General features: G+C 45.2%; 2 protein-coding genes across 3 annotated transcripts; one reads left to right on the top strand and one right to left on the bottom strand.

Moving 5' to 3' along the window:
- The first annotated feature begins 1,571 nt into the window (after positions 1-1,571).
- MOG (myelin oligodendrocyte glycoprotein) lies at positions 1,572-18,804 on the top strand. 2 transcript variants are annotated; one of them, XM_012477461.2, is made up of 8 exons: positions 1,575-1,823; positions 3,600-3,947; positions 12,387-12,500; positions 14,512-14,532; positions 14,780-14,800; positions 17,532-17,648; positions 17,947-17,967; positions 18,395-18,804. In XM_012477461.2, the coding sequence occupies exons 1-8, from the start codon at positions 1,739-1,741 to the stop codon at positions 18,406-18,408; spliced, it is 741 nt and encodes a 246-aa protein (XP_012332884.1). In that variant the 5' UTR covers positions 1,575-1,738; the 3' UTR covers positions 18,409-18,804. The 2 variants fall into 2 exon arrangements, with proteins under 2 accessions (XP_021523101.1, XP_012332884.1); XM_021667426.2 differs by lacking the exon at positions 18,395-18,804 and having other exon boundaries at positions 1,572-1,823; positions 17,947-18,355.
- Positions 18,805-19,596: 792 nt separating this feature from the next.
- Positions 19,597-26,193, bottom strand: ZFP57 (ZFP57 zinc finger protein). The gene is made up of 5 exons (XM_012477444.2): positions 26,106-26,193; positions 23,388-23,871; positions 22,754-22,880; positions 22,201-22,302; positions 19,597-20,937 (listed from the first exon to the last, which is right to left on the bottom strand). The coding sequence occupies exons 2-5, from the start codon at positions 23,808-23,810 to the stop codon at positions 19,709-19,711; spliced, it is 1,881 nt and encodes a 626-aa protein (XP_012332867.2). The 5' UTR covers positions 23,811-23,871; positions 26,106-26,193; the 3' UTR covers positions 19,597-19,708.
- Between the last annotated feature and the right edge of the window lie 35,886 nt (positions 26,194-62,079).

The raw sequence follows: 62,079 nt of genomic DNA, 5'->3' as shown, positions 1-62,079 counted from the left end.
AGGTGATTAGTTTTTTATCGTTGTTTTCAGAGATGCTGTGATTTCTCCAAAGTGGCTGTGACCGACTGGCTCCTGACCCTCTCTGCTCCCACATGCCTCCATCCTCATTCTGATCTCCCATCCAGCTTTTGACAGCCTGCTTGGTGCTAGGCAATTACACACACCCTAATGCCCCCAAACCTGCCCACAAGCATCTTGTGCATAATTCTGCCTGAATGTGCGTCAGGGAGAAAGAGCATCCCAGGACAGTTTAGGTTTTTGAAGGAGAAAATCCCCACTTGGTAAAAAGCCAGGGATCCACAGCGGCCACTTTTTTCATGGGAGTCACCCCACCAATCTTGACTTTCAACCATACAGCACCAGAGTAGCCAAATACCGCTTGTGCTCAAATGCTAGCTTCCTTGCGGGGTGAAAGAATAAGCAGTTCCCAAACTCAGCTGACCAGAATCTGTCCTTCTAACTTCTTATGCCTATCTCGGACAAAAGCAGAAATGCATGTCTCAGCTGTGTTTCTACCTCCTGCTGTCCAACATAAATTTTTGGGTTGCCCAATATAATTTTTTGTGATGATGGAAATGTTCTGTATTTGTGTTGTCTGATGAGATAACCAGTAGCTGTAGTGTTATTGAGCATCTGAAAGATGACTAGCGTAATCACGGAACCAAATTTTAAATTTTATTTAGTTGTAATTAATTTTAAGTGGCCACTTGCAGGTAGTGATTGCTGCATTGGACAGCATGGCTCTAAATTGAGTCTTTTTTCTTATTTGATGAAGCACACTTGCCTTAAGATTATTTTTGAAGAAGTATATTTTTGGACTCCAGTACCGATGCTGTCTCACCCCTGCAGTTCTCAGCTGAGCCCAGAGGTGAGAGAAAGGTCCTTTTCCATTCCAGATCTCACTCTCCCCCATGACACTGAGGAAACTGGCAAGCGATGCGAAGGCTGGAGAGCGTGTCCTGTATCCTGGCTCTGTCCCTGCTGCCTACGTTGACTGACACAGGTAATTGCTGCCCTTGCTGGTCTCCCTTCCTCCAGCCTTGCCTCTCTGAGCACTCCTGACATTCAACTCACGACTTTCCTAAAAACATTCATCTGGGGACAAGAAACTAACAAATCCCAAGTGATCCATCACATGTACAAACATACCGAAGGGAGCTGGGATTTGCGGTAGGAAAAAGGGAGGTTAAACATTAAGAAGAATGGTCTGGTGATGTCAGTTGTGAGACAATAGAAATAGGAATAAAAAAATCTAAGTTTTATTTCTTTTTTTAAGACTCAATAATAATTCCTCCCTTTTGACTAGTTGGTAGGGCTGGGTGGATTGGAGGAACCTTACGTGTTCCATGAACAAGCCTCTTCCTGAGGTCCTGTAAGTGATCCTTCCCCACTGATTAGCCCCTAGAAAACCCTTCAGAGGCTGGATCTCCAGGAAGGAGTGGGGGAGGAAAGCCCAGTACCAGGCAGCCTCTGCTCCATTGCTCTGAGGGGATGGGGAAGGCAAACCCCGGTCATCCCCTCAGTCTGTAGCCCTTTTGTGTGAGTGCCTGGCAAGGGTGACGTGGGGCTGTTCCTACGGGCACAGCTGCAGCACTGACCAGAGTGGAGGCAGGGCCCAGGCACACTGCCCTCCCAGACCTTCCCTTGGGCTTTTCAGCAGTAAGGGGACATGCACCCCAAGGGCCTCCGCTTGGCCTGACCCTGCAGTGGGGGCTCTCTGTCCCCAGGAACAGTGGAAATGGCAAGCTTATCGAAACCCTCTCTGCCCAGCTGCCTCTGCTCCTTCCTCCTGCTCCTCCTCCATGTGTCTTCCAGCTATGCAGGTAAGACATGTGTTTTCCTGTCCTGGGGAGACCCTGAGAACAGAAAGACTAGTTTCATGGAGCTTAGCTCCTTCAATCATCCTCAAGTTGCTATATTATCTTTCTGAAGCATAGACCTGCTGACATGGCTCCCTTCCTTAGAAACCTTCTGTGGGTTCTTACAGCCTTCACGATAGAGTCCAGATTCTTTTTTTTGAGACAGAGTCTCCCTCTGTTGCCCAAGCTGGAGTGCAGTGGCTTGATCTCAGCTCACTGCAACCTCTGCCTCCTGGGTTCAAGTAATTCTCCTGCCTCAGCCTCCCGAGTAGCTGGGATTACAGACACCTGCCACCACCCCTGATTAATTTTTGTATTTTTAGCAGACATGGGGTTTCACCATGTTGACCAGACTAGTCTCAAACTCCTGACTTCAAGTGATCAGCCCTCCTCAGACTCCCAAAGTGCTGGGATTACAGGCGTGAGCCACCGCGTCTGGCTCAGACTCTTTAATGTGACTAACTCAAGTCCTTCCTTGAACTAGTTCTTACCTGTCTTTCCAGCTTTGTCTTTTCACCTCTCAAATTGAGATAAAATAATCACAACCTCTTGGAGTTCTCATCAGGATTACATGAGATGAGATATGTAACGTGCTTAGCAGTGCCGGTCCACAGTAAATCTCAATAAATGTTTGTGGAATTATAATATCTTATCATGTTTGAGGGTTTGCTCTGCATAATCAGGTACTAGTAAGTTTTCATAAAGGAGAAATAAACAGAAATATTCCTGTCCTCCGGGAGCCACCTGACGGACAGAGGTCCTGTGCATCCACTCTCCAGGTCTAGGGGAGAAAGCAGCCTTATTTCTTAGTAGCTTGGAGTCTGACCTGAGAAACATGTCCACATACAAAAAACATGAAACTTGTTTGGGACAGTGTCCAGGAGCTGCAGTGAGATGGAAGATACAGGGGAAGGAAGAGTGAAATAGAGCCATCCCGTGTGGGAGATCTGAGGAGAATTTGGGAAATGGTATGAACAAGGACTGAATGATTAGAAGTGGTGAGAGAATTAAAAGTGGATGGAGTGACAAAAGCAAAACCTCTAAGGGTAGAATGGGCAGCAATTTGGTCAAGTCATAACCGGGACGCCCATGGGATAATTAAACCTCGTTGAACCACATTCCAAGAGGGACCCTAAAGGCTGGACCAAAGAGTCAGAGTTGGCAAAAAGATGGGCAGATGCCGAGATGAGATGATTGCTAGAATGTTCTGTCCAGGACATTTACAGTATTTCTATAACCAGAGACTTTTTTTTTCCTCAAAAATAAAAATTGGGGCCAGGTGTGGTGGCTCACGCCTATAATCCCAGCCCTTTGGGAGGCCAACGCAGACGGATCACCTAAGATCAGGAGTTCAAGACCAGCCTGGCCAACAGGGTGAAACCTCATCTTTACTAAAAATACAAAAATTACCCGGGTGTGTTGGCAGGCACCTGTAATCCCAGCTACTCGGAAGGCCGAGACAGGAGAACCGCTTAAACTTGGGAGGCAGAGGTTGCAGTGAGCCAAGATCAAGCCACTGCACTCCAGCCTGGGCAACAGAGTAAGACTCTGTCTCAAAAAATAATAATAATAAAGAAAGAAAGAAGAAAAGAAAAGTTTCATTCCTCCCTGACTCTAAAATTCCTTTTAAAAGTCGAGTGTATTCTTTCTTCCCTGTTTTGAACCAGCCCTTCCCAAGACAGGCTTGCTTGTCAAGGTTTGCTGTGACCTTCAGTCTCTTCCTTTTGGTGTCTTGAACAGGGCAGTTCAGAGTGATAGGACCAACACACACCATCTGGGCTCTGGTCGGGAATGACGTGGAATTGCCATGCCGCATATCTCCTGGGAAGAATGCTACAGGCATGGAGGTGGGGTGGTACCGCTCCCCCTTCTCTAGGGTGGTTCATCTCTACAGAAATGGCAAGGATCAAGATGGAGAGCAGGCACCTGAATATCGGGGTCGAACAGAGCTGCTGAAAGACAGTATTGGTGAGGGAAAGGTGACTCTCAAGATCCGGAATGTAAGGTTCCCAGATGAAGGAGGTTTCACCTGCTTCTTCCGAGATCATTCTTACCAAGAGGAGGCAGCAATGGAATTGAAAGTGGAAGGTGAGTAGTGCCATATAATATTAATATTAGGTATTAACTGTCGGGTGGCCAGGAACAGTTATTCTCTCAACTGAGATGATATCCCTCAACCCAACCATCTCACTCCTGGGAATGATTTCCATAGAAAAGTCCTCATCAATAAACAGAAACTCATATGCTTAGGGATGTCTGTTGCATCATTATTCAGTTTTCTTTCTTTTTTTTTTTTTTTTAGACGGAGTTTCGCTCTTGTTACCCAGGCTGGAGCATTATTCAGAATAGCAAGGAAATTGGGATCAAAGTCAATGCTTTTGAGTAGATAAGTGACTGAATACATAATGATATCCATACTGTGAATATTATGCAGGCATTAAAAAGATTCTTTTAGGCCAGGCATGGTGGCTCACGCCTTTAATTCAAGCACTTTGGAGGTCAAGGCTGGCGGATCACCTGAGGTCAGGAGTTCAAGACCAGCCTGACCAACATGGTGAAACCCTGTCTTAAAATAAAAATTAAAAATAAAAATAAATAAAAATAAAAAGATTCTTGGCCGGGCGCGGTGGCTCAAGCCTGTAATCCCAGCACTTTGGGAGGCCTAGGCAGGTGGATCACGAGGTCAAGAGATCAAGACCATCCTGGTCAACATGGTGAAACCCCGTCTTTACTAATACAAAAAATTAGCTGGGCATGGCGGCGCGTGCCTGTAATCCCAGCTACCCAGGAGGCTGAGGCAGGAGAATTGCCTGAGCCCAGGAGGCGGAGGTTGCAGTGAGCTGAGATCGCGCCATTGCACCCCAGCCTGGGTAACGAGAGCGAAACTCCGTCTCAAAAAAAAAAAAAAAAAAAAAAAAGATTCTTTTAGCACTATGCCAGATGGTCTGGAGGCCTTCCACAAGGTATTGTTGAGTGATAAAAGCAAGCTGCAGAATGTAGGATACAAAAGCAAAACTCTAGGGCATGGTGGTTTGCCTAAAAGCTACTTGGGAGGCTGAAGTAGGAGGCTGGCTTGAACCCAGGGGTTTGCAGTTACAGTGAGCTATGATTGCACCACTGCACTCCAGCCGGGGTAACAGAGCAAGACCTTTACTCCCACTCACCACCCCCGTCTCTAAAAAAAAACAAAAACATAAAACAAAACTTTGTATTATTTGTGAGTACAGACACACACACGCGCGCGTGCACGCGTGCATGCGTGGTCTTAGTAAATAAGTAAAGCAAATGTCTACATATAACTATAAAAAGAAGGAGATGTCACCTTTAGGCTGTACCTCCACTACTTTTATTCTGCACAATTTCATTTTCTTTTTCTTTTCTTTTTTTTTTTTTTTTTTTTTTTTTTTTTGAGACGGAGTTTCGCTCGTTACCCAGGCTGGAGTGCAATGGCGCGATCTCGGCTCACCGCAACCTCCGCCTCCTGGGTTCAGGCAATTCTCCTGCCTCAGCCTCCCGAGTAGCTGGGATTACAGGCACGCGCCACCATGCCCAGCTAATTTTTTGTATTTTTAGTAGAGACGGGGTTTCACCATGTTGACCAGGATGGTCTCGATCTCTTGACCTCGTGATCCACCCGCCTCGGCCTCCCAAAGTGCTGGGATTACAGGCTTGAGCCACCGCGCCCGGTCTTCTTTTCTTTTTCCTTTTTTTTTCTTTTTTTTGAGACAGAGTCTTGCTCTTTCACCCAGCCTGGAGTGTAATGGCACGATCTCAGCTCACCGCAACCTTCGCCTCCCCGGTTCAGATGATTATCCTGCCTCAGCCTCCTAAATAGCTGGGATTACAGGCGCCTGGCGCCATGCCTAGCTGATTTTTCTATTTTTAGTAGAGACGGGGTTTCACCATGTTAGCCAGCCGCCCGCCTCACCCTCCCCAGGTGCTCGGATTACAGGCATAAGCAACGTGCCTGGCCTCAGAATTTCATTTTCAACATGTTTTATGTGATGGATGATTTTATTTTTTGCTCTATCAGGATGATTAAGATGTGGACAAGGTGAAGCCGACGGAGGGGGAACTCTGAAAGTTAATTGTTAGGCTGCGTGTGGCGGCTCACGCCTGTAATCCCAGCACTTTGGGAGGCTGAGACGGGCGGATCACGAGGTCAGGAGTTCAAGACCAGCCTGGCCAATATGGTGAAACCCCGTCTCTACTAAAATACAAAAATTAACCGAGGATGGTGGCGCATGCCTTTAATCCCAGCCGCTAGGGAGGCTGAGACAGGAGAATTGCTTGAACCAGGATCCAGGAGGCAGAGGTTATGGTGAGCCGAGATCGCGCCACTGCACTCCAGCCTGGGCTACAGAGCAAAGCTCCATCTCAAAAAAAAAAAAAAAAAAAAAAAAAAAAAAAAACGGAAAAGAAAGAAAGTTAATTGTTATTTAATTAAAGAACTAAACTGCTTTGAGGGCCTTTGAGATCCTTTCCCCTTTCCTCCTCCCCACCTGCAGTGCAAACATCAGACAATTGATCACTTTTGTATCTTGGGGGTGGGAGTGACCATTCCAGTGTGGTACCAGAAGACCGCATTGTATGCACAACAACAAAGCACTATTTCTAGAGACTGACCGCGGGGATATGGAAATAGCTCTGTGGGTCTCAGAATGTGCTTCACACAACTGTTTTTACTGGGGAACTTCTACCTGTCAAAGTCTGATGGTGAGAACCGCTCCAGTCTGCCGATTGTCCTCCTTTCTGCTCAATAACTTCTTAGTTCACTAACTGCCTCTCCCAACAAACACCCTCAGTTTCACCACAGAAAAGAAAGACAAAATGAAAAACATCTAAAGACTTTGCCTCAGGGGGGAAAGTTGCCTTTCCGGTTGGTATCCACATTCCAACCTTCTGTTCCCACCTCTTAGTCTGCATGTCTAAGAAGCTACAAAGAAACTGTTTTACAAGTAAACAAGGACCTGTTGCCTAGGTTTGGGAGCCAGGAAGTTGAGACAAATTTAGGAACGAGATGAAGTAACAGTATTATTGCTATTGCCAGGTATAATTACCTCTGCTCTTTATCTGAAGAGTTTCTAATCTCTCTTTTCGACTTATTTTTTTCTTGTCATTTTTGTGATTTTATTATTATTTGTCTCTAATCTTTTCTTTAAACTCTTCATTATGAAACTTAAAAACATTCAAACCAGCCGGGCGCGGTGGCTCACTCTTGTAATCCCAGCACTCTGGGAGGCTGAGGCGGGTGGATCACGAGGTCAAGAGATTGAGACCATCCTGGTCAACATGGTGAAACCCCGTCTCTACTAAAAATACAAAAAAAAATTTAGCTGAGCATGGTGGCGCGTGCCTGTAATCCCAGCTACTCGGGGCTGAGGCAGGAGAATTGCCTGAACCCAGGAGGCGGAGGTTGTGGCGAGCTGAGATCGCACTATTGCACTCCAGCCTGGGTGCAATAAAAAAAAAAAAAAAAACCCATACAAACCAGGCCAGGCACGGTGGCTCACGCCTGTAATCCTAGCACTTTGGGAGGCCTAGGCGGGTGGATCATGAGGTCAGGAGTTCAAGACCAGCCTGGCCAACATGGTAAAAATCCCATCTCTACTAAAAATACAAAAATTAGCCACCTGTAATCCCAGCTACTCCGGAGACTGATGCAGGAGAATTGCTTGAACCCAGGAGGCAGAAGTTGAAATGATCCGAGATCAGGCCACTGTACTCCAGCCTGGGCAATAGAGAGAGACTCTGTCTCAAAAAAAAAAAAAAAAAAAAAAATGCAAAGTAGAATGTTATAATGATCCTCCAAGTGCCTGCCGCCTTGCTGCAGCACTTGTCAATAGGGTCCACCCACTTCACTGGCTCCCCACTCTACCACCCTCCCCTGCTCAATTACTGAGGTAAATCCTAGGCAGCATGATCACTTTTTTTTTTTCTTTTTCTTTTTATTTATTTATTTATTTATTTTGAGACAGGGTCCGGCTCTGTCACCCAGGCTGGGGCGTAGTGGCATGATCTCTGCTCGCTGTAGCCTCTGCCTCCCGGGCTCAAGCCCTCCTACCACCTCAGCCTACCAAGTAGCTGGGACCACAGGCACATACTACCTCAGGCTGCTAATGCTTTGTATGTTTTGTAGAGACTTGTTTGCCATGTTGCTCAGGGTGGTCTCAAACTCCTAGACTCAAGCAGTTCTCCCACTTCAGCCTCCCAAAGTGCTAGAATTATAGGCATGAGCCACTGCACCCAGCCAAGAACAGTTTAAAATAAATAAATAACCACAATACTATTATCACATCTTAAAAACTCAACGAAAATTTCTTAATATCATCAAATACCTAGTTTTTGTTCAAATTTTCCTGATTGTTTCATAAATACACTCTTACAGTTGGTTTCTTTTATCAAGATTCAAACAAGACCTTTAGGGTTGACGTTTGCCCTTAGGGTTTCCCATGGTCTCAATCTTGCTGACGACATTCCCACGTTGTTATGTAACACGGTCCTCCATGCCTGTATTTTCCTGTAAACCGATAGATGTGGAGGTGCGATGACGCTCGGGTTTGATTTACTTTGGCAAGTATAGTTAATCAGTGATGCTCTATACTTCTTGTTTCTTTACATCCGGAGGCTAATAATGTCTGCTTTTCTCTTTTTCTAATTATTTGTGAAGTTAAAAATGTGTGTGGGGGAGGGAGAAAAACTCTCCCTAAATCACATTGCTACAGGTAACTTCCATTAAGATCTTGAAAGTAAAGTCTGCTGCATTTTCCTCTAGGGAACAGGATGATAGACAGGAGCCTTAGTCTACAGCTTGAAGACTGTAATTATACCTAAGCAACTGCCCTGGACCAGTTTAACGTTACTAGCTGTGACATATCCCTTCATTGGATGGCAATATCCTTACTTAGCTCCCTTAAAACAGAGATCAAGATGAAAAGGGCTTCAGCTGCAGCATGCCACATGGAGTTTAGAGCAGGGCTTTTGAATGCTGTGGAGCAGACCTAGCATGGGAAATAGATGGGAGCCACAGAAGTGAAGGTCCTCCCTCCCTCATTGCCCAGCCTACTCCATACCTACTCCACACCTGCTCCACACCTACTCCACATCTGCACATCTGGTCACTTACCGAATCCTCCTGTGTAAGCTACCTTTTTTTTTCTGTTTTTTTGAGGTGGAGTTTCCCTCTTGTTGCTCAGGCTGGAGTGCAATGGTGCGATCTCAGCTCACTGCAACCTCCACCTTCCGAGTTCAAGCAATTCTCCTGCCTCGGCCTCCTGAGTAGCTGGGATTACAGACGTGTGCCACCACACCCGGCTAATTTTCTATTTTTAGTAGAGGCAGGGTTTCTGCATGTTGGTCAGGTTGGTCTCCAACTGCCGACTTCAGGTAATTCTCCTGCCTCGGCCTCCTAAAGTGCTGGGATTACAGCCATGAGCCACCACACCTGGCCGAGACCCCCTTTTTTTAGGGGTGGGAGACAGAGTTTCATTCTTGTCGCCCAGGCTGGTGTGCAATGGTGCTATCTTGGCTCACTGTAACCTCCACCCCCCCAGGTTCAAGCAATTCTTCTGCTCAGCCTCCCAAGTAGCTGGGATTACAGGTGTACACCACCACACCTAGCTAATTTTTGTATTATTAGTAGTAGAGACAGCATTTCACAATGTTGGCCAGGCTGGTTTCAAACTCCTGACCTCAGGTGACCCACCTGCCTCGGCCTCCCAAAGTGCTGGGATTACAGGCGTGAGCCACATGCCTGACTGTAAACTACCTTCTTAAAAGCTCTAGAAGGGGGCTCGTAACCATTTTTTGTGTGTCATGCACCTTTGGCACACTGATAAAGCTGATAGACCCCATCTCAAAATTATTTTTTATTTTTTATTTTTTTATGGAGATGGGGTTTCCCCATGTTGGTCAGGTTGGTTTCAAACTCTTGACCTCAGGTAATCTGGCCACCTCAGCCTCCCAAAGTCTGGGATTATAGGTGTGAGCCACTGCGCCTTTTTTTTTTTTTTTTGACACAGGGTGTCATTCTGTCACCCAGGATAGGGTGCAGTGGCATGATCATGGCTCATTGCAGCCTCCACCTCCCAGGCTCAAGTGATTCTCCTGACTCAGCCTCTTGAAGAGCTGAGACCACAGGCTTGTGCCACCATGCCCAGATACTTTTAAAATTTTTTTGTAGAGGAAGAGTCTCACTATGTTGCCCAAGCTGGCCTCAAGAACTTCTGGGCTCAAGCAGTCTTCTTGCCTTGGCCTTCCAAGGTGGTGGGATTACAGGCGTGAGCCACCACATCTAGCCAGAAGAATATTTTAAAAACATAAAATAAAACATTTATTGGCTGGGTGTGGTGGCTCACACCTGTAATCCAAGCACTTTGGAGGCCAAGGCGGGCAGATCACCTGAGGTCAGGAGTTCAAGACCGGCCTGACCAACAAGGTGAAACCCCGTCTTTAAAACAAACAAACAAACAAACAAAACAAAACAAAAACACAAAAAAAACCATTTATTCCAAAATACAGGTATCAAAATATCAAATTAACAAGAGCTAGGGTGGCCCTAGTAATTAGTGTAATTTCAAAATAGTAATGAACATAAGTGATAGTTTGAGATTTCTGTGACTGTTCTTTTTTTGTGGTTTGTTTGTTTGTTTTAGCTGGAGTCTGGCTCTGTCGCCTAGGGTAGAGTGTCATGGTGCAATCTTGGCTAACTGCAACCTCCGCCTCCAGGGTTCAAGCAATTCTCTTGCCTCAGCCTCCTGAATAGCTGAGATTACAGGCGCCTGCCATCGCGCCCGGCTAATTTTTGTATTTTTAGCAGAGACAGGGTTTTGCCATGTTGGTCAGGCTGGTCTCAAACTCCTGACCTCAGCTGATCCGCCTGCTTCAGCCTCCCAAAGTGCTGGGATTACAAGCTGAGCCACCTCGCCCAGCCAAAAATCACAAATATTTTCATATCACATTAGAAATGTCACAGAAGGCCGGGCACAGTGGCTCACGCATGTAATCCCAGCACTTTGGGAGGCCGAGGCAGGAGGATCACAAGGTCAGGAGTTCGAGAACAGCCTGGCCAACGTGGTGAAATCCTGTCTCTACTAAAAATACAAAACTTAGCCTGGCGTGGTGGCATGTGCCTGTAATCCCAGCTACTCAGGAGGCTGAGACAGGAGAATCACTTGAATCTGGGAGGCAGAGGTTGCAGTAAACCGAGATCATGCCACTGTACTCCAGCCTGGGTGACAGAGCAAGACTCTGCCTCAAAAAAAAAAAAAAGAGAGAGAGAAAAAAGAAAGAAAGAAAAGAAAATACTTTTTTTTTTTTTTTTTTGAGGCAGAGTTTCGCTCTTGTTACCCAGACTGGGGTGCAATGGCGCGATCTCGGCTCACCGCAACCTCCGCCTCCTGGGTTCAGGCAATTCTCCTGCCTCAGCCTCCTGAGTAGCCGGGATTACAGGCACGTGCAACCATGCCCAGTTAATTTTTTGTATTTTTAGTAGAGACAGGGTTTCACCATGTTGACCAAGATGGTCTCGATCTTTTGACCTCGTGATCCACCTGCCTCGGCCTCCCAAAGTGCTGGGATTACAGGCGTGAGCCACTACGCCCGGCCTAAAAGAAAATACTTGTGACTTTTATTGACGACAAAATCAAAGATTCTGTTCATATTATTGTGGTGTATTGCCTGCAGACATAATTAAAATAAACATTAAATTTCAGTTTAAAGGTTATTGAAAATAAAAATGTATTTTTTATCCCCTATTTAAGCTTTGAATCCCCTGACTTCTATGCTGTTACCACTGTCTTAGTTCAGGCTTGTGTTGTTTTTTACTTTAATTGTTATCACAGTCTCTCTCTCTTTTTTTTTATTTTTTAAGACAAAGTCTCACTCTGTCACCCAGGCTGGAGTGCTGTGGCGTGATCTTGGCTCACTGCAACCTCTGCCTCCTGGGTTCAAGCGATTCTCCTGCCTCAGCCTCCCTAGTAGCTGGGATTACAGGTGTGTGCCACCACGCTAGGCTAATTTTTTGTTTGTTTATTAGAGACGGGGTTTCACCAAGTTGGCCAGGCTGGTCTCGAACTCCTGACCTCAGGTGATCTGCCCACCTCAGCCTCCCAAAGTGCTGGGATTACAGGTGTAAGTCACTGTGTCTGGCCATTATCACAATCTCTTAACAGATCTCCCTATCTTCTCCAGCACTGTAAGTGCTAAACCTGATGTGGTCACTTCTCAGCTTGTAATCCTTCAGTGCACCCCCATGGCCTTGAGGATCAGATCTAAGTCCCTTACCTGCTCCTTAAACCGCCCCCCTCCCCCACAACCTGACCCAATACACAATCCTGACTTTAAACCACTAGCATTTCCTAGAAACAAACTCACTTTTCCTTCAAGGCTAAGCTCAGGGGTCAATTCTGTGTCACCTTCTCTGAATCCTGATGATATTCATTTCTTTATTCTACCTGATTTATTGCCCCAGGCACCGTGCTGGGTGTTTAGGATTCAGCTCTCAGCAATGTCGGTCTTGCCTTTCAGATCCCTTCTACTGGGTCAGCCCTGGAGTGCTGGTTCTCCTCGCAGTGCTGCCCGTGCTCCTCCTGCAGATCACCGTGGGTCTCGTCTTCCTCTGCCTGCAGCACAGACTGAGAGGTACAGGGCAGAGGTTGGGTGGGTCAGGATCATTTAATGAGCTGGCTTCTTGGAGCGACACCACTTAACATGTATTTGTGAGTGACTTCTGGGTTCAGAACTTCTTCTCATTATTGAGTGATAAAGAAAAAAATAATAACTCTATGATGAAAAAGCGTTTTACAGCTCACTGAATGTTTTCATATGAATAAAAGAACCTAGCATTTCCCTATGAGCTAACTATGGCATATAGCAACGCCACTTTACAAAGAATGCGACTGAGGCCAGGAGTAGTTCAGTGACTTACTCAAACTGATATGGCTTATAAGTGGTAGAGCTGAAGCCTCTGTATCATACCTGGCAGCTCCATGCAACTTGGGAGAGTGTGAGCTTCAAAGTTAGGCAAGTCTAGGCTATTGGGAGTGCTAAATAGGCCGGGCGTGGTGGCTCACGCCTGTAACCCCAGCACTTTGGGAGGCCTAGGTGGGTGGATCACAAGGTCAGCAGTTCGAGACCAGCCTGATCAATATGATGAAACCCCATCTCAACTAAAAATATAAAAATTAGCTGCGGGGGGTGGTGGGTGCCTGTAGTCCCAGCTACTTGGGAGGCTGAGACAGGAGAACTGCTTGAAACCAGGAGGCAGAGGTTGCAGTGAGCCGAGATCAAGCCACTAGACTCCAGCCTGGGCAACAGAGCAAGACTCCGTCCCAAAAAAAAAAAAAAAGAAAAAAGAAAAAAAATGAGTGTTAAATAAAGATACTGAAGTGAAAGTCCCTACCACACAGTAGTCGTTGAAAAATTGTTTCCTCCTTCTCCATTCAGCACTGAGGATTCAGGTTCAGCTGTTGATGAGGTTCCTCTTTTGTGCCTAGAGCTTTCAGTCTGAACCTTCTCTCCCTACAAAGTGTCTCCCCAGTGCCAAAGCAGGAAGAGTCTTCACTCCTCCCTGCGCACCACCTCCCATTTGTTACTAAGAGGAGAGGAGAAAGTAGCAAGGAGGGTATGGGGAATGTTTCTAGGGGGTGGGTATTGGTGGGATGAACAACGCAGTCCTTTCTCTCACCTTGAATTCATCCCAGATGCTTGCTTGTCTATTTCTTCCACATGAAAAAGGCCTTCAGCCCACATAGCTGAGCAGAAAGAATCTGAATGTTAGAGTTAGGCAGCCTGGGTTTGAAATCCATCTCGGGTACCACACTACGGCAAAATTCTTAGATTCTCCAAGCCTCAGTTGCCTTGTCTGCCAAATAGAGAACACATCCTCCCTCCTAAACTGTAAAAAGGATTAAAGTCATGTAAAGTGCCTACTACAAATCCAGTCACAAAGTAGCTAGCTATTCACTAAGTGTTCAGCTCCTCCTTCCTCATTCGGATGGGAAGTGGCTTTTTTTTTTTTTTTTTTGAGACGGAGTTTTGCTCTTGTTACCGAGGCTGGAGTGCGATGGCGCGATCTCGGCTCACTGCAACCTCCGCCTCCTGGGTTCAGGCAATTCTCCTGTCTCAGCCTCCTGAGTAGCTGGGACTACAGGGCACGCGCCACCATGCCCAGCTAATTTTTTGTATTTTTAGTAGAGACGGGGTTTCACCATGTTGACCAGGATGGTCTCGATCTCTTGACCTCGTGATCCACCTGCCTCGGCCTCTCAAAGTGCTGGGATTACAGGTGTGAGCCACCGCGCCCGGCCCGGGAAGTGGCTTTAGATCAACAAAGTGGCAACCCAGTGGGCTGGAGCAGTACTGTGAACTGAGAATCCAAGAAAAGATGTGAAGAGCAGCTGGGAGGTAGTAGATTCTTGTGTTGGTTTGGGAAATTGCTCACATTCTTTATTCCCCTATTGAATCTAGGCTGTAGCTAGAGAAAGAGCTGCAACCTTTGGCTTCAAATCCAGTGCTCTTCTCACACTCTTTAAGGTTGCTTTGGCGCTGCAGAGAAATAGCCTGCACGAGGGGCCCAGGCGCTGGGGGTGGGAGGGTCCCCACCAAGAGCCAGAGCAGGCAGGAACTGAAATGTTGCCTTTTTCTATTTTAGGAAAACTTCGAGCAGAGATAGGTGAGTTCCATTCATCCTTTTTCCCAATTCTTGTGTTTTTTCTTTTTTTTTTGGCATAGCGGAAATGGTCACGTTCTCAGACTGTCTCTGCCTCTCAACCCTGTTCTTCCTTCAGTTCCCCTTTCTTTCTCTATGGTGGATGTGTCGTGCCTAGAACAAGTTTTAAGTAATTAAATAACAAAGACTCAGGATAAAGGATCCTTTTTGAATGTCCTACTAAATCCATTTCCATTTGTTTCTCTTTCAGAGAATCTCCACCGGACTTTTGGTAAGTTCTGGCATATCCAGGCCCTCCCAGGTCAACTCGGTATTTCATTCCAGTTCCAGTCACCTGGGGGAACTAGGACACCTGGGTCTTGGTTGGGTCACTTTCTCTCTTTTGTTTCTTTAAATAAGAATCCATTTGCATTTAGGATTGGTAAAATCATAGTAAAAATACTCATGTGCTGTTTTTATGTGCCAGGCATTATCCTAACTGCTTTACAAAAATGTTTCCTTATTCTGCTGACTCCTTATGCACATTATTTCTCATTTCAGGAATTACAAAACAGAGGTAAATAGATCGTTTACACATAAACCGATGTCTGGTTGGGGAGGTGAAACAAACAGAAAAATAAGACACAACTATATCACCTGTACTTTTTTTTTTTTTTGAAATGGAGTTTTGCTCTGTCACCCAGGCTGGAGTGCAGTGGCACCATCTCGGCTCACTGCAACCTCCGCCTCCTGGGTTCAAGCAATTCTTCGCCTCATCCCCCCCGAGTAGCTGGGATTACAGGCACCCGCCTCCACGCCCTGCTAATTTTTGTATTTTTACTAGAGACAGGATTTCAGCATGTTGGCCAGGTTGGTCTCAAACTCTTGACCTTACATAATCCACCCGTCTCGGCCTTCCAAAGTGTTGGGATTACAAGCGTGCGCCACCACGACCGGCGCCCCCACTTTTTTTTTTTTTTGAGACGGAGTTGCTTCTGTTGCTCAGGTTGGAGTGCAATGGCACAATCTTGGCTCACTACAAGCCCCGCCTCCTGGGTTCAATAGATTCTCCTGCCTTAGCCTCCTGAGTAGCTGGGGTTACAGACATGTGCCACCACACTTGACTGATTTTGTTTTATGTGTGTGTGTATATATATATATATATATTTTTTTTTTTTAAATGAATGATAGGTTCTCATATTGCCCAGCTTGGCCTTGAATGCATAGCCTCGCCTCCTCAAGCGCCAGGACAACTGGCCGGAGCCACCGCGGCTCCCGACTGATTTTGTATTTTTAGTAGAGATGGGGTGTCTCCATGTTGGTCAGGCTGGTCTTGAACTCCCGACCTCAGGTGACCAGCCCGCCTTGGCCTACCAAAGTGCTGGGATTACAGGTGTGAGCCACTGCGCCCAGCCATCACCTGACTTATATTACAGGATATTTCCATGAGTACAGAACATGACTAATCAGAGAAGGCTTCATGGAGGAATAGGGAAGCCACCGAGCCCCACTAGGAATTGACCCCTCAAGGACATGGTTTCTGCCCTTTTTATTCACTGCAGATTGTCCAATGCCTAAGGAAAATGCCTACCACAGAAGAGCACCCAAATATTTGTTAAATAAATGTTGCATAAACTATAAGGTGTTATTAGGCAGATGGTACCTTCTCTGAGCAAACTTCCTTCACTGTCCCTCCTCCCGAGCCTGTAGGTGACTCTACTCTTGTCACCTGACACACAGAGTTCTCTCCTATGATTTATGAAATTAGAGCAGTGTGTGGAACACACACACACATCTTTACACACCCAGAGAGGAGGAATAGTATCTTCATTTTGTAGGACTTGACTATGAAAGGACTTAACTCTTTTTTGTACCATGATCTCTCTGGCACTCTGGTGAAGTCTAACGGACCCCTTTCCAGAATCATGTTTTAAAATATACACATAAACTAGAACACATAGGATTGCAAAAAACAATCATTGTATTGAAATATAGTTATTAACAGATAATTGTTAAACATTTGTAACATAGTAACATAATTTTTTTTCTTTTTTTCTTTTTCTTTTTTTTTTTTTTGAGGCAGAGTTTTGCTCTTGTTGCCCAGGCTGGAGTGCAATGGCATGATCTCGGCTCACAGCAAACCTCTGCCTCCCCTCCCAGGTTTAAGCGATTCTTCTGCCTCAGCCTCCCAAGTAGCTGGAACTACAGGAGTATGCCACCACGCCCAGCTAATTTTTGTAATTTTAGTAGAGATGGGGTTTCATCATGTTGGCCAGGCTGGTCTCGAACCCCTGACCTCAGGTGATCCACCCACCTTGACCTCCCAAAGTGCTGGGATTACAGGTGTGAGCCACCGGGCCCAGCCTAATAACCTGTAATTTCAAAATACTGATAAACATAAACAGTATTTCGAGATTTCTGCAACAACTCTGATGGGAATGAAAACATCTATGGCTTCCATTGGTAATTAAGTCACAGGTACTGATGACTTAATCACAACTGTGATTAGTTGTTACTCTTTTTTTTTTTTTGAGATGGAGTCTCACTCTTGTCACCCAGGCTGGAGTGCAATAGCATGATCTCAGCTCACTGCAACCTCTACCTCCCAGGTTCAAGCAATTATCTGCCTCAGCCTCCTGAGTAGCTGGGGTTACAGGCGCCCACCACCATGCCCGGCTAATTTTTTCGTATTTTTAGTAGAGATGGGGTTTCGCCATCTTGGCCTGGCTTGTCTTGAATTCCTGACCTTGTGATCCACCCACCTTGACCTCCCAAAGTGCTGGGATTACAGGCGTGAGCCACCACACCTGGCCAGTTGTTACATTTTTAATGAAAGAAAACGTTAAATCCAGCTAATGAAAATAAGGAAGTGCTTTTCTCATCCAACTTCATGGACTCTCTGAATTCTGTCCCCAGAGACCTTTGGTGTTCTAGGACCCCAGGTTAAGGAACCAAAAAAGAAAGGTGGGTGGGGCATGAGGGGGAACATATGTTAACCCTGTTTGTTCTGGTGAATAATTCAGATCCCCACTTTCTGAGGGTGCCCTGCTGGAAGATAACCCTGTTTGTAATTGTGCCGGTTCTTGGACCCCTGGTCGCCTTGATCATCTGTTACAACTGGCTACATCGAAGACTAGCAGGTGCAGTGGCTGGGCAGCAGGCAAGACCACCAAATAGTGGGGGACCAAGTCAGCTCTGAATGGGAAACAGAGAGTGGAACCAGGGCTCAAGATTAGGGAAGCTGGGATTTCCTTACTCCTCTGTCCCCATGCCCAACTCCAGGTTCTTCTGAAAGACTGTGAAGAGAGCCACTTACTAAATCTGTGGGGTACCCCAGTGGAAAGGGGTGTGGGTCAGTCCAAATGTCCACAGGGAGGATGTGGGGAAGGTGCTAGTCATCTTCCATTGATCACGTTGTTTGTTTCTCTTTGTTTTCAGGGCAATTCCTTGAAGAGCTAAGTAAGTTCTCTCCTCTCTCTTATAATCAGAAAATAAAAGACAGAAGCAACAAGAGGAAAAGGGGGACTGTTGAGGAATCACAGTCTCAGAGGAAAGGAGGAGCTGGAGAGCCTGGAGGGAGGGAGAACTCCTCCTGGGAGGTAGAGGGAAAAGAGGCCAGTGGTTAGACACATTTACAGCTGATGGAGAAGCTGGAGGCACTGCTGCCTGATCTGTTCCTCCTTCACTGCTCCTAAGCAGGAATCCCACCCTAGCTGTTCTCATTGCCCATTCCACAGCAACTGCCCAGTGCCTCACCTCTAAGACCAACCACTGAGGCAGGCATGGAGACAAAATAACCCCAAGGGCTTTTCTTCTCCCTAGTTCAGTGGTTTTATGATACAAACTACTGACAGCGATTTTTCAAGTTATTTTCTCCTTCTTCTAGGAAATCCCTTCTGAATGATGTCGCATCTTGGCAGGGGTGGAGGAGAGCCTGGTTGCCCAGGGATTGGTCCTTGGGGATGTCTCATCCATCAAGTTGCACACTCACTGGCATCTTTGCTATGGGGACATTCCAATTTGCACTTCTAGAACACTCTGAATTCCAAGTAGAATTGATTTCCCTTCTGTCATCTACCTTTTCGCTTCCTTCCTTTTCCCATTTTTATTACCCATCTTTCCATTTCTCTCTCCAGTCTTCCACCTGGAAGCCCTCTCTGGCTAAGGACAGGCAGGTGCTCCTCTCTCCATCAGAGGACATCTGTGCTGGACAGCAACACAGATAGGATGGTCTTTGCCACGAACTAGAGGCCAGGAACCTCCTCACTGAAAATTACAGTATGATAACTTTGCAAATGGTGGTTGTTTCTTCCAAGACTCCAGCCCTGATTGCGCAGAACTGAGATGCACGTGAAGGGAAGGAAGAGGAAGGGTTCAGAACGTTAAAGAGAGTTGAGTGAGCTGCAGAGTGAGGATATGGGTAGCCCCAACCCAAAGCTGGAGATTGGGAGAAACCTACAGAATAACAGCCAGAGGTCCACCATGTCTTGGTAGCCTACCAGGGACTTGGGGAAGCAAGAGGTGAAATCTAGGCAACATGCCTGCTTTAGAATGTTTTACTTATACATCTTCCACAGGTCTCTCAGAATCTTCCCCTCCTCTCATCCTTTTTCTCCCATCTTCATACCTATCAGAGTATCCACTGTTTATTCAACAGCTACTACTGGATGGTCTATCAGACACAAACAAACAAGCTAGGTGCTAATTAATAATAATACAAGTTTTGGCCAGGCACAGTGGCTCACGCCTGTAATCCCAGCACTTTGGAAGGCCAAGGTGGACAAATCACGATGTCAGGAATTTGAGACCATCCTGGCCAACATAGTGAAACCTCATCTCTACTAAAAACACAAAAAATTAGCTGAGTGTAGTGGCAGGCACCTATAATACCAGCTACTTGGGGGATGCTGAGGCAGGAGAATTGCTTGAACCTGGGAGGCAGAAGTTGCAGTGAGCGAAGATCACACCACTGCATTCCAGCCCGAGCAACAGAGTGAGACTCTGTCTCAAAAAAATAAAAATAAAATAAATAATAATACTAACACAAATTTCCATATGCACACTTCTAACCCTTTTTCTTTCATATATTTCCTTCCTTATGCACTCACCTGTCTCCCTCTACTCCAGCCACCTTACCCCAGAGGTCAGTCCTCAGAAAAACCAAATACAAAGAAAGATCTCAGGCAGAAAGGCCATTTATTTATGTTTCAAGATGCTCACTGCCTCCTTTGCATGCCTTCTCCCTTAGGCCTCTTCTGGGGGTATGGATCCTGGGGGGAGACCCATCACCTCCATGCTTCCATTCCTCCCCAGCCACAGTGAGGGCGTCATGAGAGAAGCCAAGCCACTGGCCCAGGATCACCCGGCATTTATGGTGGCTGTCTGGGCACAGTTCCTTGCCTTTAGAGCCCCTCCAGTGACCCATAAGGCCCTCTTTCTCCCTAAAGCAGAGGTCGCAGATAGGGCAACGGTAGCTCTTCTGCTTCCAGTGGGTCTGCTGCTGGTGTCTGACCAGTTTGGAAAATGAGCTGAAAGACTTGCCACAATGGAGGCAGTGGTTGGGTGGCTCTGTGAGGTGGGTCTTCTGGTGGCTGGAGAGATAGGATTTCTTGCTAAAAGTCAAAGGACAATGGGGGCAAGAGAAGACATTGAGTCTTGAGGGCTCCACTGGGTAAGAATTGGATCTGTCATCCTGACAGGGGGTTCCAGTGATTGCTGCCTCAGTTCTGGTCACAGGCGCTTGGTTCTTAAGAACAGATGGCTGGTTCTGGACCATAGGACCCTCAGTTCTAAATGTGGATTCCTGGGACCTGGCCCCTGGTGCATGGTCCACATCCACAAGCCCCTGGATGGACCTCTGGCTTCTGGCGATGGGTGCCTGGAATTCAGCAGGGGTGCCTGGAGTCCTCAAAGTACACTCCTGGTTTCCATCCACTGGCTCCTGGTTTTGGTGTATCCTCTGGTGGCGTTTGAGCTCAGACTGGTCACGGAAGCTCTTCCCACACACGGAACATGAATGGGGCCGGTAACCCAGATGGACGCGGCGGTGACGACTTAGTCCAGAAGCATCACAGTAGGTCTTGTCACAGAGCGTGCAACAGAAGGGCCTCTCCCCAAGATGCATGCGTCTGTGATAGCTGAGGGACTTGGGGTTCCGAAACAACTTCCCACACTGGCTGCAGCTATTAGTCCGCTTGGGATTGTGAACAAACTGGTGGCTATAGAGGTAGGAGCGCCTACTGAAACACTTGCCACAGGTGTGGCAAAAAAAAGGTGGCCCACTCCGTGATGCTTGAAGCACCCGGGTCCTGTCCATAGACCCAGCTGGGGCAGAGATGGTCCCTCTGCATGCAAGGAAGGCCTTGTCCTCACTAGTCCCCTCATCCCTCAGACTGGGATCTTGTTCTCGAAGCTCTTTCTTCATGCCTTCTGTAGTGAATGAAGAAGAATAACACAAAATTCACTTTAAGAACTCCAACACAGACTGGGCGCGGTGGCTTATGCATGTAACCCCAGCACTTTGGGAGGCTGAGGTGGGCAGATCACCTGAGGTCAGGAATTCGAAACCAGCCCGACCAACATGATGAAACCCCATCTCTATTAAAAATACAAAAATTGGCAGGGCGTGGTGGCTCATGCCTGTAATCCAAGCACTTTGGAGGCCAAGGCGGGTGGATCACCTGAGGTTGGAAGTTCAAGACCAACCTGACCAACATGGTGAAACCACGTCTTAAAAAAAAAAAATTTCCTGGGAGTCGTGGCATCTGTCTGTAATCCCAGCTGCTAGGGAGACTGAGGCAGTAGAATCACTTGAACCCAGCAGGCAGAGGTTCCAGTGAGCTGAGATCACACCATTGTACTCCAGCATGGAAAACAAGAGTAAAACTCCGTCTCAAAAAAAAAAAGAACTCCAACACGGCTCCTCCATTCAGCCCAAGAAAGACACTTCTTGCCTCTGCCCTTGCTCTCCCACCCAACATATTCATCCTCGCCCTTGAGCCTCATAGGCTAGAAATCGGAAAAAAAAAAATGGCTTTTCAAATTAAAAGCAAATAAAAATTTAACTGGAAAATCTTTCAACAGTGTCAGAAATGTGAATTTTAACTGACAACAACACTTCTTGAAATCTATCTTATCTCATCTTCAATACTGCTCAAACTCTCATAGACACTCCATAGACACCCACATAATAATACATCATGAACACTGGGCCACTTGAAGGTAAAAAGAGGTCTCATTAACAATCAAGCTGGGATGACAGTATAAACCAGGATGTCCTGGCCAACCAGGAAGTGTGGTCAGCCTGGCTTGATAGCTCTCTAAACTATTTACTCCCAAGGACAAGCCTCCTTTACTCCAACCCAGCATGAAGCCTATCCTCCTTGCTTCTCTTTTCTCTTAGAAAAAACATTTAAGTCAGAGCAGCATTACGGACATAAGCAACCTTCATGTTATCTCTCAATCTCTAGAAACTGAAGATATTTACTAGTACTGAAAGACTTAGATCTTCAACTTGAAGTCAAGGGACTTGAGCCTATGAGCTTAAGCTCTCTTTCAACTCCAAGTCTGACTGGGCTGGAAAGAGGTACCCTAGGAGGGCATATAGAGCATTCCTTCTCTCGATCAGCTCTCCATCCTTTCAGGGTTTAACCTGGGCCCTTTTTACCTTCGTATCTGCTTGGCAATTCTTACCTGAAAGGCCTTCTGTGTTTGGGAGATGGAGAAACACTCTCCACTGTTTCTCTTGTTGCTCAAGCTTGGTGATCAGCTCTGGCTTATGCACAAATATTCTGGCTGATGTGTGGGAATGAGAAAGAGTTGAGTTGGTCCTGGGTGTGGCCCCTTCACATCTGATGGGAACAACAGGCTACCTCTTATAGCCTTTATTTAAGAACCATAACCTGGGACATGTAGATGCAGAAAGGAGACATTCAAAAGACCAGCTGCTAGCAAAGTACCTGGTTCTCAGGAGTGACTTAGTAAATATTGGTTGGTTGGATGAATGAAAAAATTTGCATATTTTGAGAACACTGTCATCATGTTACAAGTGTTATCTTTGCTTTCATGCAAGCTATCATTTCTTCTCTTTACCACTGAGCTTAGTGACTCAGATCTTTCACACCTGGAAAGCATAGAACCAGGGGTCAGTGAAACTAATTGTGAGCTGATCTACCTGTCCAGGGAAAACAGATATTCCAGGGCCTTTAGGAACAGGGGGCTTGCTGAGGGAAGCCCAGCCTCTTACCCACAGATGCTAGGTTCTTAAAGGTTTCCAACATAACATCCTGGTAAAGGACCCTCTGGCTGGCATCTAGGCAGTCCCACTCTTCCTGGGTGAAATTCACTGCCACATCCTCAAAGGTGACTGGCTTCTGGAAGAACAGGAGGGACTCAAGAAGTTCATATCAATATATGCATGCATGTGTGTGTGCGTGCGTGTGCATGCACGTGTGTGTGTACAAGATTAACATACATTCTCAAAATTCAGAGAATTAAAACCTAAGAGAAAGCTAAACCCATGGAAGGAATAGAGAAAATATGAAAAGACAGACACAAGGCCAGTAACGGTATAGTATGCAAAGGAAAGATGAAGAGAAAGGGAGAAAGATGTGGGGGAGAGGAAGGAGGATATGCAGAATATAAATAGGAAAGCAAAGCAAAGGAAAAATGCTGCCACTCTAACAAATTTCAGAAAGTACTCCGTGAAGGATGCCAGAGTGGTGCAGGAGATGGAGAAAGGTCTTGCAGCTCCGTTTTCTGGATGTCGTTCAGCCTGGAACAATCTGAGATTTCATTTAACCTGCAGGCAGGAGCATGTATGAAAGAGCTCCTGGAGTCTAGGACCTGGACCCCACCTCTCTCTAACTTAGTGTCCTCACCTTCTTCACCCATGCCTCCCACCAGCAATCTCTCTTCATGGCTTCCTGCCAGGTGGTGGCTACCTCGGCCACCCATGGGACCATCTTCTGTACAGGTCTGATTGGCTTCAACTGTTCAAACACCTTCTCTTCTGTGGTATCTCTTTCTAGCTTTATCCACTGCTGGCCTGGCACCCAGGGCTGACTGGACTCCTTCCTGGGGTTATCCACCTCCTGGGAACTGGGCAGATGGAGAGGTCCGACAAAGGCCCCAGGGTTTGATGTGGCTTCCTGTGACAAATGCATCTGCTCCAAGAGGCTGTCTTCCTTTTTTGTTCTGCTGTCCAAATTCTTTTCTTCCACAATTGAGAACAATTTTGCTTCCCTCAAAGCCAGGGCCACAGAGTTCAGGGCCCTGGTCACCCTTCGCTCACCAGCTGCCATTGTTTAGTAACTCGAGGCTGGGCTAGGTGTCTGCCCTCTGTTCCACCCTGCTTCTAGAAACCTGAGGTCAGAGAAAAACAAAATATATCAGCAAGAGGTTAGGGTAAGAAACAGCTTTTTTATCTGGTCAGGGAATGCCAGCAGTTATTAAACCCCTGCTGTATGCCACTGAATGCTCTCAGCAATGAGGTAACAATTTCTGGCCCCATCTTAAGGACCTAATGCACAGATGCTAAATAATTTTCCAAGGACATGTGGACACTCTTGATGTACAAAAGTTAATGTCTAAACCTTTGAGTCAGTACCACTAGAAATCATGTACCTGGGGTAACCAGGCCAGGATTTGTCACAGATCACCTTGAGTGAGTGTTTTTATTATTTCTGACTTGGTTTCATTAGAAATGTGAGAATAAAGGAGACGCTCTCTAAGAGCAAAATAATACACACACACACACACACACACACACGATTCTGTGACCTGGATTTTCAATACATGCAGTAGCTCCCCCTTATCGTGGTTTTGCTTTCTGATGTTTCGGTTAACCACTGTCAACCATGGTTCAAAAATATTAAATGAGGCCGGGCGCAGTGGCTCACGCCTTTAATCCCAGCACTTTGGGAGGCCGAGGCCGGTGGATCATGAGGTCAAGAGATCGAGACCATCCTGGTCAACATGGTGAAACCCCATCTCTACTAAAAATACAAAAATTAGCTGGGCATGGTGGTGCGTGCCTGTAATCCCAGCTACTTGGGAGGCTGAGGCAGGAGAATTGCCTGAACCCAGGAGGCGGAGGTTGCAGTGAGCCAATATCGAGCCATTCCACTCCAGCCTGGGTAACAAGAGCAAAACTCTGTCTCACACACACAAAAATAATAATAATAATATTAAATGAAAAATCCAGAAGATGGGCACGATGGCTCATGCCTGTAATCCCAGCACTTTGGGAGGCTGAGATAAGTGGATCACTTGAAGTCAGGAGTTCGAGACCAGCCTGGCCAACATTGTGACCGCAACCTCCGCCTCCTGAGTTCAGGCAATTCTCCTGCCTCAGCCTCCTGAGTAGCTGGGATTACAGGCACGCGCCACCATGCCCAGCTAATTTTTTGTATTTTATAGTAGAGACGGGGTTTCACCATGTTGACCAGGATGGTCTCGATCTCTTGACCTCGTGATCCACCCGCCTCGGCCTCCCAAAGTGCTGGGATTACAGGCTTGAACCACCGCGCCCGGCTCCCAAAACTCTTTATCCACAGCAATTCTGAGAATGACGAGAATCCCCCTCACCCCCCACCACCCGCAACACTTGCAAGCCTTAGTGGGATCCGCCCTCGTCGTCACCAGCCCTGCTACTCCAGCCACGTGAGTTTTCCGCCTGTCAGCCAAGCAAAATGGCCTTCCTGCAGTCGTGCGGCCCTTGGGTCTCTGCTCAGGGCTTCAGGGACCCTTTCCAGCCACCCACCGGATCGCGGCCTCGGTGGGCGCTCCTGGCGCGGCCCTCCGCGCTTACTGTTTGTCATTGCGCGCCCACCTCCGGAACCCCAGCCTTGAAGCTTCCCGCGGCCAGGAACAAAGGCTGTTTTGCTCAGTTGCCTGACAAAGCAGGCAGTCGTTAGCACCCATCGAATAGGCTTACGTGCTCAGAAACGGTCCCATTCGTAGGCCGGGCGCGGTGGCTCACGCCTGTAATCCCAGCACTTTGGGAGGCCGAGGCGGGTGGATCAAGAGGTCAAGAGATCGAGACCATCCTGGTCAACATGGTGAAATCCCATCTCTACTAAAAATATAAAAAATAGCTGGGCATGGTGGTGCACGCCTGTAGTCCCAGCTACTCGGGAGACTGAGGCAGGAGAATTGCTTGAACCCAGGAGGCGGAGGTTGCGGTGAGCCGAGATCGAGCCATTGCACTCCAGCCTGGGTAACAAGAGCGAAACTCTGTCTCAAAAAAAAAAAAAAAAGAAAAGAAAAGAAAAGAAACGGTCCCATTGGTTGGGACCGCCTTCCCCGATGCCCATCTGCCCTAATCTTCCCTCTGGGATGCCGACTTTTTCAACACGTACCAGGAGTCCTTCCTCGGCTCGGAATCCCCTGAGTGCCCACAGTGGACAGGGCACCTGGCTACACCCCAGACTAACCCTGGTTTCCCCGAAGGACCGCAGAGGTTGGAAGCCCCTCCAAGATTAGGGGCGCGGTGCTTCCCTGGCCTGCCGAAGAGTCAGAGGAGCAGGGAGCAGGGACAACATCCAACATCGGCCTCTACCACCGCTAGCGGCAATCCCCGCTACCGCGCTACTCACCTGCCGCGCGCGGCGAACCGCGATTTGGGGGCGCAGGGTTTCCAGGGGACCAGCGGCTGGAGCGCTCCAGCCCAGAACCCGCAGACCCCGGGCCGCGGCCCCGCCCAGGCCCCGCCTGCTTCCACCCCCTCCCAGTTCTCAGGCCTCCGAAAACCTGCCCTTTGACTCAGCTCAGAGGGTGAGCCTGCCAAGGTCAAGAGTTCCCATCCTAAGAACTATAGACAGCCCGCCATGCACCACCACTTGGAGCCTCATACCAACTGGTAAATGCTGGTTCCACCTAGCGCTAGGACTTTTTTCCCAGTCTTAATTGACTATAGCAAAAAAAAAAAAAAAAAAAAAAAAAAAAGACAAGTATTTACGATTAAAACACGCGGCCCTGCCTGGCTGTAATCCAAGCACTTTTGAGGCCAAGGCGGGCGGATCGCCTGAGGTCAGGAGTTCAAAACCAGCCTGACCAACATGGTGAAACCCCATCTTAAAAACACAAAAAACAAAAACAAAACAGACAAACAAACAAACAAAAAACCCACATGCTGCCGAGAGCGTGGCTCACGCCTGTAATCCTAGCACTTTGGGAGGCCGAGCGGGGCGGATCACCTGAGGTCGGAAGTTCGAAATCAGCGTGGCCAATGTGGCGAAACCCCATCTCTATTAAAAATAACAAAAATTAGCCGGTCGTGGTGGCGCGTTCCTGTAATCCTAGCTACTCGGGAGGCTGAGGCAGGAGAATCGCTTGAACCTGGGAGACAGAGGTTGCGGTGAGCCGAGATCACGCCACTGCACTCCAGCCTGGGCGACAGAACAAGACTCCATCTTGGAAAAAAAAAAAAAGAAAGAAAGAAAAGAAAACATGCAGCTACCAAAAACCATCATGTAGGACCCAAAGGAAAAACACACAGAGCCCCAGAATGAGACATGAAGGCACAAAGCATCTTAGAAAAGCCTAGGCCTAGGAGGAGAGCACACAGGAGACTTACATGATATACAGGCGCCAGGTGGAGGTAGGACAGCAGAGAGGACCGCGTGTAGGTAAAGTGCTACTAGTCAGTCCCCCCAACTTACCCGACCCAATTAAAACCTTTTTAGTGAGTTTGTTTTTTAATCAGCTCAACTGAAATCACAATACTTCTTTTCACTTAATTCACACTTAGCGTATTCCTTTTGCATTATTATCTTTTTATTATTTATTATTTTTAATTAATTAATTGTTTTTTGAGATGGAGTCTCGCTCTGTCACCCTGGCTGGAGTGCAGTGGTGCGATCTTGGCTCCATGCAGCCTCCGCCTCCTGAGTTCAAGCAATTCTCCTGCCTCAGCCTCCTGAGTAGCTGGGACTACAGGCATGCACCGCCATGCCAGGTAATTTTTATATTTTTTAGTAGAGACGGGATTTCACCATGTTGGCCAGGATAGTCTTGATCTTCTGATCTCGTGATCCACCTGCCTTGGCCTCCTAAAGTGCTGGGATTTACAGGTGTGAACAACCGCGCCCGGCCATGATCTTTTTAAATATAGATATTGACATGGGTTTTGTAATTTACAAAATGCTTGTGTAAAATAGCTTCCATCAAATCCTCACAACCACCCTGGGAGGCAGGAGTTACTATTCTGTCTTTTGCAGATGAGGAAACAGGCCCAGAGATGGTGAGCCTTGCCAAAGACCATGCCCTGCTGCACCAGGACTCAAAACCAGAGCCCCTGCTTTCAGATCTCCACACTGGTGCTTCGGCTCCTTGGTAAAGTACCAGATGACTGGCAGGTGCAAGTTTGAAACCTCTTAGTGTTCCCAAGGTACCCGGGAGAGTGCTCTGCCCCTTGCAGGCAGACAATCCTTATCTGTGGGCTGAGTTGGCTCAGACAGAGTCTGAGCAAGGTGATTGATGTGTGGGGAGGGTGCAGGGAAGCACACGAGGCAAGAGAATGAAGCAGTTATGTAGATTACCACCATCTTCAGACCCACATGAAAATAAGCTGGAGGCAGGAGTGGCAAATATGCTTTCCATTAAACATGAAGAAACTAAACTAGCTTTTCAATTGTAACAGGATCTGACCCACTTGCATGACCTTGCCTCACTTGCCTCGCTAATCCCAGACCTGATTCCAAATTGCTATGTAGAAAACTGGAAAGCCAGCTCCCTGACCAAATCAGAGTTTACTGATTCGATTTGATCTTCAGATGTTGAGGATCAAGAAAGACATATAGGATAAACAGGGCATTCCTTCAGCCATTCATTCAAGAAGTATTACACTATAGATTTGGGGAGAAAGGCTGGGAACAGACACAGTTTAATTCGTCTCTGCATCTGCCTCAGCAGCCTCAGTGTAATGCTTGGCTCACAGTAGATGCTCAGTAAATATTTACTAAACTAAACTGTGTTATAGGAGCTTATTACTTAGCCAGGAGAGTAGCCCCATATGCACTATGATGCAATGTGGTCTTGAAATACAGAAGAAACCAGGCAAGGGAAATTAACTCAACTCTGATGACAGAGACTGAGGAGCATTCTGACATGTGAGGTAGGGATAGGCAGAAGGAAACTACAGTGAGGTGTAAGAAGATACGAGCAGATGTTGAGGTCTGAGTGTGAAGAGAATGAGCTGAAGGAGGAGGGCTAAAGGGAGATGGGTATTGTGGGACCCTCTATTATGGAGGCCGGGTGTAAACACTCTAGGGGTCTGGTTTGAGAGAACTGAGGGCTGATATGAAAAGAGAAAGGAGGAGTCATCCTGGTTCTGGTCTTCATGGTTTCAAACATCAACACAAACCCTCGAGCTACCTGCCAGATTGGTGCTGAAGACCTTGGTGTGGAAGAGTTTAGCAACAGCCAGGGCACCCCTTGGGCAGCTGTCTCTGAATTGACTTCCTAATTCAACAGCAGCTGCCACCCCAATTTTTCCTTATTAATAGGCAATAAAATGACAGGCCTCCACTCCACTGTAATAATTACTACTAAGATTCAGTGGGCAGAGGGTTCTGCCTTGTTTCAGATGTCAACCTAAAAAAGGACACTAGAACATAATCTCTAAATATGTTCAGTTTACTCAGGAATAAGAAATAAGGATTATAAACTGGAATGCATGGGATGGCAAGCCATGAGTGCAGCCACTGAGGGAAGGGTATAAGAGAGCTTCTATTAGTGAAAAAGGAGAGATTGATACAAGCTGCTCAGAAACAGAGTTCATTTGTTCCAGAGGTTTAAAGCCAGGGTTATTGTCAGTTTATTGGTGGAGATGCCATTACTGGGCCAGTGTTCTTTCAAGAGCATCTTTTTTTTATTTTATTTTATTTTTTAGATGGAGTCTTACTCTGTCACCCAGGCTGGAGTGCAGTGGCACAATCTTGGCTTACTGCAGCCTCCGCCTCCTGGATTCAAGCGATTCTCCTGCCTCAGCCTCCTGAGTAGCTGGGACTATAGGTGCGTGCCACTGTGCTCAGCTAATTTTTTGTATTTCTTTTTTTTTTTTTTTTTTTCTTGTAGAGACTGGGTTTCACTGTGTTAGCCAGAATGGTCTCAATCTCCTGACCTCATGGTCCACCTTCCTCAGACTCCCAAAGTGTTGGAATTACAGGCGTGCACCACCGTGCCCAGCCCAAGAGCATCTTATCTAAATTACTGTACTACTAAAGAATGTCGAGCGGAGCGGTGGCTCAAGCCTGTAATCCCAGCACTTTGGGAGGCTGAGGCGGGTGGATCACAAGGTCAAGAGATCGAGATCATCCTGGTCAACATGGTGAAACCCCATCTCTACTAAAAATACAAAAAATTAACTGGGCATAGTGGTGCGTGCCTGTAATCCCAGCTACTCCAGAGGCTGAGGCAGGAGAATTACTTGAACCCAGGAGGCGGAGGTTGCGGTGAGCCGAGATCGCGCCATTGCACTCCAGCCTGGGTAACAAGAGCGAAACTCCGTCTCAAAAAAAAAAAAAAAAAAAGAATGTCTGCTGTTAAACCTTGTGACAGGACATTTATGAAGGATGAAGAAAATATTTTTACTTTTTTGTGAAGTTTTTAAAAAGTCCTTTGAAACAATTCTTATTTCAAACATGTAAGCATGACCTTCCTCTCCTTCATGCCTTCCTGGCCCTTTATTTATTTATTTTCGAGACAGTCTTGCTTCTACCCAGGCTAGAGTGCAATGATGTGATCTCAGCTCACTGCAGCCTCCACCTCCTGTGTTCAGGCACGTGCTTGCACGTCCGGCTAATTTTTGTATTTTTAGTAGAGGCGGTTTCACCATGTTGGCGAGGTTGGTCTCAAACTCCTAACCTCCAGTGATCCACCTGTCTCAGCCTCCCAAAGTGCTCGGATTACAGGCGTGAGCCACCGCGCCCGACCTGGCCCTACTTTATCTGGGTCTGACAAAAGTGATTTAATCCTGATTTCTGCAATTTTTCCACAAAAAAATTATAGAGATGCTCAGTGAATGTGAAAGGAGAGAAATTAACAATGGCTATGGGCAGAGCCAACCAAATCATTTCACTCTAGCTGGGTCACCTGGGAGTTGAGATGGTGAGGGGTATAAGGGGGTACTACTTGTTAAGAAAGAATGACAACAACTGGCCGGGTGCCGTGGCTCACACATGTAATCCCAGCACTTTGGGAGACTGAGGCGGGCAGATCACCTGAGGTTGGGAGTTTGAGACCAGCCTGACCAACATGGAGAAATCCCCGTCTCTACTAAAAATACAAAATTAGTCAGGTGTGGTGGCGCATGCCTGTAATCCCAGCTACTTGGGAGGCTGAGGCAGGAAGGAGAATCACTTGAACCCGGGAGACGGAGGTTGCAGTGAGCCGAGATTGCCCCATTGAGCTCCAGTGTGAAACTCCGTCTCCAAAAGAAAAAAAAAAAGAAAGAAAGAATGGCAACCACTGTGCTGTCTTTACTGCTCAGTGCTTCCTGCAGTCTGTGGGGCCAACCTTAGATTTGTTTGTGGGCAACAGTAAGAGGTCTCAAATTTTCATTGCAGTGATCCCTGGCTGCCATCAGGAAGATCTGGCCTTCTAGGCACGATTTCTCTGAGACAAAGTACTACAGGAAATTAAGTGCGCATTCGGCCTCTTAGTGATCTGGATTGGTGTTACTGTACTGACGAAGGCGAGCCATCAACGAACTACAAACTGACCTAAAGAAATCTAAATAAAGGCTTGCAGTCAGCCCTGTTCTTCTGAAAAATTTCCCTAGCCTTTATGTTGAAACCTGATGAAAAACAAATTAACTTGGTAACGGATGGAATCCCCATTCAGGGTTACCCCTGTGCAAGTCAAGCTCAAGTCAGCCTGAAGGTGCAAACCCCATGGCCTCAGCCAGCGGCCATGGCTGTGGGTGGGAGATTCAAGGCCAAAACCGATGGCATCAGCCATCAGGATGTTGCTGCCCCATATCAAGTATTGGGTGGGCTGAGAACTTTGAAAGCTTGCCATGCAGCAAGAACTGAAAGTAACTGTGAAACTTTAATGGAGCAGAACTGGTTTCTTCCTCCATGACCCCCAAATTCCTTTAGATCCCTTTATCTCACCTCAGCCACTTTAAGACAAAAAGTGATTAGAGGTGTAGAGAAGTTCTAATGGGATACATTCATTTACAAATGTCGTAGTCCCCCCAAGGTACTGTGATAGGCAGAATTCTAAAGATGCCTTCTCCCTCAAGATTCCCTCTCCTGGTTATTCAGTCAATTGCTAATCTAAGTACAGATGCTTCTCAGTTTAAAATGGGGTTATGTCTCAATAAAACCATTGTAAGTTATATATATACATATATATATATTTTTTGGAGACCGAGTCTCACTCTGTCACCAGGCTGGAGTGCAGTAGCGCAATTGCAGCTGACTGCAATCTTCATCTCCCAGCTCAAGCGATTTTCCTGCCTCAGCCTGCCGAGTAGTTGGGATTGCAGGCATGCACCACCATGCCCAGCTAATTTTATTTTGTATTTTTAGTAGAGATGGGGTTTCACCATGTTGGCCAGGATGGTCTCGATCTCTTGACCTCGTGATCCACCCACCTTGGCCTCGCAAAGTGCTGAGATTACAGGCAAGAGCCACCACGCCTGGCCAGTTAAAAATATTTTTAAGTGGAAAATGTATTTAGTACACCTAACCTACTGAACATCTTAGCTCAGCCTAGCCTACCTTAAATGTGCTCAGAACACATTCGCCTACGTTGGTCAAAATCACCTAACAGAAATCCTATTGTATGATAGTGTTGACTACCTCAGGTAACTTGTTGCATACAGCATACTGTAGAGTACAGTATCAGCTGTTTACCATCGTAATTTTGTGGCTGATGGGGAGTTGCGGCTCACGACTGCTGTCTAGCACCGTGAGAGAGTATCATACTCTCTAACCCAGGAAAATATCAAAATGCAAAATGCAGTTTATACTGAATGTGTATTGCTTTCACATCATCATAAAGTTGAAAAACGTTAAGTTGAGCCATTGTAAATTGGGGACCATTTGGACCACTACGCAGGGATTATGCTGTTGTAATTGAAGTCCCAAGTCAATTGACCATAAAACAGGTTTTCTGGTTGGGCCTGATCTAACCACATGAACTCCTTAACAGGAAGAAAGAGCAAAGATTGAAGAGAAGTTGGGAAGATTCAAAGCAAAAGAATTATTCAGTGTACCACGGCTGGCTTTCAAAATGGAGGCAGCCATGAGCAAAAGAATGCAGGCAACTTCCAGAAGCTGAGAGCAACCCTTGGTTGACAGCTGGCAAGGAAACAGGAACCTAATTCCTACAATCACTGCTTCTCCCTTTATCTTCTTCACGTGTGAGCAAACTATACTATCCCTGTAAGCACAGAAAATTGCCTACAATTTAAGTGTAGTTTTCTGATAGCCTTTAAAAGGGACACAGCTGCAATTATCATCCATGTGAAAAACAGCACCTGTTAGAAATCTGTGAGCCTCTCCCCAAGCAGAACCCACTGATCCTACACAGGTGTCATCGGAGCTGATGCCTTTCTATGCCCCTTTCTCCCTAATGTCCCTATTCTGTTCCTGTTTTCACGTCACCAGCAACCTGTCCATCTCTTTAGGCCAATACCCTGAGAATTTCCTCTCCCCTATCCTAGGGTTGGAGAGTAGGGGTTGGTCCTCAGGAAAAGCCACGTTTCTCCCTGGAAGCAGCAGCAGAAGTGACAGTATGTTTGTGGGGTTCACTCGTAACCTGGCAACCACCTGTTATGGCCTGGAAACCTTGCTCTGTCCTGAGGTCAGAGTCCACGGTCACTAGGCGGAGAGGAAACATGTATGTCAGCTTGGATTTGGGAAACACTTCGGAATCCAAACCTAACATGGGACTGGGGCGCCCCCTTGTGTACATCGTCCTGTCCAGTTACTGAAAGCCAAGGGTAACAATGGGGAGGTCTCAACCGGAGGAAGCCAAAGGGGTCCTGTTTTCTGTTCTCAGCTGGGTGACCACACACAGGCGCCGATGCTCTGCTCTCTTGGATTCTGACTGAGCAGCCTGGGAGAGGACTGGGCTGCGGTCTAAACTGGATACAGGTGGCTGGGTGAGCAGCCCTGGTGTGCACTGGAGTTAGAGGAGAGCTCCAAGAGGAATCCTGCCCTGTCTGTGTAGTTTCCATCTCTATCCTCAAAACTCCTCTCTCCAGCCCCTCGATGACAACACCCTGGAAAAGTGAAAAGTAGATATGTATTTTTTTTTTGAGATGGAGTTTCACTCTTGTTGTCTAGGCTGGAGTGCAATGGCACGATCTTGGCTCATGCAACCTCCGCCTCCTTGGTTCAAGTGATTCTTCTACCTCAGCATCCCGAGTAGCTGGGATTACAGGCGTGCACCACCACGCTTGGCTAATTTTGTATTTTTAGTAGAGATGGAGGTTCTCTGTGTTGGTCTGGCTGGTCTGGAACTCCCGACCTCAGGTGATCTGCTCGCCTCAGTCTCCCAAAGTGTTGGGATTACAGGCATAAGCCACTGAGCCCGGCCTTGTTTAATACTTTTTATTTAGTGGCAGGATATCCAGGAATGAATTAAAGTCATTAAATGAGGACTGGCTTGCTATGCACATGGTTCTTTCTGGACTTTCTGTGCTGTTCCATCGGTTTGTCTATTCATGCACAGTGCCGCACTGTTCTAGTGACAGGGAATTTATAAAATGTTTAAATATTTGGCATGGCTAGACATCCAATCCTCAATTTGTCCCTCCCTTCTTGCCCCGGGATTTTCTAATTTTCTTATTTATTTTCTCATGTGAACTTTATTATTATTTTTTTCTTTCTACATGGGCTCAGAAACATGTGAACTTTATAATCTACTTGTCTAGTTTGAGAAAAAAGAAGTTGTTAGCATTTTGATTAGGATGAATTACTTTTTTTTTTTTTTTTTTTTTTGGAGATGGAGTGTTGCTGTGTCACCCAGGCTAGAGTGCAGTGGCACAATCTCAGCTCACTGTAATCTCTGCCTCCCGAGTTCAAGCGATTCTCCTCTCAGCCTCTTGAGTATCTGGGACTGCAGGCTCATGCTGCCATGCCCGGCTAATTTTTTGTATTCTAATAGAGACGAGGTTTCACCATGTTGCCCAGGCTGGTCTTGAACTCCTGAGCTCAGGCAATCCGCCTGCCTCGGCCTCTCAAAGTGCTAGGATTACAGGCATGAGCCACTGCGCCCAGCCCGATGTATTACATTTTAAAATTTACTCTGCAAGACAACTGTATAGTCTTTCTATTCGAGAATGTTGTTCTGTACCACCAAGCCATAAAAAGGAATGAATTAACAGCATTTGCAGTGACCTGGATGAGATTGGAGTCTGTTATTCTAAGTGAAATAACTCAGGAATGGAAAACCAAATATTGTGTGTTCTCACCGATATGTATGAGCTAAGCTATGAGGACGCAAAGGCATAAGAATGATGCAATGGACTTTGGAGGCTTGGGGGGAAGAGTGGGAGGGGGCAAGGAACAAAAGACTAAAATATGGTGTAATGTGTACTGCTTGGGTGATGGGTGCACCGAAATCTCACAAATCACCACTGAAGAACTTACTCATGTAACCGAATGCCACCTGTCCCCCAATAAGTTATGGAAAATTAAAAAAAGAAGTTCTTCTTTTTTTTTTTTTGAGACAGAATAAAAAAAAAACCTGTCCTCTAGGCTGGAGTGCAGTGGTGTGATCTCCGCTCACTGCAAAATCTGCCTCCCAAGTTCAAGCCATTCTCCTGCCCCCGCCTCCTGAATAGCTGATATTGCAAGCATATGCTAAATACCCGGCTAATTTTTGTATTTTTAGTAGAGATGCGATTTCACCAAGCTGGCCAGGCTGGTCTCGAACTCCTGACCTCAGGTAATCTGCCTGCCTCGGCCTCCCAAAATGCTCGAATTACAGTCTTTTTGTTTTTTTTTTTTAAGATGGGGTTTCACCCTGATGGCCAGGCTGGTCTTGAACTCCTGACCTCAGGTGATCCACCCACCTCGGCCTCCCAAAGTGCTGGATTACAGGCGTGAGCCACTGCGCCCGGCCTTCGAATTACAGTCTTGAGCCACCTTGCCCAGCCTAGTCCTTTCAAATTTTGTCATCACTTTTTGCTTGTCTTTTTGTTTGTTTGTTGTTGTTTTGTTTTGTTTTTGAGATGGAGTCTGGCTCTGTCGCCCAGGCTGGAGAGCAGTGGCACAATCTCGGCTCACTGCAACCTCCGCCTCCTGGGTTCAAGCAATTCTCCTGCCTCAGCCTCCCGATTAGCTGGGACTACAGGCCTGTGCCCCATTAATTTTTGTATTTTTAATAGAGGCGGGGTCTCAAACGCATGACCTCATGATCTACCTGCCTCAGCCTCCCAAAGTGCTAGGATTGCAGGCATGAGCACCGTGCCTGGCCACTTGTTATTTTTCAGTTGAAATAGTGGACTTGCTTATCTTGACCCTAATATAACAGAAATGCATTCAGTGTTTCCACTTGAAGCATCTGACTAGATGCTGAGGGGGGCATGTGTGCGCATGGGGTGTTTGTGTGTGTGTTAATATTAAGAATAATTTTTTTTTGTTAACTCCAGAAAAATTCCTGAATTTTGTCAACTGGTATTTGAGCATCTTTGGAGAAGATGTTTTTACTGTTTGGGTTTACTACTAACAAATCATGTGGCTGGATTTATCTAATAGTGAGTTATACTTGCCATTGTACAACAAGTTTTATGAGATTAAGATGACATGTTTTTACAACATTAAAGTTTTTTATTTTTGCTATGATTTACTAAATGTGTTTGCACTCACGTTCACATTGTTTTCTAGTTATCTCTTTGGACAATCTTTCTTAGATTTTCTATCAATATTATTTTTGCTTAGTAAATGAATTTGCTATGCTTTTGAAATAATTTAGCTACCATTGGGATTGTCAGATTCTCAAAGGTTTGGAAGAGTATTGTGTGAATATTCATGAGGAATCATGCTTTTTCTTTTCTTTTCTTTTTTCTTTCTTTCTTTTTTTTTTGTTGAGACGGAGTTTTTCTCTTGTTGCCCAGGCTGGAGTGAGCCCACTGCAACCTTCGCTTCCTGGGTTCAAGCAATTCTCCTGCCTCAGCGTCCCAAGTAGCTGGGATTACAAGCATACAGTACCATGCCCGGCTAATTCTGTATCTTTAATAGAGATGGGGTTTCTCCATGTTGGTCAGGCTGATCTCAAACTCCCTACCTCAGGTGATCTGTCTGCCTCAGCTTCCCAAAATGCTGGGATTACAGGCATGAGGCACCCCACCTGGTAGAATCATGCTTTTTCACATGGAAGCTTTTTAATAACTTTCTTTGTTTATGGAGATAGACTTTGTTAAACTTTCCTTGTTTACTGGGTTTTGTTTTAGTAAATAATATTTCTGTGAAACATCAGTTTTTGTCTTTTTTTTTTTTAGATGGAGTTTCGTGCTTGTTGCCCAAGCTGGAGTGCAATGGCAAGATCTCAGCTCACCTTTGCCTCCCTGGTTCAAGTGATTCTCCTGCTTTAGCCTCTGGAGTAGCTGGCATTACAACCATGAGCCACCATGCCTGGCTAATTTTGTATTTTTAGTAGCAACGGGTTTTCTACATGTTGGTCAGGCTGGTCTGGAACTCCCGACCTCAGGTGATCTACCTGCCTTGCCCTGCCAAAGTGCTGGGATTACAGGCGTGAGCCACCACGCTCAGCTGAAAGCATCAGTTTTTTATGTTGTCAAATTTCTTCTTCTTTCTTTTCTTTCTTTCTTTCTTTTTTTTTTTTTTTTTGGTATTTTTAGTAGAGACGGGGTTTCACCATGTTAGCCAGATGGTCTCCACCTCTTGACATCATGATCTGCCTGCCTCAGCCTCCCAAAGTGCTGGGATTACAGGCATGAGCCACCGCTCCTGGCCAATGTTGTCAAATTTCTTTGCATACATGTGTATAATCTTGTCTCGTGACTGATGAAACATTCTCAGTTCCTTTTGTTTTTATAGGTTCAGTGGGTACAAGTGTCATTTTGTTACATGGATGTATTGCCTAGTGGTGAAATGTAATTATCACCTAAATAGTTTACATTGTATCATTAGGTAATTTTTCATCCCTGACCACCTTCCCAATCTCATACCTTTCCAAGTCTCCAATGTCTATTATTCTAATCCCTATGTCCATGTGTACACATTATTTAGCTCCCACTTACGCTAATATGTGGTATTTGACTTTCTGTTTCTGAGTTATTTCACATAACTACTCAGTCATAAAAAATAATGAAATTACGTTGTTGCAAATGACATAATTTCATTCTTTTTTATGACTGAGTAGGATTCCATATATGCATATATGTATATGGCTGAGTAGGACTGAATCCTACTCAGTCATACACACACACACTGATATGTGTATGTGTATGCATATATACACACACACAAACACCACATTTTCCTTATCCAATCATCTGCTGATAGACACTTAGGCTGATTCTATATCTTTGTTATATGAATAGTGCTGCAATAAACATATAAGTGCAGGTACCTTTTTGACATGATTTTTTCCCCTTTGCGTAGATACCCAATAGTGGGATTTCTTTATTCTTTTCTTTTTTCTTTTTTTTTTTTGAGACAAAGTTTAGCTCTTGTTGCCCAGGCTGGAGTGCGATGGCGCGATCTTGGCTCACTGCAACCTCCGCCTCACGGGTTCAAGTGATTCTCCTGTCTCAGCCTCCCGAGTAGCTGGGATTACAGGCGCATGCTATCATGCCCCACTAATTTTTTGTATTTTTAGTAGAGACGGGGTTTCACCATGTTAGTCAGGATGGTCTCAATCTCCTGACCTCGTGATCCCCCCTCCTAAGCCTCCCAAGGTGCTGGGATTATAGGTGTGAGCCACTATGCCCAGCAAGTGCTGGGATTACAGGCATGAGCCACCATGGCTAGCCTGAAACCTACCAGCTTTTTTTTTCTTTTTTTCTGAGGCAGAGTCTTGCTCTGTCGCCAGGCTGTAGGGCAGTGGCTCGATCTCTCAGCTCACTGAAATCTCTACCTCCCAGGTTCAAGTGATTCTCCTGCGTCAGCCTCCCGAGTAGCTGGGACTACAGGCACATCTCACCACACCCAGCTAATTTTTGTAGTTTATTATAATAGAGGTGGGGTTTCACCATATTGGCCAGGCTGGTCTCGAACTCCTGACCTTGTGATCCTCCCTCCTAGGCCTCCCGAAGTGCTGGGATTACAGGCATGAGCCACCGACCCGGCCAAAGGTGTGACTCTTAATTCTTCCTTCTGTCAGTCAATAGTGCAGTCAGGCTGGGTAAGTTGTTTTTTATTTCATTTTGTTTTTATGTCTTCAATCATCATGTGAGGTTGTTTGCTCATCCCACAACACAGTTTTATGCAGAAAGGTTAAAATTTCATAAATTTTTGTGTGTGGAAATTAACAGTTATATTTCTTTTTTTTTTTTTTTTTTGAGACGGAGTTTCGCTCTTGATACCCAGGCTGGAGTGCAATGGCGCCATCTCGGCTCACCGCAACCTCCGCCTCCTGGGTTCAGGCAATTCTCCTGCCTCAGCCTCCTGAGTAGCTGGGATTACAGGCACGCGCCACCATGCCCAGCTAATTTTTTGTATTTTTAGTAGAGACGGGGTTTCACCATGTTGACCAGGATGGTCTCGATCTCTTGACCTCGTGATCCACCCGCCTCGGCCTCCCAAAGTGCTGGGATTACAGGCTTGAGTCACCGCGCCCGGCCTAACAGTTATATTTCAAAAGGGTGGAATGGTGTCAATAGAACATTTGCAAATAAAGTTGAATTTTTATGTTTTTTTTTTTTAGTAGACCTTAACTGACAAAAATACAGCCCTTTCTTCTCCAGGTGAACAAAGCCCAGGTCCATAGAATTTGCTTAATTAATGGCTTAGAGCAGACATAAGTTATTGAAGATGATTCTGTCTTGATGTTAACACTTAAAAACAAACATACAAGCATGTATACATATAAAACTTTTTTTTTTTTTTCTTTGAGACGGAGTTTAGCTCTTGTTACCCAGGCTGGAGTGCAATGGCGCGATCTCGGCTCACCGCAACCTCCGCCTCCTGGGTTCAGGCAATTCTCGTGCCTCAGCCTCCTGAGTAGCTGGGACTACAGGCGCGCGTCACCACGCCCGGCTAATTTTTTGTACTTTTGGTAGAGACGGGGTTTCACCGTGTTGGCCAGGATGGTCTCGATCTCTTGACCTCGTGATCCGCCCGCCTCGGCCTCCCAAAGTGCTGGGATTACAGGCGTGAGCTACCGCGCCCGGCTAATTAGGCTTTAAGGCATGTGTAAATTGCAACACAAATCAGAGTCCTGCTTAATCTTATAAGAGCAAATGAACATTAAATGTAAATAACAACAGATATGTATGTATGTATATATTTATATATCAATTTGCATATATTAAAGTTTACTCTTTGTAATGTACAGTTCTAGGGATTTTGACAAATGTATGGAATCAGATATCCACTACCCTAGTATCATACACAACAGTTTCTTCATCCTAAAATTTCCCTTTGAATGTTCTTTATCACTTCTTCTTCCAACCCTTGATAACCATTAACCTGTTTTCTGTCTCCATAGATCTACTTTTTCCAAAATGGCATACGAATTGAGTCAGATACAATAAAGCCTTTTGTGTCTGACTTTTTTTTACCTAGTAAAATGCATTTTAAGGTTAATTGATTTATGGACGAACAGCTCATTTACTTTAAACATAGACAGGGTCTTGCTATGTTGCCCAGGCTGGTCTTAAACCCTGACCACAAGTGATCATTTCACCTTGGCTTCCCAAAATGAGCCACTCCACCAAGGCAATAGCTATTTTTTTTTTTTTTGAGGTGAAGTCTCACTCTGTTACTCAGGCTGGAGTGCAATGGTGCAGTCAGTCTCAGCTCACTGTAACCTCTGCCTCCTGAATTCAAGCGATTCTCCTGCCTCAGCCTCCTGAGGAGCTGGGATTACAGTTGCTCGTCACCACGGCCAGCTAATTTTTTCTTTTTGTATTTTTACTAGAGACAGGGTTTCACCATGTTGGCCAGGCTTGTCTCAAACTCCTGACCTCAGATGATCCACCTGCCTTGGCCTCCCAAAGTGCTGGAATTACAGGCGTGAGCCACCACATCTGGCCTGACTTTCTTGTGACCCATATGGTTATACCACAGTTTGCTCAATCTTGCATGGTTGATAGATATGTTGGTTGTTCACAGTTTTCAGTGAATATATGCAAAGCTGCTCCATAAATACTCATGTACAGGTTTTTGTGTGGATATCAAACTTGAATTCACTTGGGTAAATATCTAAAAGCACAATAAATCTCTGCTTAACTTTGTAAGAAACTTCTATACTGTCTTTCAAAGCAGCTTTACCAGTTTGCATTCCCATCAGCACTGAGTGGGAATTCCTGTTGCCCTGTATATGTTTCAGCATTTTTGTAAGTTAAAAAATTTTTAGCTACTGTAGTAATGTAATAGTACTTTGTTGTGGTGTTTTGTTTTGTTTTTTGAGATAAAGTCTCGCTCTGTTGCCCAAGGTGAAGTTCAGTGCTGCAATCACGGCTCACTGCAGCTTCCACCTCACAGGCTCAAGCAATTCTCGCATCTCACCATCCCAAGTAGCTGGAATCACGGGCGCATGCCACCACACCTGGTTCATTTTTGTTTGTTTGTAGAGACATTGTCTCGCCACATTACCCAGGCTGATGTCAAGTTCCTGGGCTCAAGTTATCCTTCCGCCTTGGTCTACCGAAGTGTTAGGATTGCAGGCCTGAGCCACTGCACCCTATTGGCATTTCCCTAATGACAGGTGATGTTAAGCACATTTTCTTTTTTTTTTTTGAGACGGAGTTTTGCTCTTGTTACCCAGGCTGGAGTGCAATGGCGCGATCTCAGCTCACTGCAACCTCCGCCTCCTGGGTTCAGGCAATTCTCCTGCCTCAGCCTCCTGAGTAGCTGGGATTACAGGCACGCGCCACTATGCCCAGCTAATTTTTTGTGTTTTTAGTAGAGACGGGGTTTCACCATGTTGACCAGGATGGTCTCGATCTCTTGACCTCGTGATCCACCCTCCTTGGCCTCCCAAAGTGCTGGGATTACAGGCTTGAGCCACCGCGCCCGGCCAAGCACATTTTCATGTATAATTTCCCACCCATGTATCTTCTTTGGTGGTGTCTGTTGAGCTCTTTCACCCACTTCTAAAATCAAGATTTTTTTCCCAATTATTGTGTTTTAATTTTGTTTATATATTACCTTTATACAAGACCTTTGTCACATCTATAACTTCCAGTTTTTAAAAAAATAGCTAGGCATGATAGCTCACGCCTGTAATCCCAGCACTTTGGGAGGCCGAGGCAGGCAGATCACCTGAGGTCGGGAGTTTGAAGCCAGCCTGACCAACATGGAGAAAACCCATCGCTACTAAAAATACAAAATTAGCTGGGCATGGTGGCACATGCCTGTAATCCCAGCTACTCGGGAAGCTGAGGCAGGAGAATCACTTGAACTGGGGAGGCTGTTGCCTCCAGCTTGGGCAAGAAGAGTGAAACTCTGTCTCAAAAAAAAGAGTTTTTCTTTCAGTCTGTCCCTTGTCTTTTCATTCACTTACCAGTGCTTTTGTAAAGCCGAAGCTATTGATTATGGTAAAGTCTAATTGATTTGTTTTTTCTTTCACAGATTGCACTTTTGGTGTTCTATCTAAAAACTCAAACTCAAGGTTAAGATTTTCTCCTTTATATTTTGTAAGAAGTCTTATGGCTGTACATATTATTTTTAGGTCTCTGATACATTTTGAGTTACTTTTTTATAGGTGTGAAGTATTATCAAGATTTTTTTTTTTTTTTTTTTTTTTCCTGAGATAGAGTCTGGCTCTTGCTCAGGCTGGAGTGTGGTGATGTGACAGCTCACTGCAACCTCCGCCTCCCGGGTTCAAGTGATTCTTCTGCTTCGGCCTCCTGAGTAGCTGGGATTACAGGCATAAGTCACCACACCAGCTAATTTTTGTACTTTTAGTAGAGGTGGGGTTTCACCATCTTGGCCAGGCTGGTCTTGAACTCCTGACCTCAAGTGATACATCCGCCTCAGCCTCCCAAAGTATATGGATGCCAATTGTTTCAGCATCATTGTGGAAAGGAGATTCCCTTCTTCATTGGATGAACTTTGTATCTAATTTTTTTTTTTTTTTTTTTTTGAGACGGAGTTTCGCTCTTGTTACCCAGGCTGGAGTGCAATGGCGCCATCTCGGCTCACCGCAACCTCCGCCTCCTGGGTTCAGGCAATTCTCCTGCCTCAGCCTCCTGAGCAGCTGGAATTACAGGCACGCGCCACCGTGCCCAGCTAATTTTTTGTATTTTTAGTAGAGACGGAGTTTCACCATGTTGACCAGGATGGTTTCGATCTCTTGACCTCGTGATCCACCCTCCTCAGCCTCCCAAAGTGCTGGGATTACAGGCGTGAGCCACCGCGCCCGGCCTTTGTATCTAATTTAAAAGCAGGTGACTCTATCTGTGTTATTCGATTTCTGGCCTGGAGAGGCCATTTTGTTCTGTTAATCTCTGTGTCTGTCCTTTTGCCAATACCACACTCTCTTGATCACTGTCCTTTGCAGAAAGACTGGAAATACTATCTCATAATTTTGAAAGGTCTGTTTTCGTCATCATTCAGTTGACAATATTGTCTAATTTCTTTTATGTTTTCTTCTTTGATCCATTGCTTATTTAGAAGGACGATTTAAAATTTTTAATACTTTTTTGCCTCTAGAGAACTTATTATTGATTTCTAATAAATTCTATTTTGGTCAGAGAACATACCCTGTATGATTTCAGTCCTTTGAAATATGATGTTATTTGTTTTATGTCTCAACATATGACCTATGTTAATGAATGTACCATGCTCACTTTACAAAATATATATTCTGGAGTTGTTGAATGCAGTGACTGTAAATGTCAGATCAATATGGTGGATAATGTTTTCATTTGTATTTTTTAAAAACTAAGAAAAAAAATAGAGCATTTTTATCTTCTCACCATATATTTAGCGTTTCCAGTATTAGTCACTCTTATCTGAAGATTCAAATTACCATCTGGTATGATTTTTTTCAACCTGGGAAATTCCCTCAGTATTTTTCTTGTAGTAAAGTTCTGTTTGCAACAAATTATCCTAGTTTTATTATCTGGAGACACTTCTTCATTTTTCTTCCCTGAAAATATTTTTACTGGATGTGTAATTCTGAGATAGGTTGTTTTCTTAACAGCACTCGACAAAAGTAATTTAATTGTCTTCTGTCCACCATTGTTTCTGATAACAGATTGTAAACACATGGACTGGTCATGCTCATAATTGTTCTCATGTATGTAACGTGTCATTTTTCTCTGGTTATTCTCACAATTTTCTGTGAACACAGGCTGCTCAGGGCTGGACTGGAATATGGCCATGAAGTGATACTGCAGGAAGTGAGACCATGGAATTAACAGGGCTGGGTCCCTTAGCACCTGCCCTTAGCTCTCCTTTCCTCAGGCCCCTAGATAGCCCCTCCTGATCTCTCTCTCTCTCACACACACACACACACACACACACACACCCCTTCTAACGGGACCCTTCCCATTTTTCTCTCCTCCCTGGTTCCTTCCACTCTATCCCTTCTCTTATGATCCATTTCTTCTCCCTTCTGCTCTCTGGAGCCTCCCTCCTTCCTGGACCAAGGCCCCAGGCCAGGACTCCAGGGTTGGAGCTCACAGGCTGATTCCTGGGATGAGCAGCCTCCACCTGCAGAAGCAGCAGCAGGAACAAGGGAGGGGATAGGAGGCCAAGACCCCATTTTAGAGGCTGAGAGACTGGGTCATGTGGTAGCAATGGTTTGGGGGTAGGTCAGCCCCAGACCTGATCCTACTGTTTTGGCCTGGAGGTATCGCTTCTTTGAGGCCAAAATCCAGAGTCACTCAGTAGTGGGAGGAAACGTCAGTATCAACATGGATTTTGGGAAGCTGGATGGATTCAGAGCCTGACTCGAGATCGTGAGGCTTCCTTGTGTGCAGAGCCCAGTCCAGGTACTAGGAGCAGAGGGGGAGCCTGGGAGGTCCTGGCTGGGGAGGGAGGGGATCGGGGTCCTCTGTCCTCCGGCCTGTGGCCACATGGGGGCGCTGCCGCGCTGCTCTGGGATTCTGACTGAGCGCTCTCCGGGCTGGGCCTGCGGGCTGAGTGGGCAGAGGAGGCTGAGCGTGAGATCATCCCCGCGGGGATGGAGGTTCCTCCTGAGCAGCCCTGCAATCCACAGACTCAGGCTAGATTTGTTTGTCTTGCAACGTGAGGCAATTGTGGAGCAGCAAGAGCTGGCTCTAGAATTCTCACTGCAAATACGGTTCTCACAGAATCGAACCAGCATGAGAGTCCAGGGCCTGAGTTGACTCTGCCCTGGGCACACCTGACTCTGATGGAGTTGCCAAAATGTAGCTTGGCATTTACAAACATTCTTTCCAAAGATTGCAGCAAAGTCCAAAAGAGTTATGGATAATTTCATTTCTGACGTCTGGCTTGCTTTCGAAAGATCAGGAAGAGCCATGGAAAGAGGCTGAAAGGCTTCTCTGGGAATTCTCAAATCCCTTTTCATAGCAGTAACTTGGACCTAGAGAGCAAAGCCTGAAAGACACAGGGAGAAGAATCTGGAGGCGCAGCCCTCCCTTCTGATCAGCGCGGCAGGGCTGTCTGGGCGCTTTCTCCCTCTGTGTTCAAGAGGATCAACTCTGCAGGGAGGCACAGCCCCTGTCTCCCCCCACCCCACCCCCGGGGCCTCAGGCCCACACATCCTCCCATTATCCCACGTCAGAAGCATCTATTTCCTTGTTTTCCACACACTCCTTTCCTTTTTCTGTCTTGTGACCGCTAACGCAATAGACAGGCAAGTTCCTATAAGACCAGGTGAAAGATGTTACTGATGACAGTGAAGACATGATTTTGAAGGGACAATGGCAGATGAAGAGAAGGAGCAGAGAGACAGACATAGAGATAGGTACACATGTACGCACATACAGAGAAAATGAGTATCCATCTATCTCTCCACCCAGCCACCTTTCCATCTCCTTGCAAGATAAGTACATCAACACTTTTACATTTATGCCCCAGCAAAAATTGCTTTTTGGCTCACATCTGCCCTCCTTCATCCAGCCAACTGATGTATTTGTGGAGGTTTTGCCACGTGCTGCACTGGGTGCTGAGCACTGGAGTCTGAACAGGAGCAGACCCCCGTGATGCATTCACACGGGCCCTTCATTGTCCTGTCCCTGGCTTCGAGACATCCTCATCTCCCTGAGGCTCTTCTTTCTGGTCACTGGCAAAAGTCTCTGGCCCATCTCTCTATGGACACCTGGGAGACTGACTATCACTACTTTGAATCAAGCACTGATTTTCAGCATTTATTCTGTATCCACCACTTACTAATGCCCTTTAAATGATTTTCTCATTTAGAAGTTGTTAAAAACAGGTGTGGTTTTAACCTCAGGAACATTGTTTAAGAGAATTGTAAAAATAAAGAAATATGATGGTAATGGCCTTTTCTGCTTTCTCCCAGAACATCTCATATTCATTTTCTCATCTGTGTTTGGTTGGTTGCAGGTGGATTCTACGTCCCCTGAGTTTATTTCAAGTAGCAGAAACACTCGCTTAGTAAACATGTCCTTTGGGAAATGCAGGGTCTCAGGCTCTGTCTGCAGGATTCCACACTTAAGAAACATGTGTGATCTCCTCCCTCAATCCTGGAGGCGCCCATGGACTGCATGTTGGCTCCTCACTGACTTTACTCATGTCCTACTGGGAAAGGATGGAGCTTCTGGAAATTTCCCAGTGGTTTGGAGCACCCCATTTCTCTGTGTGCACTGCAAGCAAATAGACAGTTTGACTTTTCAATTCTATTCAATATCTGAAAATAAACTGAGTTTTTGGTATATTTCCTTCCAGAGAGCAAATCAAAAAGTGAACCTTTCTAAATCCAGAGTTATGATTTCCTGAAACAACGAAGAAGGCAAATGTGTGGCCCTTAAAGACAAGAGAATTCTCTGACGTCAAATTTCATGTGGCGGTTGTAAGACGGAGCTGGCAGCGTCTGTCTCCACCTCTGGGTACACAGCAGAATGCGCCAGCTTTTAGGATCCTAGAGGAGGCAGCCACACACATGTCTGCAGGCATCCAGCAAACCCTCAGGAAGGACTCAGTCCACCCAGCAGCCTCCTTAAGCAACTTCTCCCTGAAGAAACCCTGAAGTCTTAGAAATCTATGAAAAACAAAGATATTCCTGTCTCTGATAAAGGAAACAAAATGCCAGCACCCCAGCACCTAGTAGGGAAGTTACGAGACCACATTTTCTCTTTCCTTCTTTCTCTTTCTTCTTTCTTTCTTTCTTTCTTCCTTTCTTTCCTTCCTTCCTTCCTTCTTTCCTTCTTTCTTCTTTCTTTCTTTCTTGCTAAGATGGAGTTTTGCTGTGTCACTCAGGCTGGAGTGCAGTGGTGCGATCTTGGCTCACCACCACACCCAGTTAATTTTGTATTTTTAGTAGAGATGGGTTTTCTCCATGTTGGTCAGGCTGATCTCGAACTCCCAACCTCAGGTGATCTGCCTCCCAAAGTGCTGGGATTACAGGCATGAACCACTGCGCCCAGCCAAGACCACATTTTCTGCATGTGGAGAAGACAAGTCTAATGGAGAAGTGGGAACTTGTCTCAAAAGTGTTGGGCTGCAGAGGATGTGGTCATCACTGCCACCACCCACTGCTCGCTCAGCAATCCCTCCTAATTTTAACTAATGGACCAATGAACAGAAACACTTTTCACCTTCCTCTACTGAAATAAGGCTATTACAATAAATCATCTCTGTGGTTGGTTTTTCGCTTAAGGGTAGAATAACTGGGGTAATTGGTGCCTGTTTTTTAAAGAAATTCCCAGAAACCCTTCTGAGACCGTCTCCAGGAGGCTGCCCCAGCAGGAATGAGGCCTTGCTCTTCTGCCATTCTGTGTGTCCCTGTGATGGAGTTTTGGCTCAGCTAGGGATGGCAAGAGGCCAGGTCATCACAGGGGATCTGCAGGCCTGGTGAGGAAGGACAATGACAGATGGGGAGGGAAAAATGCATACACACAACCAGACCTCCCCCCGGGTCCTACTCCCATTCCTTTGCCCATCACTCTTGCTCTGTCTGCCCCTGGGAAATTTCCTGAAAGAAACAGGATAAGGAATGTATTCCTGGCTGCCTATCTTTTATGTAGGCCTTTCCTGTTATTCAAGCAAATGCCCACCAGATGGCAGAGAAGACATTTCAATTTCCTGTCTCTGCTTTTCCGTCCCCTCCTCCAACTGGGAAGTGAAAAGTCAGTCGCCCTGGCTGCACTACCCCAGTCACCTCGTTACCTCCCTTGAGGAACCGCTGTCAACAGTGGCTAGTGTATCTTTCCAGATACTGATGATTCATGAAACACTTATGCCTCTCTTTACAGAATAAAAGATTATTTCAATTCTCATATCAGGTTTTATAAATTCTTGAAGAATTTTATGAAATGTGGATGGGCATTTCTTACCGTCCTTCAAAGGAGGAGTGGGATTTGAGCCCATACCTTAGGAGAGTAAAACACACACCTCAGTCCTTCATATTAACAGCTGGGATGTTGATGACTTCATAATTTCCCTAAGAAATTTAAAATAAATGCTGCCTGATGTTTCTGTTCTAATTTCATATTCACATTGAGATTTTTGAACAGACGGCCACCACCTGGGGCCCGTGCCCTGCTCCCACACCAACCCTGATGATTCCCTCAACTCTCTCCTCTAGGTCTTGTGCAGATGATGGAAAACTGCATGGGAGGGAGACACGGTGCCTTGACGGAGAATCAATGCCCAATGCACTTGGCTAGGACATAGTACCCAGTCATTTAACCAAAACCTAATCTAGGTGCTGCTGTGAAGACATTTAGTACATGTGGTTAACGTCTACAATCAGCTTACTTTACGGAAAGGAGATTACCCTCAATAATGTAGATGGGCCTCATCCAATCAGTAGAAGACTTTAAGAGCAGAAACTGAAGTTTCCCAGAAAAGCAGAAATTCTGCCTTAAGACTACAATATCAACTTCTGTCTGCATTTTCAGCCTGCTGGCTTATCCTACAGATTTCATACTTGCCACCCTAATAATTGCATGATTCAATTTCATAACATGAATAAACACATAGCCCCCCCCTACACTTGCACACACTCTCTCTGTATATTATATATATACACACACACACATATATATAGGTATGTATATATATGTTCTGTTTCTCTGACAAACCCAGAATAATACAGGTTTTGGTACCTAGAGTGGTTCTAGAGGAACAGAATCCTTTTAAAATGTTTATAGCCAATAATAAAAAAAAAATTATTAAAAATATTGAAGAGTATAACAGTAATTATAAATTAGCAAACACGAAACACGACAAGCAGTTATTTTCTTTTCCTTATACAGCACAAACAAGAGTAATTGGGAACTTATTCACTTTCAACCACCATTTGCCCTAGATGTCCTTCAATTAAGACAACTTTTGGCTTGTGTTTTTGGAGTGGAAACTCTTTTTTCTTCTTTTTTTTTTTTTGAAAGATGGGGTTTCCCATGTTGGTCTGGCTGGTCTTGAACTCCCAACCTCAGGTGATCCACCCCCCTCGGCCCCCCAAAGTGCTGGGATTACAGGCGTGAGCCACAGTGCCCGGCTGGAAACTCATAGATACCAATAAACGACAACCCTAATGATGTAACTTAGGCACTCAAAATTCCATGTGCCATGCTAACATGTGATGATGGTTCATATTACAGCATCTAACAATGGGTAAGCATTATTTCAAAAGTAAATTAAGTCACATTTGTGGCTGCTAGTGAATGCCACACAAATGGATCCTGAAGATTCAAGCATCGTTCTGCTCTGGAGCAGTGCTTCTGTGACTCCAGCAAACTATGCAAAGCCTTCCTTCTTAAATGTATCTTCTGTGATACTTCAATTATTTCACCCCATTAATCATTTTCTTGCAAATAAAACTGAAAATGTTAGTTCACAATGTGTTTCTATACACCTTTGTCTTATTCGTGTGGTTATGAACAAGTGGCCTTCCATTTTCTATTGCCACTGTAATTATTTGTCCCTGGTCTGAAAATGCCTTTCTCTAGCCACCAAGATTAACAGTCCAACAAGTGGTCTTCTTTTTTTCTGAGACAGAGTCTTGCTCTGTCACCTAGGCTGGAGTGCAGTGACGCGATCTCAGCTCACTGCAACCTCCATCACCCGAGTTCAAGCAATTCTCCTGCCTCAGCCTGCCCAGTGGCTGGGAATACAGGCATGTGTCACCATGCCTGGCTAATTTTTGTATTTTTAGTAGAGAGGGGGTTTCACCATGTTGGCCAGGCTGGTCTCAAACTCCTGACCTCAGTTGATCCAGCCGCCTCGGCCTCCCAAAGTGCTGGGATTACAGGCGTGAGCCACTGTGCCCGACCTGTGGTCTTTTAATTCACTAAGCGGCTTAATAGGACAAAGTTGATTTGAGCCAGTACTTCTGGCATGTTCATTTTGATTTGTAACAGAAGCTTTCTCTGAATCCATCCCCACATGGTGAATTGGAAAACTGCAACCATAACCAAAGCTAGAAACTACTGGAAGTAGCCAATGTTTCTCTTCATCAACAAAGACTTGTACATGTGGTTTTACTATTGTTCTATTTGTTCTATTGTACATGTGGTTTTACTATTGTTCTATTTTTTCCAGCCAGTCAACAGTAGTAGCTGAAAAGAGAGAGGACACTGATGAAGAACACGGCAGGCACAGAGAAAAGGAAATGTACGCGGAGCTTTGCTGTGTATCCGTCAGTTCATTCTACTCCTCTAGAATGTGCCGTTCTCAGGACTTGATGTCCTCCAGACCCCCAGATGAAGGTAGTGAGCACCCTGAGAGCCAGCTGGACTCACCTCTTGTGTGTAACTGCACAGCCACAGCATCTTGGGGGGGGGGTTGTCCTGCACTTCTGGAATCATCTCTCTTGGTCATGGTGGCTACTGCTGCATTGTCCTTCTGAGGTAGGTGAGATCAGGTGTTCACAGCCTCCCTTGAAAGGAAACAAGACACTTGTCAGGTTGATGGAGGGAACAAGCTGTTCCACAGTGCACACACCATGTCCTAAGCTTGTGATTAGAACGCTGTGCAGCAAGGAGCTGGAAGAGCAGAAGGGAAAAGTCTCCAAATCTGTTCAAGCACAGAAACCCACAATTAGTGTCCTTGGGCTGATCTATGCTCATTATAATGGTAGAAACACAGCCCTGAGTGTGAAGTTAAGATGCTAATAAGACATGAAAGGCATGTTCTAGAGTGTACAACCACAGTGAACACATGCCCAGGAGACCACCGACATGCTTAAAACAACACCCCTGCTGGGTGCGGTGGCTCAAGCCTGTAATCCTGGCACTTTGGGAGGCCGAGGCAGGTGGATCACGAGGTCAAGAGATCGAGACCATCCTGGTCAACATGGTGAAACCCCGTCTCTACTAAAAATACAAAAATTAGCTGGGCATGGTGGCATACGCCTGTAGTCCCAGCTACTCGGGAGGCTGAGGCAGGAGAATTGCTTGAACCCAGGAGACGGAGGTTGCAGTGAGCTGAGATGGCGCCATTGCACTCCAGCCTGGGTAACAAGAGCGAAACTATGTCTCTAAAAAAAAAAAAAAAAAAAAAAACACACCCCTTCCCACCTCTTCATGAATAAACCCTCCCCCCATGAGGGGAGGGTACTGTCTCATTTTTGAGCAGCCTGCTCTGATCAGCTGTCAGAGTGTACTTTCACTTTGCAATAATTCTCTTGATTACTTTTACTTTGGACTTGCTCTCAAGTTGTTTTGTGTGGCAAAGTCAAGAACCCAAACCGGTCCACTGGCTACACTTCCTTCCCTTTTCCTTTCTTTCTGTATCTTATTGCTATGGATAACTTTGCCCCTGCTGGCAGCATGCCCCTAAGAACTGAGGATGGTGCGCTGTGGCTGGCGTTCTCCTTGGTTTGGTCTTGGGTCACTAAGTGCAGCCGATGGTAGGAAGTTCTGGGAATGAGTGGCACTGCCTTGTGCAATGGTCCCCATGGGAGTGGCCCACAGGTGCTAGTATCTGTGGCATTTTCACAACTGTTTAAAAAGACTCAAGAATGTACTGAGGAGAGCAGTTCTGGGACCTCACCTCTGTCCCCCACATGCTCATCTGCATGGCCGTGCGCCTGACGCAGTCAGAAATGAAAAATACCACTGCCCCTTTGCAAAGCACTACTTAGATTTTCTCTTCTTGAAAGTGGTGGCACGATGCCCAGGTTGACATGGACACAGGAGGCAGCATTCCAAAGTAAAAGGAGAGACTTTAGCAGAAATACCTGATCTTTTCAATGTGAATGAACAGGGCCTTTCACCCTTTGACAACCATGTATTTCTCATTGAGATGTTTTTGTGCTCAGAGTGATTTTTACTTTTTTGCAGGTGGTTTACTGAAAAATAGAAAGGACAGAAAAGGAAAAGCAGGAGAAGGTGTATGGGGATCTGGGACCCTGGGCCTGTGCAGATGAGGTACAAGGTGCTTCTGGAAAGGCTGTCACCATCCGGGGCACTGGCACATTGGGGCACAGCATGACCTGCCTTCCTGATAATGCCATCTGTCCCAGTTGCTCACTGGAAGTTGCAGTGCCCAGAGTTTTGTATTGATGGAAATTAAAAAAAATATTCTATTAGGCCAGGAGCACTGGCTCACACCTGTAATTGCAGCACTTTGGGAGGCCAAGGTCGGAGAATCACCTGAGGTCGGGAGTTTGAGACCAGCCTGATTAACATGGAGAAACCCTGTCTCTACTAAAAATACAAAATTAGCCAGGCATGGTGGTGGGTGCCTGTAGTCCCAGCTACTTGGAAGGCTGAGGCAGGAGAATCGCTTGAACCCAGGAGGCGGAGGTTGCAGTGAGCTGAGATCGCACCATTGCACTCCAGCCTGGGCAACAAGAGCAAAACTCAGTCTCAATATATACATATGTGTATACAATATGTATATATACATATGTCTGTATAATATATACATAACATACTTTTATGCTTTTTGAAAATAGCTAATAAAGCTTTCTGGCTAAGTTGTTAGTAATGGTAATCTCTGTAATGTGCTTAAAGGCGGCCAAAGCTGCAGGGTTCTCACCCTCACTGGGTACCTGTGCTTCCCTGCTTCTTCTATTTTCAAGTGTCTTTGCCTGTTGGTTGCCCCATGACTGCTGACATCACGCCTTCTGGAGGAAACCACACTCTTCCTTGCCCATTGAGGGTTGGAAAGTTGGATAATTAGGCTGGATGAAGAGAGGAGATATCATTTGCTCTGCGTGGGCACCATCATCACCTGCACTTGAAAGCGAGGCTGAGGTGCAGAAGGCACAAAATGTGGCCACATCTCTCAGCTGGAAAGCGTCCTAGGGACAATGTGAACCTGAGTGGGCAACACTGTGACACAGGACAGGGTGCATCGCAGTGTTGCCCACTGTGACTGGAGGGCCAAAAGGAACTAGGGCTGAGAGAAACCTGGAGACATGCTGGGGTGGGGCCAGACCAGGGCCTGGAGAGAGCCCCCACTGCCCTCACAGGGCCTGGGGGAGATGGACCCAGGAGGGGGACCTGCCCCCTCCCCTAGCTTTCCTGAGTCTTGCCTTTGTCACCGAGCCCACACTGGTGTCCCTCGTGTCCACCAGGAACTTTTCATGTTTCTTCTCCTTAATCTTCTGAACTTCTCCATAAGGACAGTGTTGGGTTTGCATTTCTGTAGTTGAGGGAAGGATTCAAGCCTGGACAGTTGTTAGGAATGGGTCCACAGCCAGTGACTGAAGCCACACTTGAGCCCCAGTAGCTCAGACTTCTGAGCCCAGAGTGTTCTGAGTTCTGAGTTGGTGGGCTGGCAGTGTCCTGTGCCAGCTGCACCTGCGCACTACAGGTCACCAGCCAAGGCAGATGTCCAGAACAGGAGAGCATTGCTGAGAATCCAAGACATGAATTTCTTTCCCTGGGCCAGGCCAGGACTCAGATGAAGCCGACTGAGGAGTCAGATGCTTCCTGTCAAGGAAATGTGCCCTGCATCTGACGATCCAGAAGTCACAACTGCTCAATATTGAGTCTTGAGGTAGAGAGAGAGAGAGTGGGTGGGTGGGAGGGAGGGGGATGGGCTGGTTTGAAAAGTAGAATTCTGCTAAGGGGCTTGTTAAAATTACTGATTCAGTAGGGCTGGGGCAGGACTTGAAAACTGCATTTCTAACAAGCTCCCAGGTAATTCCAATGATGCTTGTACCAGAACTCCACTTTGAGAACCACCACCCTAAGGCAATCTAGTTTGATTTCTAACATGAGAAGAGGGCTGGGAGGCAGAAGTATATTATAAATGAGTTAATGCCTGGCCCATCCTGGAGAGCTCCCCACCCCACAGTTGCAGCGTTTGATTTCCTTGGCATCCTGGGAATGGCAGACACCCAGGAAGGGACTGAAAGTGAGGCAAGAGGACATCCAGAGGCTCGACTTCACACAGCACCTGGGGCTCCTGCCACTCCACAACTGGCCCCCACACCCTCAGTCCTTCCCACCCCTCACACACTGACCAGGCTTGTGCTACTGCCTTTGGCTGTTTCAGCCTGGGATGTGACCCTAGGACCTCTCAGTGGTACCTTCTGATCCAAATACACGGTGATCTCGTATGACAAGGACTTAGAATCTGCTAGTAATGAGGACCTTGAAAATTTAACAAATGGAGAGAGATCCAAGATGGCTGATGACTAGCAGCTCGGGCACGTACCTCCCAGTGAAAGCGCAAAGAACGAGAGGACGCCACACTTTCAGACGAATATTTGTTGCTCACGGACCAGGAGATTCCCAGTGGAGGAGCTCCACGGGTCGCCAGGGCGACTCTTGTGGCCAGCGTGGCGGTTTTGCTGGTGCCTTAGCACGCCAGTTCTTGGTGCAGAGTCCGGAGATTCCCGGGCAGAAAAGCACCATCAATCTTAACACCGCTGTTTTGGCCGGCTCAGTGGATTGCTCAGATTTCGGCGCAGGGAATCAACAAGTTGGACGTCAGAGACCCAGTTAGAAAGTCGGTAATTATAAAGACGACAGACGGACAAATATATAATGAAGGGAAGAAACCAGCGTAAAAAGGTAGAGAATACTCAAAATCAGAATGCCTCTCCCTCTACAGGGGATTGCAATTCCTCATCAGTAACGGAACAAGGCTTAATAGATTACACGTGTGTTCCAATAACAGAAGCAGGTTTCCAAACGTGGGTGATAAGAAACTTCTGTGAATTAAAAGAACTTGTTCTAACCCAATGCAAAGAGACTAAGAACCTTGAAAAAAGGTTTGACGAAATGTTAACGAGAATGGACAATTTAGAGAAGAATATAAGTGAATTGATGGAGCTGAAAAACACAACACGAGAACTTCGCGAAGCATGCACAAGTTTAAACAGTCGAATTGATCAAGCAGAAGGAAGGATATTAGAAGTCGAGGACCAGCTCAGTGAAATGAAACGAGAAGACAAGAATGGACAAAAAAGGATGAAAAGGAATGAGCAAAGTCTCCAGGTAATATGGGACTATATGAAAAGACCTAATTTACGTTTGATAGGTGTACCTGAATGTGATGAAGAGAATGAATCCAAGTTGGAAAATACTCTTCAGGATATCATTCAGGAAAATTTTCCCAACCTGGCAAGGCAGGGTAATATTCAACTCCAGGTAATACAGAGAACACCACAAAGATATTCTTCAAGAAGACCAACCCCAAGGCACATAATCGCCAGATTTATTAGGGTTGAAATGAAGGAGAAAATACTAAGGGCAGCCAGAGAGAAAGGTCAGGTTACCCATAAAGGGAAACCTATCAGACTTACAGCAGATCTCTCAGCAGAAACCCTACAAGCCAGAAAAGAGTGGGGACCAATATTTAACATCCTTAAAGAAAAGAACTTTCAACCTAGAATTTCCTATCCAGCCAAACTAAGCTTTATGAGCGAAGGAAAAATTAAATCTTTTGCGAACAAACAAGTACTTAGAGAGTTCACCACCACCAGGCCTGCTTTACAAGAGCTTCTGAAAGAAGCACTATACATATAAAGGAACAACCAATATCAGCCTTTCCAAAAATATATCAAAAAGCAAAGAACTTTAACACAATAAAAAATTTACATCAACTAATGGGCAAAACAGCCAGCTAGCATCAAACGCCGGTATTAAACTTATATATGTTTTAATTGGATAAAAAGCCAAAACCCATCGGTATGCTGCATCCGGGCTCATCTTACATGCAACAATACACAAAGACTCAGAAAGAAGGAGGAAAATTTACCAATCAAACAGAGAGAAAAATAAACAAATAAACAAAAAGCAGGAGATGCAATTCTCGCCTCTGATAAAGTAGACTTTAAAGCAACAAAGATCAAAAGAGGCGAGGAATGACATTACATAATGGCAAAAGGATCAATGCAACAAGAAGAGCTAACGATTCTATAGATCAACATGATAGAAAATTAACAAGGATATTCAGAACTTGAACTCAGACCCGGAACAAGTAAACTTAATAAACATTTATAGAACTCTCCACTTCAAATACACAAAACATACATTACCACCTCACACCTATTCCAAAGGTGACTATATAATTGGAAGTAAATCACTCCTCAGTAATCGCATAGCATTTCATAAGTTTAAATTAAATATTGGTTGGCTGTTTGTTTGTTATCTTCTTCCCTTATTCCTTCCTGACTACATCATTAAGTATAATTATCAGTATAAAAGAGGTTTTCAATACCCATTACTAAATTGCATTCTAACCTGGGCAAGAAAGCAATACTCCCATTCTCTCTCCCTCTTTCTTTTCCTTCTCCCTCCTCCCCATTCTCTCTCTCTCTTTCTCTTCCTTTTTCCTCCTTCCTATTCTCTCTCTTTCTCTTTAAAAAAAAAAAAAAGAAAGAAAATTTAACAAATGAAGTCAATCATGTCCTTCAGAACAATGATCAGTGTTCTCCTTTCTAAGTATCACATCCTTGAGACCACACGGACAGTAGAGGGCGTTCTGAGCCCACTGAAGCCACAATTGTCACGTTGGACTCCCGGGAATCCCTTGTAGATTGGGCTTCATCATTTACACCAAGATTTGGCCAAAATTTTCTTCACCCAACCAATTGCATTTGTTAATTAATCATGCCATCATTTTGCCTCTTAATGAATGAAAGTCAGGCATGTAAAGAGAGATAGTGCAATTGAAAAGAAAACAGCATATTGAATTAAAGTACTAGTAAACATCCTTGTTTAAGCGGTGATATAATGTATAGACCTTTTTATCTTAAGGAAGGTAAAAGAATTATTTCCATCAGAGTTTTTTTAAGTTTTTCATTTGAGGTGTTTGGTTTTGTTTTTTCCCCTTTAGAATTACCTTTTATTTTATGTTTTGACTTGACTCAAAATTCAAAAGGTTAAAAAGGTCTCTCAACCCGTCCCATCTCTGACAGGCAGCCACTGATATCAGTCCCTTGCTTATTCATTCAAAGACATTTTATGCATATGCAAGCAATTATAAATGTATACATATATATTCCTTTTACCTTTTCACACAAATTTTAGCAAACTACATAAACTTTTTCTTCACATTGTATAATGGAGACTATCCCATGAAGCAATATCAAGAGCTTCACTATATCTTTATTTGTTCAAAATGTTTGTGTTACTCCATTGTACAGATATGCAAAGATTTTACACACACACACACACACACACACACACATATATATATCATATATATTATTGCCCTTTAAGTTCTGGGGTACATGCGCAGATTATGCAGGGTTGTTGCATAGGTACATACACGGCAATTTGGTTTGCTGGCAAAGTTTTTTTTAATAGAGATTACCTTTTTTGAGTGCAGTGCTTCCTAACCAGTCCCCTCCTGATAGGTATTTGGATTATTTCTTTCAGAGAACAATTTGACATCATGTAGCATCATGTGGGAAGGGTGGAGTGATGCCACTCCTACATGCGTATTCTAGGGGAGCTCACATATTCCTGGGACTAGAAGGCAATGTCCCAGCATGTTCATTGCAACAATGTCTGTAGTAGAGACAACCAAAAGGTCAGTGAAAAGGGAAGAGATAAATTGTAGCAGATTTCTCCCATTCAATACTAACCGGCATTGAAATCAAATGAACTATTTGTATGAACATGGACTCACAGACCATATTAACTGAGAAAGCAAGCAAACAAATGATAAAAATCAGCAAGAAATGGTTTAAACAAAGTCTAAATGCAAGGCCAGGAGCAGTGGCTTATGCTTGTTATCCTAGTACTTTGGGAGGCCAAGGTGGACAGATTGCTCAAGCCCAGGAGTTCAGGACCAGACTGGGAAACCCCATCTCTACAAAAAATACAAAAATTAGCTGGTCTTGGTGGTGCGCACCTATAGTCCCAGCTACTTGGGAGGCTGAGATGGGAGAATTGCTCAAGCCTGGGAGGTCGAGGCTGCAGTAAGCAGAGACAGGACCACTGTACTCCAGCCTCGGTGACAGAGCAAGACCCTATGTGAAAAAAGTCTAAAAACATGTCAAACAAAGAGATTGTCTAAAACATATTAAAAATATAAAGGCATACAGTAAATTCGAGACATACATCCACCAGCAGTTCTTGCTTTGCTCAGTACAGTACTGGATGAAACACATGCATATCAGAACTGTGCAAAATCAGAGCTACCAACATATATTGCTATAATTTTCTTTGTATGCTAAATATAGCCAATAATATTAAAATGTCACAAATTGACAAACCTGGGTGGTGGCTTCACAAGCATTTCTTATAATTCTCTACTCTTCTTTCAGTTAGACTACTACATAATTTATGAAATAAATCCATAGAAATTGAATAAAATAAAAAAGGAGTTTATTGAGTGCAAGGGAAGCTCCAGAGAGGTAAAGACAGACGGAGAAATGATAATACTGAGCATGTTAATGACCTTCACAGTAACAGATTTTCTGGAGGAGTATGAGCTGAAGACAGAATGAAGTATATAGAATATAAAAGAGAGATGAAGGTGTGGGGAATCTAAGGGATAAATGTGGGGTGGGGTGGGCCAGACTGGGAGGTGCAGTTAGGTTCTGAACATTCTGCTTTAGATCCAGCACTTAGAGAAAGAGAAGTCACATTTATTTGGCTCCTTCTACAATCTTTAGAGGAATCTTCTGAAACATAACAAAAAAGATATATGAATGGCTAATAGTCTTCAGGGAAAAATGCTAATAAAACCATAGTGATAAACCACTACACATCTATTAGAATGACTAAAATTAAAACTATTAATAACTATATGTTCTCAAGGATGCAGAACAATCTGTACTCTCATCTATTGTCCATAGGAATGTAAAGCAACTACTCTAAAAATCAGTTTTGTATTTTCTAATAAAGCAAAACAGACTAGTACTCTATGGTTAGCATTTCTTTTCCTAGGTACTTACTCAGGAAAAATGAAGAGTATGTCCAAGAATCTCGTACAAGAATGTCCATAGTTCCTTTATTTTTAATAGTAAACAAAATCAGGAATGCCCACCAATGCACAAAAAAACCAAAATGTGATTGAATCATACAATGGAATACTATCAGCAATAAAAATGAATTAACTACTGATACATGCAACAACATGGATGAATTCCATAGGTATTACACAAAGCACAAAAAGGCAGACACAAGGGAGGCCGTATTAGGTGAATGTATTTGTATGAAGTTTTAAAACAGGAAGAACTGTTGATTATCACAATAATCATCAGACCAATGGCTGCTGGGGAGAGGGTGAAAAAGGGAACTTGCTGTATCTTGATAGTGGCATGAATGATATGGCTGTATTTGTCGGAATCCACTGATTAATTTGATAAAGATCAGATCATTTCAATGTATGTAAGTTTTGTAAGTTTAACATGCTTATAATACATTTTTAATATTAGCAATAAAACAAATAGTTAAAAATAGTAGCAACCAAATTTAACAATGCATCAAAACAATACATCATGATCAAGTGAGTTTTATACCAGGCATGCAAGGATGGTTTGGCATACAGAAATCAAGAAATGTGATATACCACATCAACAGAATTAAGAACAGAAACCATATGATCATCTCAATAGATGCAGAGAAAGCATTTGGTAAAACTCAACATTGCTTCTTAATAAAAACTCTCAACAAACTAGGTCTAGAAGAAACATACTTCAATATAATAAAGGCCCTATATGACAAACCCACAACTAATTTTATACTGAATAGGGACAAGCTGATAGCCTCTCCTCTAAGATCTGGAAGAAGGCAAATATTCCCACTTTTACCATTTTTATTCTACATGATACTAGAAGTCCTAGCCAGAGCAATCAGGCAAGAAGAGGAAATAAAGGGCATCTAAATAGGAAAGGAGGAAGCCACATTAGCCTTATTTACATATAACATGATCGTTTACTTAGAAAAACCTAAAGATTTCACCAAATAAATGGTTAGAACTAAATAAATTCAGTAAACTTGCAGGATACAAAATCAACATGCAAACTTCCATAGCATTTATATACACCGACAGTGTACAATCCGAAAAAGAAATCAAGAAAGCAATATCATTTGCAATAACCACACAGAAGAAAAAAAATCTAAGAATCAATTTAACCAAAGAAGTCAAATGAAAACTATAAAACACTGATGAAAGAAATTGAAGAACACACACACAAAATTGAAAGAGCTGGGTGCATTGACTCTCACATGTAATCCTAGCACTTTGGGAGGCATAGGTGAGAAAACTGCTCGAGCCCAGGAATTCAAGACCAGCCTGGGAGACACACTGATACCCTGTTTCTAAGGAAAAAAAATTAAAACATATTTCATGCACATGAATTGGAAGAATTAATATTGTTAAAATGTTTATACTACTTCAAGCAATTTACAGGTTTAAAGTAATCCCTGTTAAACTACCAATAATGTTCTTCACAGAAGTAGGAAAAAAAATGACAAAATATATGTGGACTATAAAATACACCAAATAGCCATAAGCAGAAATGAATTTTTATATTTTTATAATTTTGTAGAGATGGCATTCTGCCATCTTGGCCAGGCTGGTCTTGAACTCTTGACCGCATGATCCACCTGCCTCAGCCTCCCAAAGTGCTGAGATTACAGGTGTGAGCCAATGCGCCTGGCCCTGAAGATACTTCTAATCACCTTCACTCCAGGAGCCAGATAATGTCTCTCTGAAAGACAGTAGAGTAACATTCTACATGAGCAAATCAAAGCAATCTCCTCCAAATGACTTTGGACTTACCAAGTGTGAAATGTGTGTCCTTACTAAAACGGAGTTAATCCGAGGTAGATAATCTTTTTTTGCATGAACTGAATTCTATGTGGATCACCAGCTGTTCCACCACCAATTGTTCCCTTTAATAAAAGAGATCCCACCACAAGCCAGCATTTCTCTGGTGGAGGTCTCTTGCTGACATCAACTTCAACAGGGCAAATTTCTTTGGGAACCCAAAGGAAAGAAAATACTCAGGCTAAAGGGACTGAAGAAATAGCAACAGTGACAATATCATACACTGTCATTGTGCTATATGTAAATCAGTGCTTCAGCACTTTAGAAATGCTAATTAACTTAATCCTACCTGCATATCTCTGGATTGTGACTGTTTTCTTTCCTTTTGCAGATGATGCGATTGGAACCACCGTTACACACAAGTAGTGGTGGAGCAGGGTTTACACCCAGACAACCCTGCCCCAGGGCCATGCTCACACCATTGCACTATTCGAGAATGTGAGGGTGGGTGGAGAGTGCAGCTCAGGGAGAGAGAGTGTAGATAGAGAAGAAGAAAAAAAACTGTGCAGAGTTTATCACTTTGATGGTCTGGGGCTCTCTTTCCAGGACAGAAGGGGACAAGAATTATGTCACCACCCAGAAAAATACACAAAGTTTCTGGCTTCAACCTGAGCATCTCCAGCTCTGGGACAGGTGGCTGGACGGGAAAGACAAACTAAGCCAACCTCTGAAGGTTTTCCTCTCCTGAGAATTCTGCAGGAGTTTCCCTGACCTCGCCGCCACCTCTCATCCTTTGCTCTTGTTTTTCCCCAGGAACTAATGAGAGCGTCCTGTCTGGTTTCTACTGGGTCCCGGGTTCTAGAGAGTGAGTGGAGGATGGGCTTCCTAAAGTGGGAGATCTCCAGGATCCACCTTGGATTCCAATATTCCCAGAGGAGCCGGATCTGCGTCCCGGAACCCCCTCCTGCTACTGTGTGGGCCCTGACCTTGAGGAGACCTGGGCTGGTGAGGAGAGGGGCAGGATGAACTGGGTCAGGGAGGCAGGAGGGAAAGGGCGGCCTGCGGGGCTCAGCAGCTCCTCCCGCGGCGCCTCCGCCCTGGGCTGGAGTCTCCTCAGGTCATTTCTCCAGGCGCCGCCGCCCCACGCCACCCGCCCCCCCCGGACCCCGTC

This window comes from Aotus nancymaae, unplaced genomic scaffold, assembly GCF_030222135.1.
Source record: "Aotus nancymaae isolate 86718 unplaced genomic scaffold, 86718_ANA_hifiasm-v0.15.2.pri h1tg000027l, whole genome shotgun sequence".
NCBI lineage: Eukaryota > Metazoa > Chordata > Mammalia > Primates > Aotidae > Aotus > Aotus nancymaae.
The sequence above is the reverse complement of the archived record's forward strand: the minus strand, read 5'-3'. Positions and strand labels throughout refer to the sequence as shown.

Bases quoted from the DNA above. Each gene is read 5' to 3' on its own strand.
- MOG (XM_021667426.2), top strand. From the start codon at position 1,739: ATGGCAAGCTTATCGAAACCCTCTCTGCCCAGCTGCCTCTGCTCCTTC. The intron at 14,533-14,779 runs GTGAGTTCCATT...TTTCTCTTTCAG, and splicing joins AAAACTTCGAGCAGAGATAG to AGAATCTCCACCGGACTTTT. The intron at 17,649-17,946 runs GTGCAGTGGCTG...CTTTGTTTTCAG, and splicing joins GCTACATCGAAGACTAGCAG to GGCAATTCCTTGAAGAGCTA.
- ZFP57 (XM_012477444.2), bottom strand. From the start codon at position 23,810: ATGGCAGCTGGTGAGCGAAGGGTGACCAGGGCCCTGAACTCTGTGGCC. The intron at 22,303-22,753 runs GTAAGAGGCTGG...CCCACACATCAG, and splicing joins TAAGAACCTAGCATCTGTGG to CCAGAATATTTGTGCATAAG. The intron at 20,938-22,200 runs GTAAGAATTGCC...CATTCACTACAG, and splicing joins AAACACAGAAGGCCTTTCAG to AAGGCATGAAGAAAGAGCTT.